The following is a 72089-nucleotide window of genomic DNA, read 5'->3' on the forward strand; positions in this document are numbered from 1 at the left end:
AGTCAACCTAAAACCCAACATTTATGAAAAATAATGCGGAAATAATTTAAATAGATTGAAAAGTATACAAAAGTCGAAGTCTTAGTCAACTATAATACCCCCAAAGGACAGATTGTCACATGTATAAGAGGATAATACAATAGAAATGAAAATAAGTACAAGTCTCAATATCTTTGTCACTCGAATAGAACAAAGCATAATAAAAGGAAAACAAGGAGATGAGAATGCTGGCATCAAATAGCTACCTCTCAAGTCTTCTCATACTAGCCTCAGATGAAGTAATTAAAACAGAGTCATTGTTCGGGCTTGGGACATACACAAGTGTAGATAGCAAGGAGTGAGTACCAAATAATACAATACTCAGCAAGACAACTAACAAAACTAAATAAATCTAATAGACACAAGAACCCCTTTCATCCAAACCGAACTTCCTCAACTACAACCTACACAGAAATCAGCCCAATCTATTCTACATAGTTCATATAGCATATAGATCATCAATGGTTCATAATCATCACCAAATAAGTCATATCTGTTTCAAATATATAAAACACAAAGACACAATAAGCATATACATAACTTTATGATGACAGATAAGATGCAATGTAATGCAATTTGATTTCACATAGAGTGATGCGTATCTGTCCTAATGATACACATCCATTGTATAACAGACCAAAACCCATAGGGGACACACAAGGACCATGTATCCTCCAAAATCATTTTCATCGGCATCATCATTAATTGTCAGAATAATTTCTCATCGATATAAGTATCAATCCATCAGAACTATTTCTCATTGGCATAATCATCAATCAGATCTAATCATAAAATGCTAAAACCAATGCAAATAAGCATGTTCACACAAATAATGAGAGAATGATAGTGTCCACAACCATAACATATATCATATCAATGAAATTCACTATCAATAATATATCAACATCAACAACTAAATCATTTACATCATTATAAGTCATCAAATCTCCATGTCATTACCCCTTTATCACATTTAGGATCAATCAGTGAGTAAGTATGTCCAAGTCAATTTCCATAATCAACAATGAGAAAAAGACAATTTCATCAATTTCATAATAATATTTAGGCTATCATAGCAGTTCATCAAGTTGATGCCAAGTACAAGTCAAAGAGTTCACATTTCCGACCAATATCATAGCACATACATAATCCTTTTATTACCCCGATCTTTCATAAGCATAATTAATGTGATTATTATCCCAAACCTTATTCTCATTACTCCTCATCACATATACAAAATCATGTTAAAATAATCTATAAGATTTATAGAGTTTTAGAAGTTTACTTGCCTTAATTGATACTCGTTCAATCACAAGCTTGAGCCTTCCATTTTTAATAGCGTCGAAACATCATAATTTATCGAAATAGTGATACACAATCAAATAACGAAACCAACAATACCAAAATCATGAAATTTGGGTAAAAGGGTCAAAATGGCTCAAAATTCTAATTCCAAAAATGGGGCTTAAATCTGAAAATTTTTGGTTGAAAATTATCCTCAAAGTATAAGCAACCTATTAGAGAAAACCATTTCAAACATGAAGTTTAAATCAGCCCATAATCACCATTTAAAAACTTTAAAGTTCTTGAAAAAGTTCTCAAAAATTTGGGGTCCAAAATGCTTAATTCGAAGTTAAAATCATGATATAAAGGGTGGCTAATGTAGATTTTAGGTCAAAAACACATACCCAATCAAATAGCTTCGAAATATCACTTCAAAAATTGCCTAATCAAGCTCCCAAGGTCTGAAAATGGAGAAATGGACCGAAAATAAGGCCAAAAACCCCTCAAATGTTGCTATCGAAACCCTAAGCTCCCTATCGTGGTCCTTTGACCCCCACAAAAATAGTGGCCTTCCCAAAAGCTACCCCCCTATCGTGATCGCGAGTCCTGCACTAGAACACAACATTTATAAAATTTCCACTTTTCAAACTACTAAATAAACTCTCAGGATTCCAAAAAATAAATCATATATGCTACCAAACTAATTTCGACGTTCCAAACTCATTGAAACCATCAGAATTTGAATTCAAGGTATCCTTGACCTAGAATCCAATAAGTCATAACCAAACTAACTCTAATCCTAAAAAAGAAGAAAACACCCTCGGAGCTTTCATAAAATACATAGGAACTCTTTCCAGGCCTAAAATCATACCCCGAATCCAACGGAGTTGTCGAAATTCAATTTCGAATATTTGAACTTTGATGTTGACCAAAGTCAACTCTATGATCAAAATTTCAAGAAATTTCAACTTAGGACCTCAAATCCTTGATATAAGTCAGAATATGATTTAGTCAAATCTCCTAGTCCAAATTCCATATTTCAAAGATGATGAAATAGAAGGAATTCCATTTTGAGACTTAAAAACTTAATGACACAGAATACCCCTATTTCACAACTTAAGCATTTAAAACTCAATTCTTTTCCAAAACCTTAACTTTTTAAAGAATTTCACAAAACCAACTTCAAATATTGATCAAACTTGACTAAGGGAAACTGTTAGGATGGGTATAACTTTCATCTTGTGAAAATTATAAAAAATGACCTTTAGGATCAGTACATCATCCACCATTGAAAACCATATTCATCATCGAACATAAAGTAAAAGAAAGTACCTTGAAACTCAAAAAACAGGGATATCAGGCATGCATGCCATCCTCCGACTCCTAAGTTGCCTCTCCAACTGAATGGTGCCTCTACTGTAACTTCACTGAAGAAATCTCCTTAGTCCTAAGCTTGCGGATCTACCTATCCAGAATGGCTATGAGCTTTTTCACAAATGTCAAATTTGGACCCAACTCTACCGAATCAAGGGAGATCACATGAGACTCATCTAGAACATACTTTTGGAGGATGAAAACATGAAAAATAGGTTGTACCACTAATAAGCTAAGTGGCAAGGCCAATCTATGTGCCACCTCTCCCAATGGCCCCAAAATCTCAAATAGGTCAATGAATCGAGGGCTAAGCTTTCCCTTCTTCCCGAACCGCATCACGCCTTTCATGGGCAACACTTAAAGCCAAACATGATTACTCTCCATTAACTCAAATGATCGAACTCTCCTGTATCCATAGCTCTTTTTCCTACTTTAGTATACAAAGAGTCTACCCTGAATCATACGAACTTGCTCCATGACATTTCTAAGCAAGTCCATGTTTAAAGAGTCCATCTCAGCTAAATAACACCACCCAATAGGAGATCAAAACCGCCTATCACACAATGCCTCAAATAGGGCCATCTGAATGCTGGAGTGATAATTATTGCTGTAGGCAAACCTCGCTAAGGGAAATTGTTGATTCCACCTAGCACCGTAATCAATAACACAGGCTCAAAGCATATCCTCCAATACCTGAATGATCCGTTTGGAATGTCCATCCGTCTGTGGGTGAAAAAAGTTGTACTCATATCAAGCCTAGTACCCAAACCATGTTGTAATGCCTTACATAAGTGCGAAGTAAATAATGAATCCCGGTAAGAAATAATAGATACAGTCACCCCATAAAGCAGAACAATTTTAATGATATACAATTGGGCTAGCTTCTCTTTCGTATACTTCACCTGAACTTGAGTGAAATGGGAAGACTTTGTCAGTCTGTCAACAACTACCCAAATGGAATAATAACCACCCACAGTAGTAGAAAAGTAGGAGTGGACATCCTCTGAGTCACACCTCCAGGCCGCTGGTGCTCACACTTGACCTGTTGACAGGTCAAACATTTGGACACAAAATCTTCGATGTCCCTCTTCATCCCACATCACCAGTAGTGTTGGCTAAAGTCATGATACATCTTTGCTGCACCCGAATGAATAGAATATCAAGAAAAATGAGCCTCCTCTAGAATGAATCTAATAAATTCACTCAACTTGGGCATACAAATCTAGTCGTCAATCCTCAAAACCATCTAAATCAAATCCAGCCTCCTTGGCTTCACCCCTCAACACCTTGTCTTAGATGAGACATAACTTCTCATCATCAAACTATCACTACTAAATTTTCTCAACAAAGAAGAGTGAGCCTCACTGAAGCCAATAAAGCCTCCACCCTACTTAGATATCTGCAACCAGATGAAGCTGTTGTCTATCCTTTGAACATCCCTAGCCAAGGGCCTCCTGTCAACACTAATCATTGTGAGACTCCCCATACTAGGAAACTTACTTCTCAAAGCATCGGCCACCACATTGGCCTTTCTGAATGATACAAGATAGTCATGTCATAGTCCTTCAATAACTCAAGCTATCTACACTGTCTCAAGTTCATATCCCTCTGAATAAAGATGTACTAAAGACTCTGGTGATCGGTGAATACCTCACAATGCATACCATACAAGTAATCACATCATAGCTTCAACACAAACACCACCGCCACTAACTCCAAAATGTGAGTAGGATAGTTCTTCTCATGAGCCTTCAATTGTCTAGAAACATAGGCAACCACCTTCCCTTTCTACATAAAAAATCTACCTAAACCAACTCCAGAAGCATCATAATATACGGTGAATTCCACACCCTCCTTAGGTAAGGTTAAAACATGAGCTATAGTCAATAAAGTCTAAAGCTTTTGACAACTCGCCTTACACTCAATGGACTAGTGGAAGTCTACTACATTCTGAGTCAGCCTAGTCATAAGATCCATAATAGTAGAGAATCCCTACATAGAGCGTCTGTAATAAGGAGCCAAACCCAAAAATCTCCAAATCTCATTAGGGGAAGTGGTCCTATTCCATCTTCTAACTACCTCAATCTAGGCCGAATCAACCCTAATATTCTCTTTGGACACCATGTATCCTAGAAACACCACAAAATCAAGCCAAAACTCACATTTGGAGAACTTTGCAAATAACTCTACTCTGTTAATTTATGAAGCATCGACCTCAAATGACAAATACGATCCTCCTCTGTATTGGATTACACCAAGATATGATTAATGAAAACAACCTTAAAGGAGTCTAGATACATCTATAATACCTTGTTCATCAAATCCATAAACACCACCGGGGCGCTAGTCATCCCAAAAGACATAACCAAAAACTCATAATGGTCATCACGCATCTGAAAGGCTATCTTAGAAATATCCTATGGCCTAATACTCCACTGCTAGTAATCAAATCTCAAGTCAATCTTAGAGAAAAAAACCTCTCCTTGAAAATGATCAAACAAATCATCAATACGAGGAAGAGGATACTTATTCTTGACAGTCACATTGTTCAACTGTCTATAATCAATATACTTTCTCATCAACCCATCCTTTTTCTTCACAAATAGAATTGGTGCACCCCAAGGTGACATACTAGGGAGAATAAATCCCTTACTCAACAAGTCCTGCAATTAATCCTTCAACTCCTTTAACTTAGCTGGAGCCATGCGATATGGAGGAATAAAAATGGCTTAGTGCCTAGATCCAAGTCAATAGAAAAGTCAATATCACTATCTAGAGGAACTCCAAGAAGATCAGTAGGAAACACATCGGCAAACTCTATAACTGCAGGATTAGACTCTATAGGAGGTGACTCGATGCTAGTATCCCAAATAAAAGCCAAATAAGACATACACCCTTTATCAACCACATATATAAGAGATGACCTTAGTAAGATAAGAACCACTAGTACCCTTCCACTCGATCCTCAGGACACCACGTATCGCTAAGGTAACAATCTTAGCATAGTAGTCCAGAATAGAATGATAAGGATAAAGCTAATCCATAATAGATATCACATCAAAGTCTACCATCCCCAAAATAGTCATGTCTACCCAAGTATCATACCGAGCTAACGAAACAACACAGGATTGATACACTTGATCCACTACTAAGGGAACACCCAGGGGTGTAGAAACATGAATAGGTACATGCATGTGATCACAAGTCAAATCAAATAGAGGTGTGTCACGACCCGACCTAGAGCCTAGTCATAACACGATGATCGAAACCCCAAAGAGCTCCAATCAAGCCTTTTTCTCATATCATAAGCATATATAAGGTAAGGTAAAAGCAATAACATCATAAGAGAGTCTAAACTGTGGATAGTAAATGAAGAATGTCACGTGACAACATAGACTCAAACCATTTGTCCAACTAGATGCCTCTACTCATGAACATGGGCGGGGCTAAGACATGTCCCTAGCTCACCCCTCAAAATAGATCATAACAAAAGTCTTTGGAAATAATAACCAACTCGATATCTAGTCCCCGATAAATGAAAACTCACCAAAACTTTATCGAATAGAAAAGCTCAACTAGCCACGTAGATGGATATGATCTGGAACCTCAACTCTTACATTATGAGACAATATAGGCAAAAAGTATGCATTAGTACATGTGAATGTACTAAGTATGAGGGTATGAGATGCAACTTAAATAATGGAATGCAATGGTCAAGTAAAGTACATGATAACATGAGATAAGTAAAACATGAGAAAATCATAATGACCAAAATATTTGAAAAGCATAATTTAGAACAAGAAATACATAAGCAAGCATACATATGTGGGATAGGAATCATAACCGACATTAAGACCATAGGATCTATAACATGGAATCCCAATGTTACCCCTACACCAGAAATAGGAGAATCTACTTGCCAAGTTAGACTCTACTTCGCTAGGCGGGTAATAACATATGCCATATGTGTATCCACTATCTAGGCAATGACCTACGGTGGCACATAATTTAAAAGAATCTAGTTGGACAAAAAAATATTTTTTAAAGCGGTTGTGTGATAACGTTTTCTTCTATATGAGGTTGCTATTGGGGCTTTTGGTAGGGCCCCCACCTCAAGTCCACTCGGTGCTAAGTCAAATTCTAAGAATACATACATAACATAGAAATCGTAATGAACATATATCATAGTCATGATCATAGGTTCAAAATCATAGAGTAGCTCATTATGATAACGTAGTGGAAATATGAGTATTTGCCTTCCTCATTACATAACATACCTATATAGTCATAGTTCATACATAGTTCATATCATTCCTTAAGGCACCACATTGGGCCCTAAGTAACCTTTTCCATAATTTGCATGAAAATCATGATTTGAAACATACTTATAATTCATGATCATAGTTGAAATACATAATCATAATTCATACTTGGAAATTAGGGTAAAATATGAATGAATGATCAATTAACTTGAAAATCATGAAATTGACTTGAAAAACATGCATGATCATATACTTTCTATCAGCCCATACACAATTTATGAAGACAATATCATTGGAAGTATAATTGAAAATATCCATAATTCATGTCATGAACCCTAAACATTAATATAGGAAAATTCATGGAAAACCTCTTAAATTCAATGCAATTCCACCAATACACCTTAGGGAACTCTACCTCTATAGGAAATTCTATCCCAAAAGTACTACCCCTTACTACCATATTCAACAAACCTCGAGATTTAATAAAGAAATACCCAATGCATCATACATTTACCCATATGCCATCAATACTACATTCAAGCCTAGTTCTATAACCACTCTAATACACTCACTTGAAACCCTTAACAAGAAGTCATCAATAGCCTACTACAATCACTCACATATCTACAACCACACATTCAAGCCTACCATTCTAACCACTTTATGGCCCCCTTGAATTCAACATCACTTAAGAATTTTCGTGTCTACCTTAGCATCTCTATATAGTCATTGGTATTCACTCCTTCCAAAGGTCACACCAATATACTCTTACTTATCTATTGAATACAATAAGGTCTCATCTAGCTCTTCCTCTATGTTTATAACCTTAAATTGACCAAGCATACTACAATTATCATAATACAGAACCCCCACTCTTCCCCCAATCTTCCCTAACTCATCCATCGAGAGTTATGGGCTTTATTGAATATTGTTTCTCTTAGGCCATCAACATTGGAACACACGATCGACCTTAGTAAGAAAATACTCCATCTCCCCTTTGTGACAGAACCTCAATGGATTTTTTGGGAACTCACTTTTTTAATTCAACCATCACCAGATCACTGTCTTGTTTGGCCTTAACATCCGCCATAAGAGACAATTCTGAGACACTATGTATAAGAACACCCTCATCATTGGAGTCTACCAAATGCACAACTAAACGTGCTAATCTATGGACCTATTTAACTAACTCAGTCTTACCTTCCTCAACATATGCAACACTATTCATAGACAACCGACTGTGAGCATCGTCTATAATATATGCCTTACCCAGATGGGATAATACACTCATGTCGTAGTCTTTGAGGAGTACAAGACACATTCTTTTCCTAAGGTTAAAGTCCCTTTGGCTAAACACATATTGCAAGCTTTTGTGGTCGGTAATCACATCAACATGCACCCCATAAAGATAATAGCGCTAAATTTTTAAAGCAAACACAACCGTCGCAAGTTCAAGATCATGGGTTGGATAGTTCCTCTCATGCACTTTAAGTTTCCTAGAATCATAGGCTATAACCTTACCATATTGCATCAAGACAAAACTCAAACCAACACGTGAGGCATCACAATAAACAATAAACCCATCCAAACCTTTCGGCAATGTAAAAATAGGAGCTGATGTGAGACGATCCTTCAATATTTGGAAACACTTCTCACGTTTATTCGACCATTGAAATTTCACCTTATTTTGGGTCAACTTAGTTAAAGGCGAGGCAATAGATGAAAATCCTTCAACAAACCTCCTATAGTATCTGCTAAGCCCAAAAAGATTCTAATATTCAAAGGAGATAATGATCTAGGCCAATTCTTAACCAACTACATTTTCTTCAGATCCAGTTTAATCCCATCATCGGACACCACATGTCCAAGAAATGCAACTTCTCTTAGCCAAAACTCACACTTACTAAATTTGGTAAATAATTGTTTCTCTCTCAATGTTTGCAATAAATTCTCCAATGACCCACATGATTTTCCTCATTCTGAGAATAAATCAATATGTCATCAATAAACACCACTACAAACATGTCCAAGTATGGCTTAAAAATATGATTCATCAAATCCATGAAGATAGAGGAAGCATTTTTCAAACCAAATGACATTACTAGAAATTCAAACTAAACATACCTTGTTCGAGAAGCCGTCTTGGGGATGTCACACTATCTCACCCTCAATTGGTGATAACAGAACTGGAGGTCAATCTTAGAGAAGTGACTTGCACCATAGACTTAATAAAATACATCATCTATTCTTGGAATGGGATACTTACTCTTTATATGACCTTATTCAATTATCGGTAGTCTATATACATACGAAGTGGCCCATCCTTCTTTCTAACAATAACAAGGGAGCACCGCATGGTGAAATACTTGGCCTTATAAAACCCTTATTAGTATCAATCCTTCTTTGGATTTGAGCTCTTCTTGGAGGCATCTTCTAAAAATCACAAAGAATAATTGTTAAGTGGAAAAGACCTAGAGTACGCTCTACCGCATGACATGGATCATGAAAGAAGTGAAAATTTCCTAAAATGCGTGATTGCCTCCTACTCATAGATGTGGCGTATTTTAGACCCATGAATAAGACTCTACTTGATGCGGCATGATGGATACCTTAGGACACTTGAACCTTGTGTTCTGATGCCAAGTTTGTCATGACCTGACCTAGGACCCAATCGTAACACGGCAGGTGAAACCCCAAAGGGCTCCAACCAAGCCTCTTGTTCATATAATAAGCATATATAAGGTAAGGTAAAAGAGAACACATCATAAGAGAGTCTAAACAATGGATAGTAAATGAAGAATGTCACACGACAATATAGACTCAAAATATTTATCCAACTAGATGCCTCTACCCATGAACATGGGCAGAGCTAAGACATGTCCCTAGCTCACCCTCAAAATGAATCATAATAAAATTCTTTGGAAGAAATAACCAACTCGATAACTAGTCCTCGATAAATGAAGACTCACCAAAATTTTGCTGGATAGAAAAGCTCAACTAGCCACGTAGATGGATATGATCCAGAACCTCAACCCCTACATTATGAGACAATGTAGGAAAAAAGTATGCCTTAGTACGTTTAAATGTACCAAGTATGAGGGCATGACATGCAACATAAATAATAGAATGCAATGGTCAAGTAAAGTACATGATAAGATGAGATAAGTAAAACATGAGAAAATCATAATGACCAAAGCATTTGAAAATCATAATTTAGATCATGAAATACATAAGTGACCATACATATGTGGGATAGGAACTATAATCGACATTAAGACCATGCGAGCTATAACATGGAATCTTGATGTTACCCCTATACCAGAAAAAGAGGAATTTACTTGCCAAGGTAAACTCTACCCTGCTAGGCGGGTAATAACATACGCTATATGTGGATCCTTTAGCTAGACCATGAAGGCAACCTACAGTGGCACGCAATTTAAAAAATATGAGGTTGCTACTAGGGCTTTTGGTAGGGCCCCCACCTCAAGTCCACTTGGTGTTAAGTCAAATCCAGCATAATACATACATAGCATAGAAATCGTAATGAACATATATCATAGTTTGAAATAATAGTGTAGCTCATTTTTATAACATAGCTGCAATGTGAGTATTTTCCTTCCACATTACATAGCATACCTACATAGTCATAGCTCTTATATAATTCATATAAATCCTTAAGGCACCACTTTCGTCCCTAAGTAACCTTTTCTATAATTTGCATGAAAATCATGGTTTGAAACATACTTATAATTCATGATCATAGTTGAAAAACATAATCATATTTCAGACTTGGAAATTAGGGTAAACCATGAATGCATGATCAATTGACTTGAAAATTATGACATTGACTTGAAAACATGCATGATCATATACTTTCTATCGGCCCATACATAATTCATTATAATTAAAAATACCCATAATTCATATCATAACTAATGCAATGTAATAGAGATCATAAAATCCAAAAGAGTACATACTTTGATTGTTTGAAAAAGTAGAGAATTTATTGGGTTCCATAGGTTAAAGTACCCTAGGATCAATTACCCACATACCTTGAGTAAGAAGACCCAAGAATTTTGAAAGAATTTGAGAGCTTTGATGGAGAGAGAATTTCTTGGAGCTCTTCAATGGAGTCCTTGAGAGCCTTGTATAGAGAGAAATATTTGAATAGGTGAATTATAGAAGAATGAATGAAATTAAAGGATTAGGATAGTTTATAGAGTAGAATTAGAACCTAATAACGTTCAGGTTCATTACCTAATAATTAGGGAAACATCTAAAGTGACCTTACTTAAAAACTGAATACGAACGAAAAACATTATCCAAGCCTGCTATGCGGAGCTGGTTCCAAATAGGCCAATTTTTAGCGAATGAGATTTTGGCTAGATTTTGACGTGGGAAAAAATTACATTGAATGGGAACAAGTGGGCAATGCAAAGTTGATGCGCACCTCACTATTTTGCGCAATTTCTTAAAACATTTAACTTTCAATACACGAGTCATAAAAATCCACCAAGATAATTTTCTCGCAGGTTTTGACCCCCTAATCGATATTTGGGTCCCGGATATGCCAAAAAGAATAAGGATAATGCGTTACGCGAGTAAACTATCCCAAGGCATGCTTAAGGAACTTATGAGCATTTTGATGAATGTTATAAGATGAAAAATCTGTAGACACATAGGAGAATGTAGATCCAGGATTAAATAACACATATGCAGGTCGATGGAAAATTGGGAGGATATCTGTGAGAATTGCATCAAAAGCCTTAGCCTTGGGTCTCCCCAAAGGAGCATAGAATTGAGCTGCCCTATAACCACTAGACTATACTGCACCTCTACCTCATGGAACCACAACACTACTACCAGAGGCTCTACCACCTCTACCTGCTGACCTTGCCCTAACCTCTAGCTGGAGGCGCTGAATCTCTCTCTAAAGCCGCTAATAAGTATGCTAGGGCCTTGAATGAGTTTGTAGAGGGCACTATCAGATCAGATAACAAAAATATCTACAACTATAACAAGATATCAGATTGGAGGACTATTGCAAAGAACCTGATAGAATACCATAGCCACCTCGGCCAGAATCATTGGACCCTCGAGTTACCTGTCCACCTTCGACTGCTGACATAGAAGAATGAATAGGTCTCTGACTCTAAAATGAACTACAACTCATGAGCGAACCTCTACCTCTAGATAAGGTACCAAAAAACTAACCACTAGAATGGGCCCTTTAGGGGTTCCCAAACTCCTCTCTGACCATCAACTCCGCCTCCATGGCGCTGCTCACTATGGACTAAAAGGAAGCCCCCTCATGGGCTGATATGAACATATACAATTGAATGGATAAATTATGTCCCCTCACAAACCTATGGACTCTCACTGACTCATTTGGGATCAATGTCATGGTATGCCCAGACAACTCGAAGAATAATGCCTCATACTCGAAAACAGACATACCACTTTGGGTCAAACCTCAAATCTCAAACCTCTCTCCTCACGTATGCTTGATAAAATGAAGCAATCCTCAAAAGCACTAGTAAAATCACCCCACTCTACCGGAGGAGATCCCATTGGTCTAAACCTCATAAAATGTCCTCCACCACTCCCTGGCTGATCCACTGAGATGGAGTGCGACAAAATAAACACCCCGAAAATCAACCATGCCACTTTCTCAAGCATCTAGTGGCACAACATCAAGAATTGATGAGCATCCTCACTCTTACCACCAAAACTAAGGTGGTTACATCTTTGAAAACCTCTCATAACACTTATGATTATCTACTATTAGGACTACATCTGGAGCAACCTATGCACCGAGAGCTAGTCTATGAGCCCTTTGGTGTACCTACAGAGCCCTGAGTAAAACTCTCCAACATACCCAGCATCTTCAATAAGGTCTCTTGAAACAATGGTGTCGCGAATCCTGTAGGAACCTGGTCCTCACCAAACTCAACATATGGATCTGGAGAAGCCTCTCTAGCATGACCTACTACTTCTCGGGCACGACCTTTACCTTTACTCTACCCCTACCCCTAGTTGGGGTCTAAATAACTACCTCGGGGACTGTCTCCATTCTACCCATAGCTAAAGCTCTAGTCCTCAACATCTTCCAAAACATTACGCGACACTCAGCACTAGCGATAACAACTGTGCAAACTAAAAAGGAATGAATAAAGAAAGTTTCCTAACACTCTTTATAGCCTCTTGAAGATAAATACAAGCATCTATGTACCAATCCTCGAGACTTTACTTAGACTTGGCTTGTACACGTGAGACCTATGAACTGGGGCTCTGATATTATTTTATCAAAACCCGAATCCCTATGTAATGTCACTTATTCATTTCCATTAAACAAGTCAGCTTAAAACCCAAAATTTATGAAAAATAATGCGGAAACGGTTTAAATAGATAGACAAATATACAAAAGTGGAATTCTTAGTCAACTACAATACCCCCAAAGGATTGGTTGTCACATGTACAGGTCGCTAATACAATAGAAATGAAAAGAAGTACAAATCTCAATGTCTTTGTCACTCAAATAGAATAAAATATACTAAAAGGAAACAAGAAGATTATTGTCATCGAACGACTACCTCTCAAGTCTCCTCACACTGGCCTTAGATGAAGGAATGAACATTTATGCTCCGTACAAGTTTTGCATACAAAATTTGGTCACTGTTTGGGCTCAAAACCTACATAAGTATAGAAAGTAAGAAGTGAGTACCAAACAATATGGTACTTAGTAAACCAACTAAAAAAACCAAATAAATATAATAGACACTAGAACTCCTTTCATCCCAACCAAACCTCCTCAATACAACCTGCACAGAAATCAGCCCATTCTAGTTTACACAGTTCATATAGCATGTAGATCATCAATAGCTCATCATAATCACCGAACAAGTCATATCAGTATCAAATATAGAGTCAAAAATGGCAGATATATAAATTCGCAATGATAGATAAGATGTAATGCAATATAATGTGACATCACATAAAGTGATGCATGCCTTTCCTAATGATACAAATCTATTGTATAACAGAGCGGAACCCATGGGGGCCACACATGGAACATGTATTCGCACGAACCATTTCCCATCGGTATCATCATTATTCACTAGAACCATTTATTATCAGCATCACTGGAACCATTTTCCATCAACATTAGTATCATTCAACTAGAATCATTTTCCATCGGCATAATCATCAATCGAGTCTCATTATAGTGATCCAGAACTAATACAAATAAGCATGTTCGTACAAATAATAAGAGAATGATAGTGTCTACACTCACAATGCAATTTATATCAATGCAATTCACATCACACTATCAATAATATATCAACATCAACAAGTATACCATTTATATTATTATAAGTCATAAATTCTCTATTTCATTACCCCTTTATCACATTTAGGATCAACCGGTGAACATGTATTTTCAAGTAAATTTTCATAATAAAAAATGAACAAAAGATAATTTCATCAATTTTTCATAATCACATTTTAGCCTATCATAGCATTTCATCAAGCTCATGCTAAGTACAAGTCAAGGAATTCACATTTTCGATCGACATCATAGCGTACAAATAGTCCTTTTGTTACCTTGATCATTTATTAAACATAATTCACATGATTATCATCCCAAACCTTATTCCTATTACTCCCCATCACATATAAGAAAGCAAGTTCAAGTAATCTACAAGATTTACGGGGTTTTCAAAGTTCACTTGCCCTAATCGATACTTGTTCAATCACTACCTTGAGCCTTCCCTTTTTGAATATTGTTTAAAAAACTACAATCTATCAAAATAGTGATTCACAATCAAATTATGGAACTAACAACAACAGAATTATGAAATTTAGGTAAAAGGATCAAAAAGGCTAAAAAATATGATTCCAAAAATGGATTCAAATTTGGGAATTTTTGGATGAAAATGATCTTCAAAGTATTAGGAGTATATTAGAGAAAATCATTTCAAAAACATAGTTCAAAATAGCCCATAATCACTATTTTAAGAAATTTAAAATTCTTGAAGAAATTCTTCAACATTTGGGGTCCAAAGTCCATAATTCGAAGTTAAAAGCATGATATAAAGGGTGGGTAATGTAGATTTTAGGTCAAAAACAAAAACCCAATCAAATTGCCTAGAAAAATAACTTTATAAATTGCCTAATCGAGCTTCAAATTTTTGAAAATGGAGAAATAGATTAAAACCACAACCAAAAACCCCTCTAGTGTCACTATCGGGACCTCAGCTCGCCATTGCAGCCCTCCCGAATGCGACGCCTGGTCGGAAAAATGACCCCCGCAAAATAGCAGCCTTCGCAAAAGTAAAGGGTTTGTCGCAAATGCGATGGCTGCTAAAGTGAATCCCCTATCGCAATCGCGAGGCCTGCACCAGAACACAACATTTCAAAAATTCCCACTTTTCAAACTTTCAAATAGATCCTCAGAAATCATTCGAAATCCCGTGCACACAAACCATATATGCTACCATACTAAAACTCAATGGAACTGTTAAAATTTAAATTCAAGGTCTCTTTGACCCATAATCCAATAAGTCATAATCAAACTAACTCTAAGCCTCAAAAAGACCAAATCACTCTCGAAGCTTCAAAAAAATAAACATGAACTTTCCCTAGGTCAAAAATCATCCTCCAAATCCAATAGAGTCATCAAAATTCAATTTTGATCATCCGAACTCTAAACGTTGACGAATGTCAATTCTATAAACTAAATTTCAAGAAATTTCAACGTAGGACCTCAAATCGTTGATATAATTCCGAATCTTATTCTGTCAATTCTCCTAGACAAAATTTCACAAATTGAAGCTACTGGAATTAATGAAATTTCATTACGAGATTCAAAACTCCAAATGACATCGAATACCTCTATTTGACAACTTAAGCCTTCAAAACTCAAATATTTTCAAAATCCTTAACTTTTCAAAAAATTTCACAAAACTAATTTTGAATACTAATCAAACATGACTTGGGGAAACTACTAGGAGGGGGTAAAATGGTAATTTTGCAAAAAATTCAAAAATGACCTTCAAGGTCATTATAACAAATGTTTAAATCGATTGTTGAAATCTCCATTGTCCTTCCCACCTATAATCTTCGTGAAGCATTGGTTTGTTTGAATAGTCAAGTGTCACCATCCAATTTCTTAGGTCATGATGACGACTATTATAACCCACTAGTAGGCAAGCCGACCCATATTCCGGAGCTGTATTAATAGGATATCAGGGTAGAAGATCAACAATTCTATCTAAAAATAATAATGAAATAACAAGAGAATATAAGAACAGATGGAAGTAACTAAATATATACAAATGAAAAGAAATCCCTCCAAGAACCTAGAAATCATATGTACAGAGATGCTAGTAAAATAGTAAAAGTCCTAAAAGTGGAATACAGGAACAAAGCTATCTCAAAAATTAAAAGAAAGATAAAATGTATATATATAGAAGGAGACGGTTAAATCCAGGATGTTATATGCTCACCCTCGCCTCTGATCACGACCGACAGATGGCTCAAATCAACATTGGTAGTTAGTACTCAGACATGCATCACAAAAATAGATTCAGAGTATAATATGAGTACCAAAACAATAGGTACCTAGTAGGCATCATAGGCCGACTGAGTAAGATAAGCAAAGGTAAACTGAAATACGAGTAAAAGTTCACAACCAAAGATAGGACTAGAAGTAAATATAGGTATGTATACGAGCGTATTAACAAACAAAGAGAGAGAATCTAACTAACTCCACCAGGCTCCCATAATCCCGATGGGCCCCGTGGACAAGTAAAGAGTAACCACCTGCCCGGACTCCTATAAGCCCGACAGATGCAAGAATAGCTAGAAGAAAATGAATGGAAACCAAAGGATTTCAATAATATCACCATTTCTCGGACTTGAACCAAACCATTTCTAAACTCTAACCCCCTCAACCTACAACTGAGGGTAGACAAAGAATTAACCAAAGATTCATTAGGGAATCAAGAATTTAACCACATGCAATTTCCTCCATGGATTGCAACTGGGTAATTATAGAAAATAAGTCAAGATGAGTAGAATAGACCACAGACTTTAACTGGGTATATGTAGCCAAATTTCAAGCACGAGTAAGCTAGATCACAGAATTTAACCGGATAACTGTAGCTAAGAAGCATGAACACAAGTATGCTGGACCACAGACTTTGACCGAGTACCTATAGCTAAGCAACGGAACACAAGTAAGATGGACAACAAACTTCAACTTGGTATCTGTAGCTAAGAAATCAAACCAAATTACAATCAGCGACCAATCGTGCATCATAGGGAGTACCCCCAAATTGAGTGTCATCAAAGCATCGCTTCAACCCAAAACAAATATAACCTAAATCACCGAGAAACTGCCTAAAAATTAAGAACTGAAAGATACAAAACTGATAGGAGAATAGGGCATTATAAAGCTAAGGCCACAAGTTGAGTTACTTCCTAGCTAAGCCTAAGACTATCAGACTTAAGTTCTCTATATAAGTCTACAAGGTTCTAACCATTTATAAAGACGTCGAAAAAAGCTCTAAGGCCCAATGACACCAAAACTATGCAAATTTAAGGAAACACTAGTCTAAGACTAGACTAAGGCCAAATATGTTTCCAAATCCATAACCACAGGTATAACAATCATTGTAGGATAGAAACAACCAACAACCATATGGATTCTAGGAATTTAGCATCCTCGACACCCAAACCCCGCTAAAATTATACTAATCAATTTATAATTACCTAAAACATGATCAGTCTTATGAAGTGAAAGCCGTAGACTACCTGAAAGTCGACCACACGTGCTCTAACTCAGAAACCAAGAATTTTTCCCTTCCAAACAGTTCAAATGGTGCCATGCTATCAACAATAGAATCACAATATTAATACGGTTGTTATGACACTAAAATCATCAAATTTAGAGACAGACTAATTTTAGAATCAAAAATCAAGAATTTAGGGACCCGCTCCATAATTCATGGAATTGACTCTAAGATTAGGTTCCAACTACTACCCCCAGCTCATGTTCCAAGGAGGAACACAATTCACACACCAAATCATCCAAGCACTATCATGTACTCATGATCAACCACAAGCCTTAAGAATATAGAAACACAGAAAAATGGAGAAAATTACCTAAAAGGAATCCTTAATTCCTAATTCTGAATACACTACTGGATTTATCTAGAAAATCTACACAAATTAGCCTTTTGAATGGCCCAAATCGCCAAAGAATTGAAAAAGAAATCTAGGTTTGAAATTTGACTTAAAATGTCTAAATTGCATCTTAAAAACCCCCTCAGGTGTCGCTTTAGGGAACACCAGAGGATCTCTTAAGTGATACCCACCTAAAAGGCAGGCCTCTCTTTAGCGATGCATGGTCGCTTAAGCGACTAGTCACTTTAGCGATTGGCTTGTTGCTTAAGCGACATCCACCTAAATGGGATGGTCTCTTAAGCGAGCTCTGGCCATATTCGCTTTAGCGACGAAACCAGATACAACTCGTGCAAAAACAATCTTACCATGCCAAATCCTTCGATGGGGTGCTCAGGATTCTTTTGGAACCCCGTGTATGCAAATGAGATATTTTACCCCACCAAATATAATATTTCGCACTCAATGGCATTTTCAAAATTACCATACAGGGTCATTTTATCAAAAAATTGGACCACACTAAGTGCCATTTTGAGCCCGTTTGCATAATGGGACTCGAGATTAGACCGAAATCCTTGAAAAGCAAACAAAGGGACGTTCTAGACCAATTTAGACATTTTGAAACTAACCCTGCTGTTAGAATTTTCATCAGAGTGCGTTTTTCAATAATGTTGACCAAAGTCAACTATATGCCAAATTTCAAAGGCAAAAGTGCCAAATGATCCTAAACTCGCACTGATTGCCTTGGTACTCTTATCTACCATGCTACTAGCCTAATTTATCCATTTCAGAGTTGATGTAACCGTTAGAATTTTGTTCTGCGGTCATTTTTTCTGAAGTTATGACCGAAGTCAACTTTTTAGGTTATAAAAACTCTAAAATAGAGAAACGCGTCTAAAACCCAAATAAATGACTAAGAGATAGAATAATTTGTGCTAGCAAGTCATAAATGACTTGTGGTCACTATAGGAATACTCATACCAATGAAATGAAAGGTTAAATTCAAAAATGACCTAGATGGTCATTACAACATCCACTACTAAAAGAACTTTTGTCCATGAAAGTAAGAGTCAAAAAGTACCCGAAGGCTCAAATAAGCTAGAGAACTGTGACTACATCTCATGCTCGGTCTCCCAAGTAGCCTCCTCGACTGGACGATGCCTCTAACGGACCTTAACTACATGAATGGCTCTAGAATGCAAATGTTGACATCTTTGTCAAAACTAGCAACTGGCTCCTCAATATAGGTCAAGCGATCATCCAAGTCAACCGTATTCTACTGACGCACATGGGACTTATCTGGAGCATATAGGCGCATCATCGAAACCTAAAAAACTAGAGGAATAGTTAAAAAGGCCGAGAGAAAAGCTAACTTATATACAACCTCACCAACTGTCCTCAATATCTCAAAAGGACCAATATACTAAGGGCTAAGCTTACCCCACCTCCTAAATCTTATCACGCCCTTCATGGGTGATGCATAGATGAATACTCTGTCACTAATGGGAAATCTCAATGGCCGACGCTTGTGATCTGCATAACTCTGGTGTCTACTCTGAGTTGTCCTCAGCCTATCCTGCATTACACTTACATAATCTAAGGCCCCCTGCATCAATTCTATACCATGCGGCCTAGGATCCTTAGACTCAAACCAACCAACTGGAGAGAATAACTCCTACCATATAAGGCCTTAAACGAGGCCATCTAAATACTAGAGTGGTAGCTACTGTTGTACACAAACTCTGCCAAAGGTAAATACTTATCACATTGACTCCCAAATTCCATAACACAAGCCCACAACATATCCTCAAGAACATGCATCGTTCACTCCGATTGACCATCAGTCTATGAGTGGAAAGCTATGCTAAGGTAGACACAGGTGCACAACTCCTCCTAAAAAGTCCTTTAAAAGCTAGATGTGAATTATGAGCCCCAGTCTGAGAGGATAGAAACATGCACACCATGAAGGAGAACCACTTCCTGAATATAGATACGGGCTAACCTCTCAGCACTGTAGGAAATATGAATGGGAAGAAAGTGTGCTAACTTGGTCAATCGATCCAGGATGACCCAAATACTATCAAGACCACGAGGAGTGTGAGGAAACTCCATAATAAAATCCATGGTGATCCGCTCTCATTTCCACTTGAGAATTAGTAATCTCTAAAGCTCTCCACCAAGCCTCAAATGGTCAGCCTTAAACAACGTGACACATAATCTGCAATATATCTCATCATGCCACTCCACCAGTACTGCTGCCTTAAGTCATGATACATCCTAGCGGTGCCCAGATAGATGGAATATCTAGAATCATGGACCTCGGTAAGGATCATCTAAATCAAACCCATAACTCTTAAAACACAAAGTCGACCACCAAACCTCAAAACCCCATATAAATCTAAGGTAGCCAGACCAACGTGACCTCCCAAAACAATATCTTGAAGTGCAACTAGATCCTCATACTCAAACTGAATGCTCCAAATTTAGTCCAATAGAGATGAACGAGCTCCCACATAAGCTAACACAAACTGGGAATCATAAATATCAAGTTGAATCATCTAATTAGCTAAGGACTGGATGCCCAAAGCTAATGGTCGCTCTATAGTATAAATAAAGGCTAACTACCCATACTGACTTCCTTCTGACTTAAAGCATCTGCTACTGCATTCGTCTTGCCCAGATAGTAGAGAATAGAGAGGTCATTGTCCTTCAAGAGCTCAATCCAGTGGCGCTGCCTCAAATTAAGATCCCTTTGGCTAATAATTTACTAAAGGCACTTGTGATCAGTGTAAATCTCACATCATACTCTATACAGGTAGTGCCTTAAAATCTTAAGCGAAAAAACTACAATTGCTAACTCTAAGTCATGAGTGGGGTAGCTGTGCCTGTGAAGGTTAAGCTGCCTCAATGCATAAACAACAATTTAGCCCTGCTACATCAGTACACAACCCAAACCAATGCCAGATGTGTTATACCTCACACTCATAACCTTGGAATGTCTCTTAAACTTCTTAGAAGTTATCATGTGAGCCAGATAACTTACAACACTATCAAATAACTCTAAGGAGGGGAAAATGTGATACCCCATAGTATGGAAGGCTGAAAATAGGGTCACGAGAATTCGGAAGAAGTTAGAGGCCAAGTAATGAGTCGTAAGACCCGACTTACCTACATAAGCTACTAACATACAAGTATTGCATACCTAAGCTACTTGAGTACACATCGAGCTTAAATAATAAGGAATACATAAGCTCTTAAAGTGAGATGAGATTACGAACCTACGAAAGAGGCGAAGGGAGGCGTAGCACCTACTCAGAAAGAAGTAGGTGATGTACCTACTTGGACTAAGTAGGTGATGTACCTACTTGGACCAAGTATGTGACACACATAATTGAGGTGGACCCCACTGCCACATGGCAGTCTAGGGGTGGTTGCATGATTGAGGTGGCCCAATAAGGGCTTGACACATGGCACCCTTAAGGTCCACCATGTGTCACCTCCTAAGGGAAAGTATATCTACTTCATTTGATGACTAATTCATCATATTAAGCTTTTAAAACACTTAGAAAGTGAGAAAGAAAGAGAGAAAACGCTAGAGGCAAGAAAATGAGACTTACGGGTTTGAGGAAAACAAAGTTAAGGCCCGATTTCATTCTGTGAATTAATTATTTAAGATATCCTACGGTGATATGGTGGTGTTTAATAACAAAACATTTCTGTTTGGGGCAGAGAAGAAGTGACACAAATAGCCCACTACTTTTTAGCACTTCCGAGGAAAGTTTTAGGCGGAGTTTGGCAAGTTTTGGGGCAATTTCGGATAAGGTAAGGTTTTTCCTTTGAATTTGGAGGTTATGGGGTGGATATGGAGTGTATTATATGCCTTTTATGTGGATGAAAGTATAAAAATTTCATAGGGATGCTGGACGTTCAAAACAAACTAAATTGGAGTTGCTATAGTTAAATTGTAGTCGAAGCAAGGTGTTGTGCTTGTGGTGTGAGGCTAAAGTGTGTGATGGTGTGTTGCAGGGATGGAAAATGGTCTAAATAGGGCGTGGTTTCTGCTGGTTTTAGCAAATGACCCTCCATTTCATATAGTTAATGGTCTTACAAAATAAAGATTAAAGACCCTATTTTGGTATCGTAGTTTTAAACGAGTTGTTTGGAGTTTGTATTGTGTAATGTTTCACTGTTTTATGAGTATATGAGCTGAAGGTTGTTTTTTTCATTGGATGTAGTGATTAGGGGTGTAATTGAAAATTTGGATAGGGCACGTTATAGGGGAGGTGCTGCCCGATTTCCGTTAACTCCTTAACTAATTAAGGAACTAGTCGAGAAAGGCGAGCGAGAAAGTGAGTTCTATGCATACTCGAATGTAACATAAGACGCTGGAAAATCGAGGGTTGTTGATATTCGTATTACTTTCATTTTGAATAGGTTCAGAAGGCGACGAAGCAAGGGTGGTTATGAGTATTCTATAAGAGGTATGTGAAGCTGTCTCTTCTTCTCTCTTGGCATGTCTTATACATAAGTGGTTGGTATATGTAATGCAGGGACAATTCCATTATTAGAACCCCTAACATGATTATTACATCTTATTCACTTCTTGATATTAGAACTCCTGCGATAGTGGAGTTATTATCTTGTAAGCCTTTTTCGTGATGAAAAGTATTATACGTGAAGCCTATTCCTTCCTTTTCTTGAAATGGCTTAGTGTAAGTGAAATGATGTGTGATGTGAGTTAGAGATGGTTCCATTTATAATTTCCGTGTGTGACTCATGACTTGTACCTACTTTTGAGTGATAAGGGCTTAGAGTAGTTTAACTACGACCTTTTAACCTTCTATAGGCTGAATGGTGATGGGATATATAAGTTCCTCTACCTAGGGGCTCTTGGATATGCTTTATTGTAATATTGGAATGATGTATGATATGCTACTGAGTTCTACATGTACGTATATGCATTATACTATATATGGATCGGTCCAAACATATCTCGGCATATTTTTCTATATAAGGATCGGGCCGAATGTTACTCGGCATATTTTGCTATATAGGGATCAGGACGCACGTTCCTCGACATTATTATGTTATATATGGATCAGGCCATACGTTCCTCGACATCATTATATTGTATATGGATCGGGCCGTACACTCTTCGGCACTAACTTACTATACGCATGGATCGGGTTGTACATGCCACAACGCTAGTAGTATATATAGGCCTATCATGATAGGGTGGTGTTTTTGTAACACCAAGTCCCATAGCGGGCCGGGTGTGGGCTTGATGAGGGTATACATGACTTTATTTAATGAGATACAGGTGTAATTGTTTGTTGAATGTTATACTTGCCCCTGCACCCTATGTTAGTTGTGCCCTCATTATGATGTTTTATACTTGACATACTCAGTACATATGTCGTACTGGCCCCCTCCTTCCGGGGAGGCTGCGTTTCATGACCACAGGTACAGATGCGCGCTTTAGGGATCCGCCAACTTAGGATTCCACTCAGCATATTTGGAAGGAGCTCCATTAAATCGGAGCCACGTTTTTTATACTAAACCTTCTATGTATATATTTGTTTATTCAGGGGTACGATTGGGGCCCTGTCCCGCCATATGTTATCATTAATATTGTTAGAGGTCTGTAGACATGTGTGTGGGTTATGTATATATGTGAGTGCAGTTGTGTCTGTATGAATTATGTTTTGGGTACGTTCCCTTTGTCGTGGTAGCCTCGTCGGCCCATGTGTGTGTTTATAATGGGATGACCCCACCTGCTACGATAGCCTCATCGGCTTATACGTTATGTTTCCTATTGATAAGTTGTGACCTACACAGGAGATAGGTTGGGCTAGTATGTGAACGTACGATAGGTTTACTTACAATTACTAGGAGTATACTCGAGTATCCAGCTTGAGCACCAATTCATGGCCCATGGGGTTGGGTCGTGATAGGATATATCATACTAAATGGCGAATCCCTCGCCCTCAACTGGAAGAGTCAATATAGGAGCGTTGGTCAGCAACTCCTTGAGCTGGGAATGTAACTTAAGAAGCTGGAAAGTTGAGGGTTGTTGATATTCATATTACTTTCATGTTGAATAGGTTTAGAAGGCGATGAAGCAAGGGTGGTTACGAGTTCTCTATAATAGGTATGTGAAGCTATCTCTTCTTCTCTCTTGGCATGTCTTAGCCATAAGTGGTTGGTATATGTAATGCAGGGACAATTCCATTATTAGAACCCCAAACATGATTCATACGTCATATTCGTTTGTTGTTATTATAACTCCTGCGATAGTGGAGTTATTGTCTTGTATGCCTTTTTCGTGATAAAAAGTATTATACGTAAAGCCTATTCCTTCCTTCTCTTGAAATGGCTTAATGTAAGTGAAATAATGTGTGATATGAGTTACAGATGGTTCCATTTATAGTTTCCATGTGTGACTCATGACTTGTACCTACGTTTGAGTGATAAGGGCCTAGAAGTAGTTGAACTACGACCCTTGAACCTTCTATAGGCTGAATAGTGATGGGATGTGTAAGCTCCTATACCTAGGGGCTCTTGGACATACTTTATGGTAATATTGGAAGGATGTATGATGTGCTACTGAGTTCTACATGTACGTATATGCATTATACTATATATGGATTGGGCCAAACGTACCTCGGCATATTTTTCTATTTAAGGATCGGGCCGAACATTCCTCATCATATTTTGCTATATAGAGATCATGCCGTATGTTCCTCAACATCATTATGTTATATATGGATTGGGCCGTACGTTCGTCGGCATCATTATACTGTATATGGATCGGGCCATACGCTCATCTACACTAACTTACTATATGCATGGATTGGGTTGTACGTGCCGCAGCGCTAGTAGTATGTATACACCTATCGTGATAGGGTGATGTTTTTGTAACACTGAGTCCCCTAGCGGGCCGGGTGCGGGGCTTGATGAGGGTATACACGACTTTATTTTATGAGATGCAGGTACAGTAGTTTATTGAATGTTATACTTGCCCCTACATCCCTATGTTAGTTGTGACCTTCTTATGATGTTTTATACTTTATATACTCCGTACATATGTCGTACTTACCCCCTCTTTCCGGGAGGGCTGCGTTTTATGCCCGCAGGTACAGACGCGCGCTTTGGGGATCCGCCAGCTTAAGATTCCACTTAGCAGATTTGGAAGGAGCTCCATTGAATCGAAGCCGAGTTTTTGGTACTAAACCTTCTATGTATATATTTATTTATTCAGGGGTACGGCGAGGGCCCTATCCCGCCATTTGTTATCACTAATATTCTTAGAGGTCTGTAGATATGTGTGTGGGTTATGTATATATGTAAGTACAGTTATGTCTGTATGACTTATGTTTTGGGGACGTTCCCTTTGTCTTGGTAGCTTTTTCGGCCCGCATATATGTATATAATAGGATGACCCCACCTACTACGATAGCCTCATAAGCTTATACGTTGGGTTGCCTATATATACCTTGTGACCTACACAAGAGACATGTTGGGCTAGTATGTGAACATACGACAGGTTTACTTATAGTTACTAGGAGTATACGCGAGTTTCTATCTTGGGCACCCAGTCATGGCCTACGGGGTTGGGTCGTGACAAAAGTAGTATCAGAGCATTTCATCCTCAGAGTGTCTATAGACTGTGTCTAGTAGAGCCTTGTTTATCGATGTGTTGTGCACCAAATCTATAAATAGGAGGCTACATGATATTTAGGATATTGTCTTTCTTTCTTATCTTATATCGTGCGATAAAGCTGTAATGTTACGATAATTCCTCCCTAATGGTTTATCATGCTTACACCAATGTCTCCAAGGAAAGCGACCACTTCCCAGAAAGGCAAGTCCACAGTGGGAGAAACCAGTCAGACCCCGAGAATTACTAAGGCTCGTGCCCAGCCTATGTCGGGGATTGCTCTCCAGACATCGAGCTCTACTACATCGCCACTTCTAGAGGAGCATAGAGCAGTAACAAGCTCTACTACGCTGCCACTTCTAGAGGAACATAGAGCAGCAACAACTGCAGAACTCAAAACTCCAGTACCTAAGCCTCCAGCCCCACAGTTAGGGGTAAAAGATAGGGCAGTAAAAGATGCAGTGCTATTGCTAACCGGATTAATGGTAGGGCAGGCCCATAGGCACAGAATAGATGATATAAATAAGCAAGACAGTTTGAGGGTTCGTGACTTTCTAGCCTGTAACCCCCCATAGTTTTATGTATCAAGGTCTGCGGACCCACAAGAGTTCACTTGGCAAATGCAATATATATTGCAAATCATTAGGGCCTCAGAGACTTCACTCGGAAAATGCAATGTACATTTCAAATCATTAGGGCCTTAGAGACTGAGTCAGTTGAACTGGCTTCATATCAGCTGCATGACGTAGACGCTAATTGGTATGAGTTGTGGGAACTATCAAGTGGCGAGAGTGCCCCTCCAGTAATTTGGGATGAGTTTGTGAAAGCCTTCTTTTGCCATTTTCTACATCAAGAAATGAAACGAGCCAGAGTTGATAAATTTTTACAGCTGAGCTAGAATGGTAGGAGCATTAAAGACTATAGCCTTAACTTTGATTCGTTGGCAAGACATGCGCCCACTATTAGGGCTGATATGGCTGATAGGGTGCATTGTTATGTGATGGGGCTAGATCGTCACTTGGTTGATAGATGTATGGCCATGGCTTCTCATCCAGGCATGGATATTTCTCGGGTACAAGCCTATGCAAAAAGAGTGAAAGATCGGCACGGAGGATGATAACTCAAGAGAGATTTTGACAAAGGCCAGCGTAAGAGGACTAAATCAGCTGGCTATTATGGTGGCTTTTGAGGCCAGCAACCTCAACAGTATGGTAGATACCCTTCCCAGCCAGCCCAAAGTGCACCTTCATAATTCACAGGTAGGCGATTCAATAGCATAAGGTATTCAGGAGCCGGTCAAAGCTCCAGGGTTTCAGGCTCACAAATGATTAGGGATTTGCATCAGTCGAGGCCACCTTTGCCTCGGTGTTCTCATTGTGGTAAGTCTCACTTTGGGGAATGCCGATTTGTTCCAGGTGCTTGTTTTTCCTGTGGCCTTCAAGGCCATATGATGAGAGAATGACCATTTAGAGGTAATCTAGGTGGTGTAGCTCAACTAACTAGTTCAGTTGTCGGTTCTTCTTCTTCGGTGGCTATGTGCCGTATGGGGCAGGGTAATCATGTGTCAGCGGGCTGTGGTGGAACTTCTGGTGCTAATGGTCCTTCTAATCGTATATATGCCTTGGCCAGTAGACAGGACCAGGAGGCATCGCCAAACATAGTCACAAGTACATTATCAATTTTTTCTCGGGACGTATATATGTTGATGGATTCAGGCTCAACTTTATCATATATATCTCCTTTTGTTGCTAGTAGAATTTGAGTTAAGCCTGAGTTAATATAATCATTTGAGCTGGCTACACCATTAGGGGACTCTATTGTGGTAAAACAGGTATATAGAAATTGCCTAGTAAAAGTATATAATCATCATACCTTAACTGATTTGATAGAGTTAGATATGGTAGAGTTTGATGTTATTATGGGTATAGACTGGTTAGCTTCTTTTCATGCCAGTGTAGACTGTAGAAATAAGGTGGTTCGGTTCCAGTTCCTAGATGGACCAATTGTTAAGTGGTTAGGAAACACAATATCGCCGAAGGGTAGATTCATTTTATACCTTAAGGCAAGGAAAATGATCAGAAAGGGGTATATTTATCATTAAGTCCGCGTACACGATTTAGAGGTAGAGGTGCCAACTCTTCAGTCGGTACCCGTGGTTAATGAATATCCAGATGTGTTCCCAGATGAACTACTATGTCTTCCTCCTAAATGAGAGATAGAGTTCACAATAGATGTGCTACCAGATACTCAGCCTATCTTTATCCCTCCATATAGAATGTCACCTGCGGAGTTAAAGGAGCTAAAGGATCAATTGAAGGATTTGTTGGAAAAGGGCTTCATTAGGCCCAAACATCACCATGGGGAGCACCGGTACTATTTGTGAAAAAGAAAGATGGGTCGCTGCGAATATGCATCGACTATAGGCAGTTGAACAAGGTAACAATGAAGAACAGATATCCCCTCCCCAAGATTGATAATTTGTTCGACGAGTTACATGGTGCCCAATGTTTTTCGAAGATAGACTTGCGATCCGGCTACCATTAGGTGCGGGTAAGAGAAGCGGATATTCCAAAGAACGCATTTAGAACCTGATATGGGCATTACAAGTTTAAAGTGATGTCTTTGGGCTTACAAACGCTCCAACGGTATTTATGGATTTGATGAACCGAGTGTTCAAACCATTTCTAGATTTAGTCGTGATTGTATTTATTGATGATATTTTGTTTTTTTCATGATCGGAGAAGGAACACGCGGATCATTTGCAGGTGGTACTGGGAGTACTCCAACACCGAAATTGTACGCTAAGTTTTCTAAATATGAATTCTAGTTGACTTTAGTGGCATTTCTGGGCATGTTATTAGGACTGATGGTATTTACGTAGATACGCAGAAAATTGAGGTCGTGAAGGCTTGGCCAAGACCTACAACCCTTATGGAGGTATATAGCTTTTTGGGATTAGCAGGATACTACCGGAGGTTCATGGAGAGGTATGCTTCCATTTCGGTGCCTTTAACAAAGCTGACTCAAAAAGCAGCTAAGTTCCAATAGACTGATACTTCTGAACGAATCTTCCAATTGTTAAAAGAAAAATTAACTACGGCTCCTGTTCTAACTCTTTCTGATGGACAAAATGTCTACGTTATCTATTGTGATGCTTATGGTATTGGGCTAGGATGTATGTTGATGCAATATGGTAAAGTTGTAGCTTATGCCTCCCAACAGCTTAGGATGTACAAAAGAAATTATCCAATGCATGATCTGGAATTAGCAGCGGTGATTCATGCCTTAAAAATATGGAGGCATTACTTATATGCTATGCATGCTGATATTCATATGGACCATAAAAGCCTCCAGTATATCTTTAAGCAGAAAGAGCTAAATTTAGGGCAGAGAAGGTGGTTGGAATTGCTGGAAGACTATGATGTGGGCATCTTATACCACCCAGGGAAGGAAAATATGGTGGCTGATGCACTAAGTGGTAAATCAATGGGTAGCCTGGCATATACACAACCAGAACGGAAGGAGATAATCCACGACATTTGCCAGCTCGCTAGCCTTGGGGTCCACTTCGCTGATTTAGATGATGGAGGGGTTTTTATTTGAGGAGTAGCTGAATCCTCGATCATGGAAGAAGTAAGGCAACACCAATACAAGGACCCCATTCTGACCCAGTATAGGGATGTAGCTCTCCATAAGATAAAGACTCCATTCGAGATTACGTCTGGTGGAGTACTATGGTATAAGGCAGAGTCTGTGTACTAGAAGTTGTAGGCCTATGGCAGCAAGTACGGGGAGAGGAACACCACGCTTGTTATTTTGTCCATCTGAGATCAACTAAGATGTATCATGACCTCAGGAATTTATATTCGTGGGATGGTATAAAGAAAGATATAGTCGAGTTCGTAGCCGAATGCCTGAACTGCCAATAAGTTAAAATCAAACATCAGAGACGTGGTGGGCTACTACAGGAGATGGAGATCCCAACTTGGAAATGGGAAGCGGTTAACATGGACTTCATTTCTGGCTTACCTCGCACTCTCCGGAAGTAGGATTTCATATGGGTTATTGTCGATAGACTGACTAAATCAGACCACTTCCTTCCAGTCAGGACCACATACTCTGCCGAGGAATATGCTAAATTATACATCAAGGAAATAGTACGACTTAATGGAGTTCCCACATCTATTATTTCAGACAGGGGAGGTCAGTTCACAGCCCACTTTTGGAGGTCATTCCAAGAAGGCTTGGGAACACAGGTAAGACTTAGCACGACATTTCATCCTCTTACTGATGGGCAGGCTGAGCGTACTATTCAAATGCTACAGGATATATTGCGGGCCTGTATAATTCACTTCAAAAATAGCTGGGATGATCATGTATCACTTATTGAGTTTACTTATAATAACAACTATCACTCCAGCATCCATATGGCGCCGCATAAGGCTTTATATGCAAGGAAGTGCAGGTCACCTATTGGTTGGTATGATGTTGGCGAAACGTAACTAATAGGACCAGACATGGTCCAACAAGATGTAGAAAAGGTGAAGCTTATTCGAGAAAGGTTATTAGCTGGCCAGAGTCGACAAAAGTCATCTGCAGATAATCAACATCAACCATTGGAATTTCAGGTGGGTGATTGGGTGTTCTTAAAAGTGTCGCCCATGAAAGGAGTAATGAGGTTTGTCAAGAAAGGGAAGCTGAGTCCAAGATATACTGGCCCTTACTAGATCTTTGCCGAATAGGCAAAGTTGCCTACGAGTTGGACTTACCAGTGAATCTGGAAGCAATACATCCATTGTTCCACGTATTAATGCTTCATAAGTATATTGGTGATCCATCTAGAGTACATCCCGTAGATGATATCTATGTCACGAAAGAGTTAGCCTATGAAGAGCAACCTATCGCCATCCTAGATCAGTAGATTAGAAGATTGAGGACTAAAGACGTAGCTTCTGTCAAGGTGTTATGGCAAAATAGGAATCGTAAAGAGATGACTAGGGAAGCTGAAAAGGACATGAAACACAAGTATCCGTACCTATTCCCAATGTCTACAGGTAACCTCCGAAACTCGTATATTAATTACTTGGATGAAAGTATGTGTTATTGCAGTAAAAAGGAATCTCCCTATAATTTGTTTAGAGTCTTGAAGGAAGTCCTAGCTAACATTCAGGGACGAATGTTCAAAAGGAGGGAAGAATGTTATACCTCGCACTCATAAGCTCGGAATGTCTCTTGAACTTCTTAGAAGTTATCATGTAAGACTAATAATTTACAACACTGTCAAACAACTCTAAGGAGGGGAGAATGTGATACCCCATAGTAGGGAAGGCTAGAAATAGGGTCATGACAAGTCGAAAGGAGTTGGAGGCCAAGTAATGAGTCGTAGGACTCGACTTACCTACATAAGCTACTAACTTTGAAGTCTTTCATACCTAATCTACTTGAGTACACATCGATCTTAAATAGTAAGAAATACATAAGCTCTTAAAGTGAGACGAGATTACGAACCCACGGAAGAGAAGAAGAGAGGCGTAGCACCTACTCTAAAAGAAGTAGGTGATGCACCTACTTGGACTAAGTAGGTGATGAACCTACTTGGACCGAGTAGGTGACACACCTACTTGAGGTGGACCCCATTGCCATGTGGCATCCTAGGGGTGGTTTCATGATTGAGGTGGCCCAATGAGAGCTTGACACGTGGCACCCTTAGGGGATTCCATATGTCACCCTCTAAGGGAAAGTATATCTACTCCATTTTATGACTAAGTCATCATATTAATCTTTTCCAACACTTAGAAAGTGAGAAAGAAAGAGAGAAAACACTAGAGGCAAGAAAAGGAGACCTATGGGTTTGAGCAAAAATAAGGTAAGGCCCGATTTTATTCCATGAATTAATTATTTAAGGTATAATATGGTGATATGGTGGTGTTTAATAACAAAAAAATTCTGTTTGGGTCAGCGAAGAAATGATACAAATAGCCCACTACTTTTCATCATTTCCGAGGCAAGTTTTAGGCGGATTTTGGCAAGTTTTGGGCCAATTTCGGGTAAGGTATGATCTCTCCTTTAAATTTGGAGGTTATGGAGTGGTTATGGAGTGTATTATTTTCTTTTATGTGGCTGTAAGTATAAAAATTTCATAGGGACACTTGACGTTCGAAACAAACTAAATTAGAGTCGTTATAGTTAAATTGTAGTCGATGCAAGGTGTTGTGCTTGTTGTGTGAGGATGCAGGTGTGTGGTGGTGTATTGAAGGGATGGAACATGGTCTAAATGGGGCGTGACTTCTGATGGTTGCATCCACACGACCCTCCATTTTGTATAGTTAAAGGTCTTACGAAATAAAGATTAAAGACCCCATTTTGGTATCATAGTTTTAAGTGAGTTGTTTGGAGTTTGTATTGTGTAATGTTTCCATGTTTTATGTGTATATGAGCTGAATTTTGTTGTTGTTGTTGTTTTGATGTAGTGACTAGGAGTATAATTGCAAATTAGGATGGGGCACGTTATAGGGAAGGTGCTGCCCGATTTCTGGTAACTCCTTAACTAAATAAGGAACTAGTCGAGAAAGGCGAGCGAGAAAGTGAGTTCTATGCATACTCGAATGTAACATAAGACGCTGGAAAATCGAGGGTTGTTGATATTCGTATTACTTTCATTTTGAATAGGTTCAGAAGGCGACGAAGCAAGGGTGGTTATGAGTATTCTATAAGAGGTATGTGAAGCTGTCTCTTCTTCTCTCTTGGCATGTCTTATACATAAGTGGTTGGTATATGTAATGCGGGGACAATTCCATTATTAGAACCCCTAGCATGATTATTACATCTTATTCACTTCTTGATATTAGAACTCCTGCGATAGTGGAGTTATTATCTTGTAAGCCTTTTTTGTGATGAAAAGTATTATACGTGAAGCCTATTCCTTCCTTCTCTTGAAATGGCTTAGTGTAAGTGAAATGATGTGTGATGTGAGTTAGAGATGGTTCCATTTATAATTTCCGTGTGTGACTCATGACTTGTACCTACTTTTGAGTGATAAGGGCTTAGAGTAGTTTAACTACGACCTTTTAAACTTTTATAGGCTGAATGGTGATGGGATATATAAGTTCCTCTACCTAGGGGCTCTTGGACATGCTTTATTGTAATATTGGAATGATGTATGATATGTTACTGAGTTCTACATGTACGTATATGCATTATACTATATATGGATCGGTCCAAACATACCTCGGCAAATTTTTCTATATAAGGATCGGGCCGAATGTTACTCGGCATATTTTGCTATATAGGGATCAGGACGCACGTTCCTCGACATTATTATGTTATATATGGATCAGGCCATACGTTCCTCGACATCATTATATTGTATATGGATCGGGCCGTACACTCTTCGGCACTAACTTACTATATGCATGGATCGGGTTGTACATGCCACAACGCTAGTAGTATATATAGGCCTATCATGATAGGGTGGTGTTTTTGTAACACCAAGTCCCATAGCGGGCCGGGTGTGGGCTTCATGAGGGTATACATGACTTTATTTAATGAGATACAGGTGCAATTGTTTGTTGAATGTTATACTTGCCCCTGCACCCTATGTTAGTTGTGCCCTCATTATGATGTTTTATACTTGACATACTCAGTACATATGTCGTACTGGCCCCCTCCTTCCGGGGGGGCTGCGTTTCATGACCACAGGTACAGATGCACGCTTTAGGGATCCGCCAACTTAGGATTCCACTCAGCATATTTGGAAGGAGCTCCATTAAATCGGAGCCACGTTTTTTATACTAAACCTTCTATGTATATATTTGTTTATTCAGGGGTACAATTGGGGCCCTGTCCCGCCATATGTTATCATTAATATTGTTAGAGGTCTGTAGACATGTGTGTGGGTTATGTATATATGTGAGTGCAGTTGTGTCTGTATGAATTATGTTTTGGGAACGTTCCCTTTGTCGTGGTAGGCTCGTCGGCCCATATGTATGTTTATAATGGGACGACCCCACCTGCTACGATAGCCTCATCGGCTTATACGTTATGTTTCCTATTGATAAGTTGTGACCTACACAGGAGATAGGTTGGGCTAGTATGTGAACATACGATAGGTTTACTTACAATTACTAGGAGTATACTTGAGTATCCAGCTTGAGCGCCAATTCATGGCCCACGGGGTTGGGTCGTGATAGGATATATCATACTAAATGGCGAATCCCTCGCCCTCAACTGGAAGAGTCAATATAGGAGCGTTGGTCAGCAACTCCTTGAGCCTCAAAAATCTCCTCTCACACTACTCCAACCACACAAACAAACATCCTACTGAGTCAATTGAGTTAGAGGCGGCTCTTTAGTAGAAAACCCCTCAACAAAATGCAAGTAGTACATTGCCAATCCGATGAAGCTATGAAACTCAGTAATAGAAGTGGGTTTAACCCCATCACGAATAGCCTCAATCTTCGTCGGATCCACCATAATGCAATTTTTGGACACCACGTGCCCCAAAAATTCTACGTACTCAAGACAAAACTCATACTTTGAGAACTTGGTGTAAAGCCGCTAATCACTCAAAGTCTGAGCTTTACTCTCAAGTGCTACTCATTCTTCTCCTAGATTCACGAATATACCAGAATGTCATCTATAATGACTATGAAAAATGAGTCCAAGTAAAGCCTAAACACCCGGGTCATCTAGTCCATGAACACGGCAAAGGCGTTGGTCAACCCAAAAGACATCACCGAGAACTCATAGTAGTCGTAACGAGTCCTAAATGTAGTTTAATAGATGTTCACTGCCCTAATCCTCAACTGGTGGTAGACAGATCTCAAATCGATCTTAAAGAACACCACGGCACCCTGAAGCTGGTTGAATTGGTCATCAATCTTAGGCGTGGGAAAATGGTTCTTCATCGTCACCTTATTCAACTGCATGTAGTCGATGCAAATCTGCATAGTACCATCCTTTTTCTTGATGAAGAGGACTGGGGAACCCCAAGGCGAAATAAATCCTTTAACCAAAAGATCCTAAAGATGAACACTAAGTTGATTCACCTCTATAGGGGCCATGTGGTACCGTAGGATGGAAATAGGATGTGCACCCAGCTCTACATTAATAGCAAAGTCAATATCGCGGTTAGGAGGGAGGCTAGGTAGATCGGCGTGAAACACATCTGCAAATTCTCAAATAGTAGGTAATAAATCAATAATAGAGCCCTCCCAACTCATATCTCTAACACAAGCAAAGTATATCAAACACCCATTTTCTACTAACCTCCTAGCTCAAACAAAAGAGATACGCCAACCGGCATGTGACTATAAGAGCCCTGCCACACAACCGATGGAATACTATACATGGCTAAGGTAACAGTCTTGGCGTAGTAATACAAGACCTCATAGTGAGGGGATAACCATTCCATGGCCAAAATCAAATTGAAGTCCACCATATAAAGTAAAATAAGATCAACTATAGTGTCACTCCCCTAAATAGTATCCACACAGGATCTAAAGACCTGATCCACTACTAAAGAATCACCTACTGAGGTAGAGACATGTAACGGCTCAACTAAAGTCTCTAGACTCATACTCAGTCGAGGGGAACAATATGTAGATATGTAAGCATATGTAAATCCTGGATCATATAAAGTAGATGCGGGCTAATGGCATAATAAAAATATACCTGTGATCATATCATTCGAGGCCTTAGCCTCTGCTATAGCTGGAGATGAACTAAAATGGGCCTTGGCTCTTCTACCATATGCGTCGAATATGCCTCCTGACCTGCCTCCTCGGGGACCTCCTATATACCCTAATGACCACCCCTGCGGTCCTAGCCTTGGCCTCCACCTCTAACTGTAGGTGCTGGTGCTAGCGCAGGTCTATCTGCCCATGGAGCTGATAAGGCAGCCTGTGGCAAAGGAACTCACGGTACCAATGATCTAGCTCCCCACACTCATAGCATCCCTGTGCATGTCTGTTGAAAGCTGAAGGTCTCCACCCCAGCCTGAAGAACCCATCTGCAAACCACCTCGGCCCTGCCTCGGACCAGCATTAGAGCCAATCTGATGGTGCTTATCACCCTCCAATATATAAAGATAGTCCTGGAAGGATCATTTAGACTAACTCAACTAAAATCTTTGGTAAAATCTTTCATAGGACTCGTGGGGTCTAAAATAGTGCCCATAATGGCTATCCTCCTATATAGCTCTTTTGCCGCTGCCCTCTTAAGCCTTGCAATGGATTTGCTTGAGCATACATGCATGATCTACCACCTCTAGAAATGAGTTTCCCACTAACACTAACGACTGAGTCTTAATCCGCAACTAGAACCTCAATCCCCTGACGAAGCATCGAACTCTCATCTCCTCGGTGGGTAGTATTATACCAGTGTGCCTGGAGAGCTCATAGAATTAGACCTCGATCTTTGATACTATCATGGATACTTGCTCCAACCATGAGAACAAATATAAGAGCTGAGCTCTGACAATCATAGGGATAAATTGGACCAACAAGTACTCTGAAAACTCAGCCTAGGAGACCGGCGGAGACCTAGTTGGCCTCATCTCTAGGTACGTACACCACCACTGCCTGGCAGGACCATCTTATTTATAAGCACTGAAGTCATCTCCCCCAGAATCTACCAAATCCAAGGTATGTATCCTTTTATGGAAAGTAAGTAGAAACTCGTGGGGATCCTTACCCACAGCCCCAGAAAATCTCGATGGTAATAGTAGAAGGAACACCCTGAGCATCTTCTTCTCCTAGAGTGCCTCCGACTTATTAGGCTGAGCGAATGGTGCTAGTGGCTACGGAATAATCGATGCTGACAGTATAGGTTGGTCCTGCGATACTGGAGCGGCTAGAGCCTGGGTCTGCTGCATATCTACAATGGCAGCTAAAATCTAAGCATGCCTTACTTGTAAGTCTGGAGCTGCTGCTGGCTAGAGCGGTGGCTGGGCTAGTCCCAGGCCCAACAACTGCTGATATGTTGGAGATACTAGTGGATCTACACCCGACCAGGAGTCTGATCTGACTCGGGCTTATGATGTAGCCCTGGCACGACCCCATCATCGATATTTACCTCCAGCACATGCGAGCAATACCTATAAAAGAGTGGACCAAATGAAATTTCCAGAAACCAACAAAACACACAGTGTACAATAGTGATAAAAAGAGACACGTTCCTAAAATACATATTGTACCCTTCCAAGGATAAATCAAGAATGTCTCCATGCTGATCCACAGGACTCTACTAGATGTTAGCTCTATACAGGTGAGACCGGTGAAATTAGAGCTCTCATACCAACTTATCAGGATCTGATTTCTCAGGTCATGATTGCGTCTACTATAACCCACTAGTAGCCAAGACGACCCATATCTCGAAACTATAAGTAATAGGATGTGAGGGTAGAAGATCAACAATTCTATCTAAAAATAATAATGAAATAATAGGAGCATACAAGAACGGGCGGAAGAAACTAACTATATATAAATCAAAAGAAATACCTCCCAAAACCTGAAAGTCACATGTATAGAGCTGCTAGTAAAAGAGTACAAGTCCCAAAAGTGGACCACAGGAAAAAATTATCTCAAAAAGCAAAAGACGGACAAAATTTATAAACAAAAAGAGATGGGTAAATCCAGCACGCTATTTGCTAACCATCGCCTCCAATCACCATCATAGATGGCTCAAATAGTATAAGTACCAAAACAATAGGTACCCAGAAGGCATCATAGGCCGACTTACAAGATAAGCAAAAGCAAAATGAAATGCGAGTAAAAATGCATAACCAAATATAGGAAAAGAAGTAAATATAGGTATGTACACGAGCATACTAAAAAATAAAGAGAGAGAATCTAACTAACTCCATCAGGCTCCCATATACCCGATGGGTAGGCTCATGCATAAGTAAAGATTAAACACCTACTTGGACTCCCATAAGCCCAATAGATATAAGAATAGATGGAAGAAAATGAACGGAACCCAAAGGATTTCAATAATATCAACATTTCCTAAACTTGAACCAAACCATTTCCAAACTATAACGCCTAAACCCACAAATGAGGGTAGACGAAGAATTAACTGAAAATTCATCAGGGAATCAAGAATTTAACCACGTAGAAGCTGGACCTCGAACTTTAATTGGGTAACTATACCGAATGAGTTGACATGAGTAGGCTAGAACACAAACTTTAATCACATATCTGTAGCCAAAGGTCGAGCATGGGTAAGCTAGACCTTGGACTTTTACCTGGGTAACTATAGCTAAGAAGTCTGAACACAAGTAAGCTGGACAATGGACTTTGACCGAGTACCTAGAGCTAAGGAGCCGAACACAAGTAAGCTGGTCCATGGACTACAATCGGGTATCTGTAGCTAAGGAATCAGACCAAATTAGAATCAGCGACCAACCATGCATCACAAGGAGTACCCCCAAACTGAGTGTCATCAAACCACCGCTCCAGCCCAAAATAAATATAACCCAAATCATAGAGAAACTTCCAAAAAATCTAGAACTGAATGATACAAAACCGATATGAGAATAGGGCATTATAGAGGTAAGGTCACAAGTTGAGTTACTATTTATCTAAGCTTCAGACTATCAAACTCAAGTTTTCTATATCAGTCTACAAGGAGCTAACTATTCGAAACGACGTCAAAAATAGCTCTAAGGCCCAACGACACCAAAACCGTGCAAGTCTAAGGCAACACTAGTCTAAGGATAGATTAAGGCCAAAAATGCTTCCAAACCCATAACCAAATGGATAACAATCATCGCATGATAGAAATAACCAACAACCACATGAGTCATGCCTACATAGGTCAATAATTACCCAAAATAAGGCCTAGACCATGGATTCTAGGAACTTAGCATGCTCGACACCTAAACCCCCCCAAATTCATACAAATCAATGTACAATTGCCTAAGCATGCTCGGCTTTATGAGGGGAAAGCCATAGCCTACCTCAAAGCCGACCATACATACTCAAACTCATAAAATCAGAGCTTTTCCCTTCTGAGCTGCCTCTGAATATTGTTGCACTATCAACAATATAATCACAATGTTAATACGGTTGTTATGATACTAAAATTATCTAATTTAGAGACAGGCCAATTTCAGAGTCAAAAATCAGGAATTGTGGGACATGCTCCGTGATTTATAGAATTGATTGCATGAATAGGTTCCAACAACTACCCCCAGCTTATGTTCAAAAGAGGAATACAATTCACACACCAAATCAGCCTCAATAGTATCATATACTCATGATCAACCATAAGCTTAAGAATATAGAAACGAAGGAAGACATAGAAAATTACCTCAAAGATAGACTCAACTCCTAATTCTGAACACACCGCTGGATTCTACTCAAAAATATACGCAAACTAGCCTTTTGAATCGCCCAAATCACCCAAAAAAAGAAGAAGAAATCCATGTTTGAAATTTGACTTAAAATATGATAATTGAGCCTTAAGAATGGCCCTAAAGTATTGCTTTAGCAACCACCCGGGGATTGCTTAAGCGACACCCACCTAAAAGGTGGGCCACGCTTTAGCGACACTTGGTCTCTTAAGCAAGTAGTGACTTTAGCGACCCCTGCCCAAATGGGTTGGTCGCTTTAGCAGGCTCCTGGCCGCTTAAGGGACACTCTCTTTACTGACCAGGGGTCTCTTAAGCGATGGCACCAGATACAACTGGTACAAAAATAAGCTAAGCATGCCAATTCCTCCGATGGGGTATTCGAGATTCGTTCAGAACCTTGTGCATGCAAATGAGTTATGCTACCCCACCAAATTTGAAGTTCTAGTCTCAATAACACATTTAAAATTCCCATAAGAGGTCATTTTATTTAAAAGTGGGTCCCACACCCAAGTGCTATTTGATCCTATTTCTACAACGGGACTCGAGGTTAGACCAAAAGCCTCAGGAAGCAAACAAAAGGTTGTTTTAGACCAAACTCGACATTCCAAAACTAACCACACTATCAGAATTTTTATCTAAGAGTGTTTTCCAAGAATGTTGACCAAAGTCAACTATAGGACAAAGTTTAAAGGCAAAAGCGCCAAATGGTCCTAAACTCACACTAATTGCCTCAGTACTCGTGCCGACCATGCTACTAATCTAATTTGGCTATTACGGAGCTGATGGAATCACTATAATTTTGTTCTGAGGTTATTTTCCTAAATTTATGACCAAAGTCAACCTTTTAGTTTATAAAAGCTCCAAAATAGGGAAACGGGCCTAAAACCCAAATGAACGACCAGGCAACTAAACAGTCAGTGCCAGTAAATCATAAATAACTTGGGGTCACTACAGGAATACTATTAGCGAAGAAACGAATGCTTAAATTTAAAAATAACCTATAGAGTCATTACATTAAATTATGCCAAAAGCCTAATTTGGGAGTGTGGTAAGGAATGAGGAAAGAAATCGAGTAAGAAGTTCATGAAATTTATTCTTGAAAACATGTGGTGAAAAAGATAGAACCCCTCCATATTAAAAATAGAGATAACAAAGGAATGAATTGTATCTATTGTGTTTTTTTGTGGAAATAAAAGGGGTGTCCAATGAGCTATATCAAAAATTTTGTGTGCTATAAATAGACCAAGGATAATTTGTTAATATGAGAAGAATGATAGTTATGGAAAATGAGTGAATTTGAGTCATTCTTCAAGAAGGTAGAGTCGCTAAACTTAAATGATCATACCCTTAACCTTTAATCCAATTTCAAGCTTTGACAGAACATAATGATCTTGTATAAGCCAATTGATGTGTTGGTTGGAAAATACGGGCAAGCCTATGGGTAAATCGTGCATGTTTTTATCTTTGGGAGTGTGAGAGTTGATTTTGATTCCTTAATTTTAGTCTTTGATTGACTTTGAGAGAATATGGAATATTTCTTGATGTGAGGGCATTCTAATACCTTCATTGTGCATAATGTTTCATCATTTAGGGCTTGTTATTTCACGGAATAGAGTCCTCAATGCCTGTTTTATGTCCATATCTGACGTTGAGTTGTTGATTTGCAATTATTAATGTTTAAGGACAAGTCAAGGACATTATATCATAAAAATATGCCTAAAAGTTAGAAAAATATTGAAAAAGGAAGGCTGACACTCGTCAAAGGGTACTCAGTGAATTGCTGAGTGTATCCGTATATTGCCAAGGATTTCTGAGAAAATGGGCCAACAGGCAAGCAAACTTGGCAAGGTAAAAAAATGAATGGTGAATCACCTACTAGAAAGGCAAGCATGATTTTTCTTGCCAAATAAATCTAAAATTTCTTCTCAGAGAATGCAATAAAAAGGCGAGAAAATTATGAAGACGGTGACTCATCGACATGGAATGCGAGCTCGATGTAGGTCGCCAAAAGATCTGGAGATTTTTTATTAGACAACGTGGAAACAAGGTGAGTCAGAACTCCAAAGGGGTTACTCGTCATCCTAGAATGTGGGATCCTTCGTATTCGCCAAAAAGGAATACGAGTACTTAAGAACTAGAGCAAAGAAAAAGCAAAAAGACTTCCTTCTTGGAAACTTGCCAAACCCTTCGGTGAGCATGACTAATGTCACCAAAATGGTTCCAGAGTGATTTTTTTCCACATTTTCGGAAGGTATAAATAGCTCCGAAGAAAGAGAAATTAGCTACTTTTCGTTATTCTAAATACTGAAAGAACAACCTTCTAATATTTTGGGGTTTTGAATAAGTACTTGGTGGAGTTTGTAGATTTTTGCATTGGGTAATTCAATTTTGAGTTGTAATTCAGTTGGAATTGATAGGAGACAACTATTTACCTCCAGCACATGCGAGCAATCCCTATAAAAGAGTGGAACAAATGAAATTTCCAGAAACCAACAAAACACACACTGTACAATATTGATAAAAAAGAGACACGTTCCTAAAATACATAGTGTACTCTCCCGAGGATAAATCAAGAATGTCTCCATGCTGATCCACAGGACTCTACTAGATATTAGCTCTATACTGGTGAGACCGGTGAAATTAGAGCTCTCATACCAACTTATCAGGATCTGATTTCTCAGGTCATGATTGCGTCTACTATAACCCACTAATACACAAGCCGACCCATATCTCAAAACTATAAGTAATGGGATGTGACGGTAGAAGCAACAATTCTATCCAAAAATAATAATGAAATAATAGGAGCATACAAGAACGGGCGAAAGAAACTAACTATATATAAATCTAAAGAAATACCTCCCAAAACCTGAAAGTCACATGTATAGAGCTGCTAGCAAAAGAGTACAAGTCCCAAAAGTGGACAACAGGAAATAATTATCTCAAAAAGCAAAAGACAGACAAAATTTATATACAAAAAGAGACGGGTAAATCCAGCACGCTATTTGCTAACCATCGCTTCCAATCACCATCACAGATGGCTTGAATTAATGCTGGTAGATAGTATTCGTACCTGCATCACAAAAAAAGATACAGAATGTAGTATAAGTACCAAAATAATAGGTACCCAGAAGGCATCATAGGCCGATTGACAAGATAAGCAAAAGCAAACTGAAATGCGAGTAAAAATGCACAACCAAATATAGGAAAAGAAGTAAATATAGGTATGTACACGAGCGTACTAAAAAATAAAAAGAGAGAATCTAACTAACTCCATCAGTCTCCCATATACCCGATGGGTAGGCTCATGCATAAGTAAAGATTAAACACCTACTTGGACTCCCATAAGCCCGACAGATACAAGAATAGATGGAACAAAATGAACGGAACCCAAAGGATTTCAATAATATCAACATTTCCTAGACTTGAACCAAACCATTTCCAAACTCTAACGCCTCAACCCATAAATAAGGGTAGATGAAGACTTAACTGAAGATTCATCAGGGAATCAAGAATTTAACCACGTACAAGCTGGACCTCGAACTTTAATTGGGTAACTATACCGAATGAGTTGACATGAGTAGGCTAGAACACAAACTTTAATCACATTTCAGTAGCCAAAGGTCGAGCATGGGTAAGCTAGACCTTGGACTTTTACCTGGGTAACTATAGGTAAGAAGTCGGAACACAAGTAAGCTGGACAATGGACTTTGACCGAGTACCTAGAGCTAAGGAGCCGAACACAAGTAAGCTGGTCCAGGGACTACAATCGGGTATCTGTAGCTAAGGAATCAGACCAAGTTAGAATTAGCGACCAACCATGCATCACAAGGAGTACCCCCAAACTGAATGTCATCAATCCACCGCTCCAGCCCAAAATAAATATAACCCAAATCATAGAGAAACTTCCAAAAAATCAAGAATTGAATGATACAGAACCGATATGAGAATAGAGCATTATAGAGGTAAGGTCACAAGTTGAGTTATTATTTATCTAAGCTTCAGACTATCAAACTCAAGTTTTCTATATCAGTCTACAAGGAGCTAACTATTTGAAACGATGTCCAAAATAGCTCTAAGGCCCAACGACACCAAAACCGTGCAAGTCTAAGGCAACACTAGTCTAAGGATAGATTAAGGCCAAAAATGCTTCCAAACCCATAACCAAATGGATAACAATCATCGCATGATAGAAACAACCAACAACCACATGAGTCATGCCTACACAGGTCAATAATTACCCAAAATAAGGCCTAGACCATGGATTCTAGGAACTTAGCATGCTCGACACCTAAACCCCCCCAAATTCATACAAATCAATGTACAATTGCCTAAGCATGCTCGGTTTTATGAGGGGAAAGCCATAGCCTACCTCAAAGCCGACCATACATACTCAAACTCATAAAATCAGAGCTTTTCCCTTCTGAGCTGCCTCTGAATATTGTTGCACTATCAACAATATAATCACAATGTTAATACGGTTGTTATGATACTAAAATTATCTAATTTAGAGACAGGCCAATTCCAGAGTCAAAAATCAGGAATTGTGGGACATGCTCCGTAATTTATAGAATTGATTGCATGAATAGGTTCCAACAACTACCCCCAGCTCATGCTCAAAAGAGGAATACAATTCACACACCAAATCAGCCTCAATAGTATCATATACTCATGATCAACCATAAGCTTAAGAATATAGAAACGAAGGAAGACATAGAAAATTACCTCAAAGATAGACTCAACTCCTAATTCTGAACACACCGCTGGATTCTACTCAAAAATATACGCAAACTAGCCTTTTGAATCGCCCAAATCACCCAAAAAAAGAAGAAGAAATCCATGTTTGAAATTTGACTTTAAATATGATAATTGAGCCTTAAGAATGGCCCTAAAGTATTGATTTAGCAACCACCCGGGGATTGCTTAAGCGACACCCACCTAAAAGGTGGGCCACGCTTTAGCGACACTTGGTCTCTTAAGCAAGTAGTGACTTTAGCGACCCCTGCCCAAATGGGTTGGTCGCTTTAGCAGGATCCTGGCCGCTTAAGGGACACTCTCTTTAGTGACCAGGGGTCTCTTAAGCGATTGCACCAGATACAACTGGTACAAAAATAAGCTAAGCATGCCAATTCCTCCGATGGGGTATTCGGGATTCGTTCGGAACCTTGTGCATGCAAATGAGTTATGCTACCCCACCAAATTTGAAGTTCTAGTCTCAATAACACATTCAAAATTCCCATAAGAGGTCATTTTATTTAAAAGTGGGTCCCACACCCAAGTGCTATTTGATCCTATTTCTACAACGGGACTCGAGGTTAGACCAAAAGCCTCAGGAAGCAAACAAAAGGTTGTTTTAGACCAAACTCGACATTCCAAAACTAACCACACAATCAGAATTTTTATCTAAGCGTGTTTTCCAAGAATGTTGACCAAAGTCAACTATAGGACAAAGTTTAAAGGCAAAAGCGCCAAATGGTCTTAAACTCACACTAATTGCCTCAGTACTCGTGCCGACCATGCTACTAATCTAATTTGGCTATTACGGAGCTGATGGAATCACTATAATTTTGTTCTGAGGTTATTTTCCTAAATTTATGACCAAAGTCAACCTTTTAGTTTATAAAAGCTCCAAAATAGGGAAACGGGCCTAAAACCCAAATGAACGACCAGGCAACTAAACAGTCAGTGCCAGTAAATCATAAATTACTTGGGGTCACTACAGGAATACTATTAGCGAAGAAACGAATGCTTAAATTTAAAAATAACCTATAGAGTCATTACATTAAATTATGCCAAAAGCCTAATTTGGGAGTCTGGTAAGGAATGAGGAAAGAAATCTAGTAAGAAGTTCATGAAATTTATTCTTGAAAACATGTGGTGAAAAAGATAGAACCCCTCCATATTAAAAATAGAGATAACAAAGGAATGAATTGTATCTATTGTGTTTTTTTGTGGAAATAAAAGGGGTGTCCAATGAGCTATATCAAAAATTTTGTGTGCTATAAACAGACCAAGGATAATTTGTTAATATGAGAAGAATGATAGAAATGGAAAATGAGTGAATTTGAGTCATTCTTCAAGAAGGTAGAGTCGCTAAACTTAAATGATCATACCCTTAACCTTTAAGCCAATTTCAAGCTTTGACAGAACTTAATGATCTTGCATAAGCCAATTGATGTGTTGGTCGGAAAATACGGGCAAGCCTATGGGTAAATCGTGCATGTTTTTATCTTTGGGAGTGTGAGAGTTGATTTTGATTCCTTAATTTTAGTCTTTGATTGACTTTGAGAGAATATGGAATATTTCTTGATGTGAGGGCATTCTAATACCTTCATTGTGCATAATGTTTCATCATTTAGGGCTTGTTATTTCACGGAATAGAGTCCTCAATGCCTGTTTTATGTCCATATCTGACGTTGAGTTGTTGATTTGCAATTATTAATGTTTAAGGACAAGTCAAGGACATTATATCATAAAAATATGCCTAAAAGTTAGAAAAATATTGAAAAAGGAAGGCTGACACTCGTCAAAGGGTACTCAGTGAATTGCTGAGTGTATCCGTATATTGCCAAAGATTTCTGAGAAAATGGGCCAACAGGCAAGCAAACTTGGCAAGGTAAAAGAATGAATGGTGAATCACCAACTAGAAAGGCGAGCATGATTTTTCTTGACAAATAAATCTAAAATTTCTTCTCAGAGAATGCAATAAAAAGGCGAGAAAATTATGAAGACGGTGACTCATCGACATGGAATGCGAGCTCGATGTAGCTCTCCAAAAGATCTGGAGATTTTTTATTAGACAACGTGGAAACAAGGTGAGTCAGAACTCCAAAGGGGTTACTCGTCATCCTAGAATGTGGGATCCTTCGTATTCGCCAAAAAGGAATACGAGTACTTAAGAACTAGAGCAAAGAAAAAGCAAAAAGACTTCCTTCTTGGAAACTTGCCAAACCCTTCGGTGAGCATGACTAATGTCGCCAAAATGGTTCCAGAGTGATTTTTTTCCACATTTTCGGAAGGTATAAATAGCTCTGAAGAAAGAGAAATTAGCTACTTTTCGCTGTTCTAAATACTGAAAGAACAACCGTCTAATATTTTGGGGTTTTGAATAAGTACTTGGTGGAGTTTGTAGATTTTTGCATTGGGTAATTCAATTTTGAGTTGTAATTCAGTTGGAATTGATAGGAGACAACTATTTACCTCCAGCACATGCGAGCAATCCCTATAAAAGAGTGGAACAAATGAAATTTCCAGAAACCAACAAAACACACACTGTATAATATTGATAAAAAAGAGACACGTTCCTAAAATACATAGTGTACCCTCCCGAGGATAAATCAAGAATGTCTCCATGCTGATCCACAGGACTCTACTAGATATTAGCTCTATACAGGTGAGATCGGTGAAATTAGAGCTCTCATACCAACTTATCAGGATATGATTTCTTAGGTCATGATTGCGTCTACTATAACCCACTAATACGCAAGCCGACCCATATCTCAAAACTATAAGTAATGGGATGTGACGGTAGAAGCAACAATTCTATCTAAAAATAATAATGAAATAATAGGAGCATACAAGAACGGGCGAAAGAAACTAGCTATATATAAATCTAAAGAAATACCTCCCAAAACCTGAAAGTCACATGTATAGAGCTGCTAGTAAAAGAGTACAAGTCCCAAAAGTGGACAACAGGAAATAATTATCTCAAAAAGCAAAAGACAGACAAAATTTATATACAAAAAGAGACGGGTAAATCCAGCACGCTATTTGCTAACCATCGCTTCCAATCACCATCACAGATGGCTTGAATTAATGCTGGTAGATAGTATTCGTACCTGCATCACAAAAAAAGATACAGAATGTAGTATAAGTACCAAAATAATAGGTACCCAGAAGGCATCATAGGCCGATTGACAAGATAAGCAAAAGCAAACTGAAATGCGAGTAAAAATGCACAACCAAATATAGGAAAAGAAGTAAATATAGGTATGTACACGAGCGTACTAAAAAATAAAGAGAGAGAATCTAACTAACTCCATCAGTCTCCCATATACCCGATGGGTAGGCTCATGCATAAGTAAAGATTAACCACCTACTTGGACTCCCATAAGCCCGACAGATACAAGAATAGATGGAACAAAATGAACGGAACCCAAAGGATTTCAATAATATCAACATTTCCTAGACTTGAACCAAACCATTTCCAAACTCTAACGCCTCAACCCATAAATAAGGGTAGACGAAGACTTAACTGAAGATTCATCAGGGAATCAAGAATTTAACCACGTACAAGCTGGACCTCGAACTTTAATTGGGTAACTATACCAAATGAGTTGACATAAGTAGGCTAGAACACAAACTTTAATCACATTTCTGTAGCCAAAGGTCGAGCATGGGTAAGCTAGAACATGGACTTTTAACTGGGTAACTATAGGTAAGAAGTCGGAACACAAGTAAGATGGACAATGGACTTTGACCGGGTACCTATAGCTAAGGAGCCGAACACAAGTAAGCTGGTCCAGGGACTACAATCGGGTATCTGTAGCTAAGGAATCAGACCAAGTTAGAATTAGCGACCAACCATGCATCACAAGGAGTACCCCCAAACTGAATGTCATCAAACCACCGCTCCAGCCCAAAATAAATATAACCCAAATCATAGAGAAACTTCCAAAAAATCAAGAATTGAATGATACAGAACCGATATGAGAATAGAGCATTATAGCAAGTTGAGTTACTATTTATCTAAGCTTCAGACTATCAAACTCAAGTTTTCTATATCAGTCTACAAGGAGCTAACTATTTGAAACGACGTCAAAAATAGCTCTAAGGCCCAACGACACCAAAACCGTGCAAGTCTAAGGCAACACTAGTCTAAGGATAGATTAAGGCCAAAAATGCTTCCAAACCCATAACCAAATGGATAACAATCATCGCATGATAGAAACAACCAACAACCACATGAGTCATGCCTACACAGGTCAATAATTACCCAAAATAAGGCCTAGACCATGGATTCTAGGAACTTAGCATGCTCGACACCTAAACCCCACCAAATTCATACAAATCAATGTACAATTGCCTAAACATGCTCGGCTTTATGAGGGGAAAGCCATAGCCTACCTCAAAGCCGACCATACATACTCAAACTCATAAAATCAGAGCTTTTCCCTTCTGAGCTGCCTCTGAATACTGTTGCACTATAAACGATAGAATCATAATGTTAATATGGTCGTTATGATACTAAAATTATCTAATTTAGAAACAGGCCAATTTCAAAGTCAAAAATCAGGAATTGTGGGACATTCTCCGTAATTCATAGAATTGATTTCATGAATAGGTTCCAACACTACCCCCAGCTCATGTTCAAAGGAGGAACACAATTCACACACCAAATCAGCCTCAATAGTATCATATACTCATGATCAACCACAAGCTTAAGAATATAGAAGTGAAGGAAGACATAGAAAATTACCTCAAAGATAGACTCAACTCCTAATTCTTAACACACCGCTGAATTCTACTCGAAAATATACACAAACTAGCCTTTTGAATCGCCCAAATTACCCAAATATTGAAGAAGAAATCCATGTTTGAAATTTGACTTAAAATATGAAAAATGAGCCTTAAGAATGACCCTCAAGTATGGCTTTAGCAACCACCCGAGATTGCTTAAGCGACACCCACCTAAAAGGTGGGCCACGCTTTAGCGACACTTGGTCTCTTAAGCAAGTAGTTGCTTTAGTTACACCTGCCCAAATGGGTTGGTCGCTTTAGCGGGCTCCTGGTCGCTTAATGGACACTCTCTTTAGTGACCAGGGGTCTCTTAAGCGATGGCACCAGATACAGCTGGTACAAAAATAAGCTAAGCATGCCAATTACTCCGATGGGGTATTCGGGATTCGTTCAGAACCTTGTACATGCAAATGAGTTATGCTACCCCACCAAATTCGATGTTCTAGTCTCAATAACACATTCCAAATTCCCATAAGAGGTCATTTGATTTAAAAGTGGGTCCCACACCCAAGTGCTATTTGATCCTATTTCTACAACGGGACTCGAGGTTAGACCAAAAGCCTAAGGAAGCAAACAAAAGGTTGTTTTAGACCAAACTCAACATTCCAAAACTAACCACACTATCAGAATTTTTATCTAAGCGTGTTTTCCAAGAATGTTGACCAAAGTCAACTATAGGCCAAAGTTTAAAGGCAAAAGCGCCAAATGGTCCTAAACTCACACTAATTGCCTCAGTACTCGTGCCGACCATGCTACTAATCTAATTTGGCCATTACGAAGCTGATGGAATCACTATAATTTGGTTGTGAGGTTATTTTCCTAAATTTATGACCAAAGTCAACCTTTTAGTTTATAAAAGCTCCAAAATAGTGAAACGGGCCTAAAACCCAAATGAACGACCAGGCAACTAAACAGTCAGTGCCAGTAAATCATAAATTACTTGGGGTCACTCCTGGAATACTCTTAGCGAAGAAATGAATGCTTAAATTTAAAAATGACCTATAGAGTCATTACATTAAGTTATGACAAAAGCCTAATTTGGGAGTGTGGTAAGGAATGAGGAAAGAAATCGAGTAAGAAGTTCATGAAATTTATTCTTGAAAACATGTGGTGAAAAAGATAGAACCCCTCCATATTAAAAATAGACATAATAAAGGAATGAATTGTATCTATTGTGTTTTTGTGGAAATAAAAGGGGTATCCAATGAGCTATATCAAAAAATTTGTGTGCTATAAACAGACCAAGGATAATTTGTTAATATGAGAAGAATGATAGAAATGGAAAATTAGTGAATTTGAGTCATTCTTCAAGAAGGTAGAGTCGCTAAACATAAATGATCATACCCTTAACCCTTAAGACAATTTCAAGCTTTGACAGAACTTAATGATCTTGCATAAGCCAATTGATGTGTTGGTCGGAAAATACGGGCAAGCCTATGGGTAAATCATGCATGTTTTTATCTTTGGGAGTGTGAGAGTTGATTTTGATTCCTTAATTTTAGTCTTTTATTGGCTTTGAGAGAACATGGAATAATTCTTGATGTAAGGGCATTCTAATACCTTCATTGTGCATAATATTTCATCATTTAGGGCTTGTTATTTCACGGAATAGAGTCCTCAATGCCTATTTTATGTCCATATCAGACGTCAGTTGTTGATTTGCAATTATGAATGTTTAAGGACAAGTCAAGGACATTATATTATAAAAACATGCCTAAAAGTTAGAAAAATATTGAAAAAGGAATGCTGACACTGGTCAAAGGGTACTCAGTGAATTGCTGAGTGTATCCTTATATTGCCAAGGATTTCTGAGAAAATGGGCCAACAGGCAAGCAAACTTGGCAAGGAAAAAGAATGAATGGTGAATCACCAACTAGAAAGGCGAGCATGATTTTTCTTGCCAAATAAATCTAAAATTTCTTCTCAGAGAATGCAATAAAAAGGCGAGAAAATTATGAAGACGGTGACTCATCGACATGGAATGCGAGCTCGATGTAGCTCTCCAAAAGATCTGGAGATTTTTTATTAGACAACGTGGAAACAAGGTGAGTCAGAACTCCAAAGGGGTTACTCGTCATCCTAGAATGTGGGATCCTTCGTATTCGCCAAAAAGGAATAGGAGTACTTAAGAACTAGAGCAAAGAAAAAGCAAAAAGACTTCCTTCTTGGAAACTTGCCAAACCCTTCGGTGAGCATGACTAATGTCGCCAAAATGGTTCCAGAGTGATTTTTTTCCACATTTTCGGAAGGTATAAATAGCTCTGAAGAAAGAGAAATTAGCTACTTTTCGCTGTTCTAAATACTGAAAGAACAACCTTCTAATATTTTGGGGTTTTGAATAAGTACTTGGTGGAGTTTGTAGATTTTTGCATTGGGTAATTCAATTTTGAGTTGTAATTCAGTTGGAATTGATAGGAGACAAATATTTACCTCCAACACATGCGAGCAATCCCTATAAAAGAGTGGACCAAATGAAATTTCCAGAAACCAACAAAACACACACTGTACAATAGTGATAAAAAAGAGACACGTTCCTAAAATATATACTGTACCCTCCCGAGGATAAATCAAGAATGTCTCCATGCTGATCCATAGGACTCAACTAGATATTAGCTCTATACAGGTGAGTCTAGTGAAATTAGAGCTCTGATACGAACTTATCAGGATATGATTTCCCAAGTCATGATTGCGTCTACTATAACCCACTAGTAGGTAAGCCGACCCATATCTTGAAACTATAAGTAATGGTTGGTGAGGGTAGAAGATAAACAATTCTATCTAAAAATAATAATGAAATAATAGGAGCATAGAAGAACGGGCGAAAGAAACTAGCTATATATAAATTAAAAGAAATACCTCCCAAAACCTGAAAGTCACATGTATAGAGCTGCTAATAAAAGAGTACAAGTCTCAAAAATGGACAACAGGAAAAAATTATCTCAAAAAGCAAAAGACAGACAAAATTTATATACAAAAAGAGACGGGTAAATCCAGCACGCTATTTGCTAACCATCGCCTTCAATCACTATCATAGATGGCTTGAATTAATGTTGGTAGATAGTACTCGTACCTGCATCACAAAAAAGATACAGAATATAGTATAAGTACCAAAACAATAGGTACCCAGAAGGCATCATAGGCCGACTAACAAGTTAAACAAAAGCAAACTGAAATGCGAGTAAAAATGCATAACCAAATATAGGAAAAGAAGTAAATATAGGTATGTACACGAGCGTACTAAAAAATAAAGAGAGAGAATCTAACTAACTCCATCAGGCTCCCATATACTAGATGGGTAGGCTCATGCATAAGTAAAGATTAACCACATACTTGGACTCCCACAAGCCCGACAGATACAAGAATAGATGGAAGAAAATGAATGGAACCCAAAGGATTTCAATAATATCAACATTTCCTAGACTTGAACCAAACCATTTCCAAACTCTAACGCCTCAACCCAAAAAGTAGGGTAGACGAAGACTTAACTGAAGATTTATCAGGGAATCAAAAATTTAACCACGTACAAGCTGGACCTCGAACTTTAATTGGGTAACTATACCAAATGAGTTGACATGAGTAGGCTAAAACACAAACTTTAATCACATATCTGTAGCCAAAGGTCGAGCATGGGTAAGCTAGACCATGGACTTTTAACTAGGTAACTATAGCTAAGAAGTCTGAACACAAGTAAGCTAGACAATGGACTTTGACCGGGTACCTATAGCAAAGGATTCGAACACAAGTAGGCTAGTCTAGGGACCACAATCGGGTATCTGTAGCTAAGGAATCAGACCAAATTAGAATCAGCGACCAACCATGCATCACAAGGAGTACCCCCAAACTGAGTGTCATCAAACCACCGCTCCAGCCCAAAATAAATATAACCCAAATCATAGAGAAACTTCCAAAAAATCTAGAACTGAATGATACAGAACCGATATGAGAATAGGGCATTATAGAGGTAAGGTCACAAGTTGAGTTACTATTTATCTAAGCTTCATACTATTAAACTCAAGTTTTCTATATCAGTCTACAAGGAGCTAACTATTCAAAACGACGTCAAAAATAGCTCTAAGGCCCAACGACAAAAAAACTATGCAAGTCTAAGGTAACACTAGTGTAAGGCTAGATTAAGGCCAAACATGCTTCCAAACCCATAACCAAATGGATAACAATCATCGCATGATAGAAACAACCAACAACCACATGAGTCATGCCTACACAGTTCAACAATTACCCAAAATAAGGCCTAGACCATGGATTCTAGGAACTTAGCATGCTCGACACCTAAACCCTACTAAATTCATACAAATCAATGTACAATTGCCTAAACATGCTCGGCTTTATGAGGGGAAAGCCATAGCCTACCTCAAAGCCAACCATACCTACTCAAACTCATAAAATCAGAGCTTTTCCCTTCTGAGCTGCCTCTGAATACTGTTGCACTATCAACAATAGAATCACAATGTTAATACGGTTGTTATGATACTAAAATTATCTAATTTAGAGACAGGCCAATTTCAAAGTCAAAAATCAGGAATTGTGGGACATGCTCCGTAATTCATAGAATTGATTCCATGAATAGGTTCCAACAACTACCCCCAGCTCATGTTCAAAGGAGGAACACAATTCACACACCAAATCAGCCTAAATAGTATCATATACTCATGATCAACCACAAGCTTAAGAATATAGAAACAAAGGAAGACATAGAAAATTATCTCAAAGATAGACTCAACTCCTAATTCTGAACACACCGTTGGATTCTACTCAAAAATATACGCAAACTATCCTTTTGAATCGTCCAAATCACCCAAAAATTGAAGAAGAAATCCATGTTTGAAATTTGACTTAAAATATGAAAATTGAGCCTTAAGAATGACCCTCAAGTATGGCTTTAGCAACCACCCGGGGATTGCTTAAGCGACACCCACCTAAAAGGTGGGCCACGCTTTAGCGACACTTGGTCTCTTAAGCAAGTAGTCGCTTTAGCGACACCTGCCCAAATGGGTTGGTCGCTTTAGCAGGCTCCTAGCCGCTTAAGGGACACTCTCTTTAGTGACCAGGGGTCTCTTAAGAAATGGCACCAGATACAGCTGGTACAAAAATAAGCTAAGCATGCCAATTCCTCCGATGGGGTATTCGGGATTCGTTCGGAACCTTGTGCATGCAAATGAGTTATGCTATCCCACCAAATTCGATGTTCTAGTCTCAATAACACATTCAAAATTCCCATAAGAGGTCATTTGATTTAAAAGTGGGTCCCACACCCAAGTGCTATTTGATCCTATTTCTACAACGGGACTCGAGGTTAGACCAAAAGCCTCAGGAAGCAAATAAATGGTTGTTTCAGACCAAACTCGACATTCCAGAACTAACCATGCAATCAAAATTTTTATCTAAGCGTGTTTTCCAAGAATGTTGACCAAAGTCAACTATAGGCCAAAGTGTAAAGGCAAAAGCGCCAAATGGTCCTATACTCACACTGATTGCCTCAGTACTCGTGCCGACCATGCTACTAATCTAATTTGGCCATTACGGAGCTGATGGAATAATTATAATTTTGTTCTGAGGTTATTTTCCTAAATTTATGACCGAAGTCAACCTTTTAATTTATAAAAGCTCCAAAGCAGGGAAACGGGCCTAAAACCCAAAAGAACGACCAGGCAACTAAACAGTCAGTGCCAGTAAATCATAAATTACTTGGGGTCACTCCTGGAATACTCTTAGCGAAGAAATGAATGCTTAAATTTAAAAATGACCTATAGAGTCATTACATTAAGTTATGACAAAAGCCTAATTTGGGAGTGTGGTAAGGAATGAGGAAAGAAATCGAGTAAGAAGTTCATGAAATTTATTCTTGAAAACATGTGGTGAAAAAGATAGAACCCCTCCATATTAAAAATAGACATAATAAAGGAATGAATTGTATCTATTGTGTTTTTGTGGAAATAAAAGGGGTGTCCAATGAGCTATATCAAAAAATTTGTGTGCTATAAACAGACCAAGGATAATTTGTTAATATGAGAAGAATGATAGAAATGGAAAATTAGTGAATTTGAGTCATTCTTCAAGAAGGTAGAGTCGCTAAACTTAAATGATCATACCCTTAACCCTTAAGACAATTTCAAGCTTTGACAGAACTTAATGATCTTGCATAAGCCAATTGATGTGTTGGTCGGAAAATACGGGCAAGCCTATGGGTAAATCATGCATGTTTTTATCTTTGGGAGTGTGAGAGTTGATTTTGATTCCTTAATTTTAGTCTTTTATTGGCTTTGAGAGAACATGGAATAATTCTTGATGTAAGGGCATTCTAATACCTTCATTGTGCATAATTTTTCATCATTTAGGGCTTGTTATTTCACGGAATAGAGTCCTCAATGCCTATTTTATGTCCATATCAGACGTTGAGTTGTTGATTTGCAATTATGAATGTTTAAGGACAAGTCAAGGACATTATATCATAAAAACATGCCTAAAAGTTAGAAAAATATTGAAAAAGGAATGCTGACACTGGTCAAAGGGTACTCAGTGAATTGCTGAGTGTATCCGTATATTGCCAAGGATTTCTGAGAAAATGGGCCAACAGGCAAGCAAACTTGGCAAGGTAAAAGAATGAATGGTGAATCACCAACTAGAAAGGCGAGCATGATTTTTCTTGCCAAATAAATCTAAAATTTCTTCTCAGAGAATGCAATAAAAAGGCGAGAAAATTATGAAGACGGTGACTCATCGACATGGAATGCGAGCTCGATGTAGCTCTCCAAAAGATCTGGAGATTTTTTATTAGACAACGTGGAAACAAGGTGAGTCAGAACTCCAAAGGGGTTACTCGTCATCCTAGAATGTGGGATCCTTCATATTCGCCAAAAAGGAATACGAGTACTTAAGAACTAGAGCAAAGAAAAAGCAAAAAGACTTCCTTCTTGGAAACTTGCCAAACCCTTCGGTGAGCATGTCTAATGTCGCCAAAATGGTTCCAGAGTGATTTTTTTCCACATTTTCGGAAGGTATAAATAGCTCTGAAGAAAGAGAAATTAGCTACTTTTCGTTGTTCTAAATACTGAAAGAACAACCTTCTAATATTTTGGGGTTTTGAATAAGTACTTGGTGGAGTTTGTAGATTTTTGCATTGGGTAATTCAATTTTGAGTTGTAATTCAGTTGGAATTTATAGGAGACAAATATTTACCTCCAACACATGCGAGCAATCCCTATAAAAGAGTGGACCAAATGAAATTTCCAGAAACCAACAAAACACACACTGTACAATAGTGATAAAAAAGAGACACGTTCCTAAAATATATACTGTACCCTCCCGAGGATAAATCAAGAATGTCTCCATGCTGATCCATAGGACTCAACTAGATATTAGCTCTATACAGGTGAGTCTAGTGAAATTAGAGCTCTGATACGAACTTATCAGGATATGATTTCCCAAGTCATGATTGCGTCTACTATAACCCACTAGTAGGTAAGCCGACCCATATCTTGAAACTATAAGTAATGGGTGGTGAGGGTAGAAGATCAACAATTCTATCTAAAAATAATAATGAAATAATAGGAGCATAGAAGAACGGGCGAAAGAAACTAGCTATATATAAATCAAAAGAAATACCTCCCAAAACCTGAAAGTCACATGTATAGAGCTACTAGTAAAAGAGTACAAGTCTCAAAAATGGACAACAGGAAAAAATTATCTCAAAAAGCAAAAGACAGACAAAATTTATATACAAAAAGAGACGGGTAAATCCAGCACGCTATTTGCTAACCATCGCCTTCAATCACTATCATAGATGGCTTGAATTAATGCTGGTAGATAGTACTCGTACCTGCATCACAAAACAGATACAGAATGTAGTATAAGTACCAAAACAATAGGTACCCAGAAGGCATCATAGCCCGACTAACAAGATAAACAAAAGCAAACTGAAATGCGAGTAAAAATGCATAACCAAATATAGGAAAAGAAGTAAATATAGGTATGTACACGAGCGTACTAAAAAATAAGAGAGAGAATCTAACTAACTCCATCAGGCTCCCATATACTCGATGGGTAGGCTCATGCATAAGTAAAGATTAACCACATACTTGGACTCCCATAAGCCCGACAGATACAAGAATAGATGGAAGAAAATGAATGGAACCCAAAGGATTTCAATAATATCAACATTTCCTAGACTTGAACCAAACCATTTCCAAACTCTAACGGCTCAACCCAAAAAGTAGGGTAGACGAAGACTTAACTGAAGATTTATCAGGGAATCAAAAATTTAACCACGTACAAGCTGGACCTCGAACTTTAATTGGGTAACTATACCAAATGAGTTGACATGAGTAGGCTAAAACACAAACTTTAATGACATATCTGTAGCCAAAGGTCGAGCATGGGTAAGCTAGACCATGGACTTTTAACTAGGTAACTATAGCTAAGAAGTCTGAACACAAGTAAGCTAGACAATGGACTTTGACCGGGTACCTATAGCAAAGGATTCGAACACAAGTAGGCTAGTCTAGGGACCACAATCGGGTATCTGTATCTAAGGAATCAAACCAAATTAGAATCAACGACCAACCATGCATCACAAGGAGTACCCCCAAACTGAGTGTCATCAAACCACCGCTCCAGCCCAAAATAAATATAACCCAAATCATAGAGAAACTTCCAAAAAATCTAGAACTGAATGATACAGAACCGATATGAGAATAGGGCATTATAGAGGTAAGGTCACAAGTTGAGTTACTATTTATCTAAGCTTCATACTATTAAACTCAAGTTTTCTATATCAGTCTACAAGGAGCTAACTATTCAAAACGACGTCAAAATAGCTCTAAGGCCCAACGACAAAAAAACTATGCAAGTCTAAGGTAACACTAGTGTAAGGCTAGATCAAGGCCAAACATGCTTCCAAACCCATAACCAAATGGATAACAATCATCGCATGATAGAAACAACCAACAACCACATGAGTCATGCCTACTCAGTTCAACAATTACCCAAAATAAGGCCTAGACCATGGATTCTAGGAACTTAGCATGCTCGACACCTAAACCCTACTAAATTCATACAAATCAATGTACAATTGCCTAAACATGCTCGGCTTTATGAGGGGAAAGCCATAGCCTACCTCAAAGCCAACCATACATACTCAAACTCATAAAATCAGAGCTTTTCCCTTCTGAGCTGCCTCTGAATACTGTTGCACTATCAACAATAGAATCACAATGTTAATACGGTTGTTATGATACTAAAATTATCTAATTTAGAGACAGGCCAATTTCAAAGTCAAAAATCAGGAATTGTGGGACATGCTCCGTAATTCATAGAATTGATTCCATGAATAGGTTCCAACAACTACCCCCAGCTCATGTTCAAAGGAGGAACACAATTCACACACCAAATCAGCCTAAATAGTATCATATACTCATGATCAACCACAAGCTTAAGAATATAGAAACAAAGGAAGACATAGAAAATTACCTCAAAGATAGACTCAACTCCTAATTCTGAACACACCGTTGGATTCTACTCAAAAATATACGCAAACTAGCCTTTTGAATCGTCCAAATCACCCAAAAATTGAAGAAGAAATCCATGTTTGAAATTTGACTTAAAATATGAAAATTGAGCCTTAAGAATGACCCTCAAGTATGGCTTTAGCAACCACCCGGGGATTGCTTAAGCGACACCCACCTAAAAGGTGGGCCACGCTTTAGCGACACTTGGTCTCTTAAGCAAGTAGTCGCTTTAGCGACACCTGCCCAAATGGGTTGGTCGCTTTAGCAGGCTCCTAGCCGCTTAAGGGGCACTCTCTTTAGTGACCAGGGGTCTCTTAAGAAATGGCACCAGATACAGCTGGTACAAAAATAAGCTAAGCATGCCAATTCCTCCGATGGGGTATTCGGGATTCGTTCGGAACCTTGTGCATGCAAATTAGTTTTGCTATCCCACCAAATTCGATGTTCTAGTCTCAATAACACATTCAAAATTCCCATAAGAGGTCATTTGATTTAAAAGTGGGTCCCACACCCAAGTGCTATTTGATCCTATTTCTACAACGGGACTCGAGGTTAGACCAAAAGCCTCAGGAAGCAAATAAATGGTTGTTTCAGACCAAACTCGACATTCCAGAACTAACCATGCAATCAAAATTTTTATCTAAGCGTGTTTTCCAAGAATATTGACCAAAGTCAACTATAGGCCAAAGTTTAAAGGCAAAAGCGCCAAATGGTCCTATACTCACACTGATTGCCTTAGTACTCGTGCCGACCATGCTACTAATCTAATTTGGCCATTACGGAGCTGATGGAATAATTATAATTTTGTTCTGAGGTTATTTTCCTAAATTTATGACCGAAGTTAACCTTTTAATTTATAAAAGCTCCAAAGCAGGGAAACGGGCCTAAAACCCAAAAGAATGACCAGGTAACTAAACATTCAGTGCCAGTAAATCATAACTGACTTGGGGTCTCTATAGGAATACTCTTAGCGAAGGAATGAATGCTTAAATTTAAAAATGACCTATAGGGTCATTACATTAAGTTATGCCAAAAGCCTAATTTGGGAGTGTGGTAAGGAATGAGGAAAGAAATCGAGTAAGAAGTTCATGAAATTTATTCTTGAAAACATGTGGTGAAAAAGATAGAACCCCTCCATATTAAAAATAGACATAATAAAGGAATGAATTGTATCTATTGTGTTTTTGTGGAAATAAAAGGGGTGTCCAATGAGCTATATCAAAAAATTTGTGTGCTATAAACAGACCAAGGATAATTTGTTAATATGAGAAGAATGATAGAAATGGAAAATTAGTGAATTTGAGTCATTCTTCAAGAAGGTAGAGTCGCTAAACTTAAATGATCATACCCTTAACCCTTAAGACAATTTCAAGCTTTGACAGAACTTAATGATCTTGCATAAGCCAATTGATGTGTTGGTCGGAAAATACGGGCAAGCCTATGGGTAAATCATGCATGTTTTTATCTTTGGGAGTGTGAGAGTTGATTTTGATTCCTTAATTTTAGTCTTTTATTGGCTTTGAGAGAACATGGAATAATTCTTGATGTAAGGGCATTCTAATACCTTCATTGTGCATAATTTTTCATCATTTAGGGCTTGTTATTTCACGGAATAGAGTCCTCAATGCCTATTTTATGTCCATATCAGACGTTGAGTTGTTGATTTGCAATTATGAATGTTTAAGGACAAGTCAAGGACATTATATCATAAAAACATGCCTAAAAGTTAGAAAAATATTGAAAAAGGAATGCTGACACTGGTCAAAGGGTACTCAGTGAATAGCTGAGTGTATCCGTATATTGCCAAGGATTTTGGAGAAAATGGGCCAACAGGCAAGCAAACTTGGCAAGGTAAAAGAATGAATGGTGAATCACCAACTAGAAAGGCGAGCATGATTTTTCTTGCCAAATAAATCTAAAATTTCTTCTCAGAGAATGGAATAAAAAGGCGAGAAAATTATGAAGACGGTGGCTCATCGACATGGAATGCGAGCTCGATGTAGCTCGCCAAAAGATCTGGAGATTTTTTATTAGACAACGTGGAAACAAGGTGAGTCAGAACTCCAAATGGTTACTCGTCATCCTAGAATGTGGGATCCTTCATATTCGCCAAAAAGGAATACGAGTACTTAAGAACTAGAGCAAAGAAAAAGCGAAAAGACTTACTTCTTTGAAACTTGCCAAACCCTTCGGTGAGCATGACTAATGTCACCAAAATGGTTCCAGAGTGATTTTTTTCCACATTTTCGAAAGGTATAAATAGCTCCGAAGAAAGAGAAATTAGCTACTTTTCACTATTCTAAATACTGAAAGAACAACCTTCTAATATTTTGGGGTTTTGAATAAGTACTTGGTGGAGTTTGTAGATTTTTGCATTGGGTAATTCAATTTTGAGTTGTAATTCAGTTGGAATTGATAGGAGACAACTATTTTGTAGAAATCTCTTTAGTTTTATAATGTGTATCTAAAACCCCTGTTTCTAGGGGGTGCTAATGTAGTTTATTCTTAGTTTTGAACTTGGATTTTATGTATTAGCTCAATATTGTGTTAATTTGAGATGGGTTTTATTAGTTCAGTATGTTTTAACTTATGAATTGAGGTTTTAAATGTAATTCTACTTTATATCTCCATATTTTCTTAAGAAGGGTGTATGGAGTGGGTGAGCAAATAAACAACGGTTGATGCACTTTAATTGTTAATTTTGCTCGATAGAGGAAAATTTGCTAAGGTTTCGATTGATTTGTAGTAGTACCCATGTGTAGATTCGATAGTACTTACATGGAAAGTCGATTAGCAATCGAAAGATGCATGTCGAATATTTGTTTAATCTTGCTCACTCATTGATAATTAACTACATTGAGTTGTACTTTTATCGATGTTCGAACTATGATTCTAACTATGCATGTCCCTTAGAAGTCCCTCTCCTACTTGTTCAAATCCCATGGCCTTTATCCTTGTTAATGATAGACTACCAATGCTCTTAATATTGAAACCTAAAAATTTATCGATTTATTATGTTCCATTTTGTTTCTTCCGGATCTTCAAGAAATTAGAACATGTTCATACTTCGTATTCGAATACTCTTCAATACTGCTCCTCGTGGATCGACACCAACTCGTCATTGGGTTTATACTTGTTAGCGACCACCTATACTTGAATAATAATATATATATTTGAGCATTATCAATTATGCATATTTCTCACATACTTAATACATTCCATGTACTAATGCATACTTTTGCTTAGATTATTTCATAATATTGGTCACGATGCTCCTGCCCATTCTCCTGGATAGCATAGGTTCCATTTGGAGTTTCTTATTTTGGTGATTCCTCATGATTCGAGGTTCAAACCACTATGTCATCTTTTTATTATCAAACTCATGTTATTTCATATATTGGGTGAGCTAGGGCTTGTCCTATGCCCCCGTCTATATTAGTAGAGATATTGTCAGACTACACTAGTATGATCTTATTCCATTTCAGATGTTGTATTTGGGATTCTCTTTCATCGCGATTTCTATGTTTTGAAACTTATCTTCCGCTTTTACGTCTACTCTTAATTTCATATTATTTTATATTATGCTATGTATGCCAAGATGCTTGTTTAAGGTCTCTCGAGAACCTAAACATCGTGTGATATCTAGGATCTAGTTTGGGTCGTGACACTATGAGCCCCCATAAGTTGTGTTAAATGACTTAGCTATTGGATCCACAAAAGAATTAATGAAATAATATGGAGTATACCTTGGAAAGGAGTTACACTGTATTTCACGTTATAAGTTTCATGGTCTTAAATGTCGATTATGGTTACTATCTCAAAAAATAAACTAAGTTTTTCTTAAGGATTTCACTATGTATTTTAATTATGCATTGACCTTATCTCATGATTTATGATTTACTTTTAATCTCTAAAAGGATTCTTGGTCATGCACTTCATGTTTATGCCTACTATGATATAATATTGTACATTTTGCATATTTCTCACATAATTAGTACATTCCATGTACTAATTCATGGTTTTTCCTATATTGTTTCAGAATATAGGTCATGATGCTCCTGCCCATTCTCGTGGCTAGTACAGGTTCTAGTTGGTGTTGCTTGCTTTGGTGAGTTCTCATGATTCGAGGGTGCAACCACCTATATCATTTTTTTCCAGACTTATTTCACTTTCATATTTTTGTGTGAGCTAGGGCTTTTCAAACTAGACTAGTATTATTTCCCCTAGTTTACAAATATTATATTTTGATTCTCTTTTATCGAGATTGCTACTTTTGAGACTTACTTTCCACATTTACATTTACTCTTAATTATCATATTATTCCTAACTCGTTTATGTTATGCTAAGAGAGTTGACTAGGGCCTTTTGAGATTCTAATCATACTATCATGTCTAGGGTCTAGCTTGGGTCATGATAAACTTGGTATCAGAGAATAAGGTTCAAGTGTCCTAGGGTGTCTACTAAATAAGCATCGAGTAGAGTCTTGTTTATGGGTGTGAAGTGCACCACATCTATGAATAAGAGTGTCACGACCCAAGCTAGGTCCTAGATGTGATATAGCGATTCGGATTCTGAGAGACCCCAACCAAGCCTCTTAGCATATCATACATGAGCACACATAAGGTAAATAAGAAGCAAGAAGCTATAACATGAATATATAATAAAGGTCTTAAAAAGAAAATCTCATCATAAGGAAAAAGCAAGCTAAAATCTCCAAACAATGGGACCACGTAGACTCCAAGAGAAATCTAACATTCCTCTACTATTCTGGACAGGGCATAGGACAAGTTTCTAGCTCACCAACATAAATAATGAAAATAATGACACATAAAGAAAAATTATAAATATTGCATCCTCAAAACATGAGGACTCACCAACAAGGAAGTAGTAACTCAATATCTAGCCACGAGCGAGATGCGGCTGATGCAGGTCCCTTGAATTGGGAAGAGTTCAAGGATGCATTTCTTGACCGTTTCTTTCTCCTTGAGTTGAGGGAGGCTAAGATCCAAGAGTTCATTAATTTGAAGAAAGGCAACATGAGTGTGAGAAAATATGCCTTGATGTTTACAAAATTGTCCAAGTATACTCCGTTTATGCTTGCCGATTCTAGAGCTCGTATGAGTAAGTTTGTTTTGGATATTTCACATTTGGTGGTCAAATAATGCAAAATCACCATGTTAATCATAAATATGGACATACTGAGGTTGATGAATCATTCCCAAAAAATGAGGAATAAAATCTTAGGGATAAGCTAGGGAGTCAGAAAGGACAATGATGATAGTGGTGAATTTTTACATTCCAGGTCTGGAAATGGTGGTCATTCACAAGTTCACCAAAATTTCTCATGTCAAAATTCTCCTAGTACTCCAGCTTAGAAATTCAATAAGGATAGAGTGTCATTCACATTTCCACTCCAAGACTAGTTCATTCGAAAACTAAAACTTAACCACTCGTGTCCTACACTCAATAGAGGCATAACATGCATAAAGTCCAAGTCATTAGTTAGGTAGTTCTTTTCATGCATCTTAAGTTTCCTAGTAACATAGGCTATCACCTTACCATTTTGCATAAATACAAAACCAAAATTAATTCTCGAGGTATCACAACACACAACAAACCCATCGGATCCTTCCAGTAAATTTAACACTATGGAAGAAGTAGGCCGATCTTTCAACTCTTCGAAACTCTTGTCACATGTTTTAGATCATTGGAATTTCACCATCTTACCAAGTCAAAGGTGAAGAAATAGAGGAAAATTTCTCCACAAACCATCTATAGTAATCGGCTAAACCTAAGAAATTTTGTATATATGAGGGAGAAAGAGGACTAGGCCAATTCTTTACTACCTCAGTCTTCTTATGATCAACTCTGATATAAGGATACAATATGGACAAGGAATGCCATAAAACTTAACCACTCGTGTCCTACAATGTGAATGACACCCTATCCTTATTGAATTTCTAAGCTGGAGTACTAGGAGAATTTTGACATGAGAAATTTTGGCGAACTTGTGAATGACCACCATTTCCAGACCTGGAATGTAAAAATTCACCACTATCATCATTGTCCTTTCTGACTCCCTAGCTTATCCCTAAGATTTTATTCCTCATTTTTTGGGAATGATTCATCAACCTCAGTATGTCCATATTTATGATTAACATGGTGATTTTGCATTATTTGACCACCAAATGTGAAATATCCAAAACAAACTTACTCATACGAGCTCTAGAATCGGCAAGCATAAACGGAGTATACTTGGACAATTTTGTAAACATCAAGGCATATTTTCTCACGCTCATGTTGCCTATCTTCAAATTGATGAACTCTTGGATCTTAGCCTCCCTCAACTCAAGGAGAAAGAAACGGTCAAGAAATGCATCCTTGAACTCTTCCCAATTCAAGGGACCTGCATCAGCCGCATCTCGCTCGTGGCTAGATATTGAGTTACTACTTCCTTGTTGGTGAGTCCTCATGTTTTGAGGATGCAATATTTATAATTTTTCTTTATGTGTCATTATTTTCATTATTTATGTTGGTGAGCTAGAAACTTGTCCTATGCCCTGTCTAGAATAGTAGAGGAATGTTAGATTTGTCTTGGAGTCTACGTGGTCCCATTGTTTGGAGATTTTAGCTTGCTTTTTCCTTATGATGAGATTTTCTTTTTAAGACCTTTATTATATATTCATGTTATAGCTTCTTGCTTCTTATTTACCTTATGTGTGCTCATGTCAAAATTCTCCTAGTACTCCAGCTTAGAAATTCAATAAGGATAGGGTGTCATTCACATTGTAGGACACGAGTGGTTAAGTTTTATGGCATTCCTTGTCCATATTGTATCCTTATATCAGAGTTGATCATTAGAAGACTGAGCTAGTAAAGAATTGGCCTAGTCCTATTTCTCCCTCATATATACAAAATTTCTTAGGTTTAGCCGATTACTATAGATGGTTTGTGGAGAAATTTTCCTCTATTTCTTCACCTTTGACTTGGTAAGATGGTGAAATTCCAATGATCTAAAACATGTGACAAGAGTTTCGAAGAGTTGAAAGATCGGCCTACTTCTTCCATAGTGTTAAATTTATTGGAAGGATCCGATGGGTTTGTTGTGTGTTGTGATACCTCGAGAATTAATTTTGGTTTTGTGTTTATGCAAAATGGTAAGGTGATAGCCTATGTTACTAGGAAACTTAAGATGCATGAAAAGAACTACCTAACTAATGACTTGGAGTTAGCGGTGGTGGTGTTCGCTTTAAAGATTTGGAGACATTATCTCTATTGTGTTGTAAGACCTCAGAAGTCAAAAAGTTGGAACCAAGGAAAAAATTCTCAAAATTTTTAATTTACTCATGTTTATGAGTCACTCTATGACTCGTAGAGATTTCTACAACTCGTAAGAGTGAGTTGTAAAGTGACCCCTTGAGTATTGTGCAATGCTACCTCATGAGAGGTTTTATGATTCGACAGGACGAGTTGTTGTCTTGAGTCGTAAGAACCATTCATTCCAAAATTTTAGAGGCCATGTTTTAGAAGTTCCTCAAGGTCGAGTCTACAACTTAAAAAGATGAATAGTAAAAACCTTTACCATTCGTAGAAGTGAATCGTAACTAAACTTCAGAGACTTCTAAACTTGAAGGTTTTTAGGCTTGAAAGACGAGTCCAAATGACAACTCGTAGACACGAAGACTAGTCATAGAAATGACTCATTTACAAACATCAGAGACTTGAAATACATCCCTTTTCGCAGACCTAAAAGACGAGTCATCTTGAGGACTTGTCTCATTTCTACGACTCAGAGAGTCGATTCGTAGGGTCAAAATTTTAGTTATAATGAAGGGTATTTGTGTCATTTCCCAAGTTTGGTTCAATGAACCTAGACACAATTATGGCTTAGTTCAACCCTATATCTACCCAATTTTTTAAAATTTTCCTCATTCTAAATCACCCTCCCAAATTCTCTAAGGCAAGAACTAAAATCTCTCGAGGATTCCTCTCCAAGTTACAAGCTAGGGTTTCAGATTTCAATAAGGTTTCTTCTTTAATTTTCAATAATTGCAATCAAGGTATGTGGGGATTAATCCATGGACTCCTTTTACTCATGGAGTCCCAAAGTTTGCTCATGTTTTTTTTAATTATCAATTGATTATGAACCCTAGTTTGGTTGAATTGCAATGGGCTGATTTCATTTCTTTTTAATTTGTTATCAATGATTATTCTAAGCATGTATCTATATGAATTGATTGATTTCAAGTTGAATTATGAGTGCGCATGCATAAAGCTATATTAATTATGATTTTACGATTCAAAGATGACTTTTATGATTTGATTATGAGTTAAATGATTTTCAATAGAAAGTTTATGATTTAAAGTTGATATTTATGTTTTTAAATAATGAAAGTTATGATGATGATCAATTATGATCAACGAAAGCTATTATGGTCTGATAAATACAATTCTCACACAATCATGTTTAAAGATGGTGATAAGGACAATTCTCACCAAAGTTATAGATTCCTATGAATCACTAAAGTTAATGAGCTATTCCTAATATGTTTTATAAAGATGAATTCATTGGTAGTTACTATATTTCCCTATTATGTTATGATCATATTTTATCTATTTCCATTGGGATATTGACTAAGCACCGAGAGGAATTCTAGTTGTGGTTCGGTCAGGTAACATAATTAGTTACCTAAGGAAATCCTAGTAGCAACCTAAAGTCCCAATCTACATTGCCCACGTAGGGTTGCCTTCATGGTGTAGCTAGTGGATCCATATATAACATAGTTGAGTTGAGTTGAGTACCATGATGGATTATACCCAGGCAAGGTAGCCTACCTCTTCTCGATGAGGGTTACATCGGATTCAATATAGTAGCTCGCACAATCTTAAATATCGGTTAAAGGTCTTATCCCACACAAGTTAAATGTCAAGTTATGAGTTTTATGATATTTATTGACCATGCGTTTTCATATGTTTTCAAATGATTTTAAGCCTTACACATGTACATTATGATTGGTCATGAATCTTATGGCACATTGTTCACGTTCACTTGTTCATGCATATCCCACATACTTTGTACCTTTTATGTACTAATGCATATTTTTCCTACATTATCTCATAACGTAGATAAGGACGACACTCATGACCATCCTATTCATGGATAAAGTTTCTTAGATAACAAGAGTTGGTGAGTCATCATCTTATCTAGGGAAATGGCTTTTCTTTCATGTTGTTTCTATTTTCACTTCTAGGTTTGGGTGATGTCACGACCCGACCTAGGGCCTAGGTCCTAGTCGTAACACCGCGATTAAGATGCGAGGGACACCAACCATAAGCCATCTTAGAATTTATCACATACATAAGGTAAAGAACAATATAAAGACAAGCGAAAGACAAGCATTAAACAGGAAGGGACTAAGAGGAAAACAACACAATAGATGTCCAAAGGGACTACACCATTCAACATCTAAACATGCCTCTATTTTAACCTTTGACGAGGGCTTAGGACAAGCTTCTATATCACCCTAAAAATAGAAAAAAAGTATAATAATAGTAACATGAATAAAATTCTTATCCTCAGTAGAATGAGGAATCACCAACTCCTTGGAAATCTAAAAAAAACTATAGCCACAAGTGGGGTAGTCGTGAGTATCGTCCGTCCCTACATTATGAGATAATGTAGGGAAAATATGCATTAGTAAGTTTGAATATACTAAGTATGCTAGGTATGTATGAAAAGTAAAAGAACGTATCAATATGCCATAAGATGCATGACCAATCGTAATGAACATGAGTATAACTTAAAACATAAGAAATTCTTGGTCAATGCATATCACAAAACTTCAACTTTTAACTCATAACTTTACATCTCATAGGTTATCTTGAACTTGCTATTGTATGGGATAGGACCTTTAACCAACAACTAAGACCATGTGAGCTGCTACATGGAATCCAATGACTCCTGCATTGAGTTAGGACAATGAATCCTACATTAAAACAGGGGAGGCTACCTTGCCAGGGAATTCTCCAAATATAACTCAACTAAACTCAACTGGGCTATGTGGATCCATTAGCTAGGCCATGAAGGCAACCTACGTGGGTAACTTAGCTTGGGAATTTAGGTTTCTTCTAGGTTTCCCTTAGATAACAAACTGCGTTATTCAATCAAACTCCACCTAGAAGTCCTCTCGATGCTTAGTCAATATCCCAATGGAAACCCTTAAAAAACATACTCATAGCATAGTAGGAAAAGATAGTAATTGCATATGAATCCATCCTTAAAACATTTAGGAATATCTCATCTAACTTAGTAGTTCATACGAATCTATAACTTCAGTGAGAATTATCCTTATCACCATCTCAAAATATATAATGATAACTTTTATCATCATCTCAATATTTAATTTTAAAATTATAATCTGAGTTGTAACTCATTGAAAACTATCTTTAAAAATCATTTAAATCATAATTAACTCAAAAATTATCTTTAACTCATAATCATAGCCTGGAAATATAGCTTCATGCATGGGCATTTATAATTCAACTTGAAATCATGTAGTTCATTTGAAAATATGAAAATAAAGATCGTTGATAACATTTAAAAGCAAATTCAAATTAGCCCAATGCAATTTATCAAAAGGGTTAATAATCAATTGTAAATTGAATGTAATCTTGAGAAATCTTTGGAACTTCATGGGTAAAAATAGCCAAGGAATCAATCCTCACATACCTTGCATGGAATCACTTAGAATTGAGAAGAAATCATGCAGAAATCTGAAAACCCTAGCTTGAATTTGGAGAGTAACCTTGAGAGACCTTGTGATTTCTAGCCTTAGAAATTTTGAGAGAATGAATTGAATAGGAGGGGTTTTTGAAGAATAGAGTATTTATAGACTTTGAACTTGGTCATAGAAGTGTCTAGGTTCATTGAACTAATCTTAGGAAATGATACAATTACCCTTTATTAAAATCTGAAAGTTGACCCTACAGACGCCTTTATACGGGTCGTCTTTGAGAAATGATTCATGTTTACGACCCATCATCGAAGAAATGAACAATCTATTGGGTTCGTCCTGCAGGTCTTAATACCAACAATTATATTAGTCTCTAATGTTTTTTGATAGATGGTCTATACGACCCGTCCTTGCTTCTACTACCCTTCTTGAAAATTTTTAGACTTGGCCCTGAGGGATCCTTGAAACTTGGCCTCTGAACTTAGCTTACGAGGACTTTGTACGACCCGTTAACTTGAAGACGACTTGTCCTGGCAAGTCATAGAACCTCTCCTGAGGGCAACATCAAAATTTGCTCTAAGGTTCACTCTACGACTCTACTCTACGAGCCATAGAGATCTATACGAGTCATAATGGGACTCATTCACCTAGGTAGGTTCCCAATTTTGAGTCATTTCTCCTTGGTTCAATCTTTTCAACTTACGGGGTCTTACAGGTGCGCTAGGAGTTTGTCTTAAGCCATAATCATAGGCTAAACTAGAGGCATTTTTAGACTCTATGTTATGTAGTCTGGCTGGACATCTATTGAGTTTGTTATCCCTTAGAGCCATTCCCTTGAGTTGTTACTTCTTCTTATTTTATTATGTCTTGTTACCTTATGAATGTGATGTATGCTAATATGGATTTGTTGGGGTCCCTCGGATCTCTATCATGTGTTACGTCTTGGCCCTACTTCAGGTCGTGACATACTTGGTATCAGAGCATAAGGTTTCATAGAGTCCTAGGAAGTCTAACATGTCGCATCAAGTAGAGTCTTATTCATTGGTGTAAAGTACATCACATTCATGAATAAGAGGCTGTGAAACATCTTAGGAAAATTTCAATTTCTTCATGATCTTTGTTGTGCGATAGTGTAACAACTCAAAATGCTTACAAGTGCCTTAAAAATGCCTTGGGAATAGATCGCTTGTGTAACGCATTGTCCTTACATTTTTTGATAAATTTGAGTCTGGAATATCGATCAGGGGATCAAAAACTATAGGAGAATGGTCTCGGTGGATCTTTAGGTCCCGTATATCAAAAGAAAATTTTTTTAAGAAATTGCATAAAATAGTGAGATTCGCGGCATCTTCACGTTGTCCACTTGTTCTCGCTCAATGTAATTTTTTTTCGAGTCAAAACCTGGCCAAAATCTCATTCGCTCAAAATTAACCTATCTGGAAGTAGCTTCGCGTCATAGACTTTGGAGAAGGTTTTTGTCGGAATTTAGTTTTTAAGAGTGGGTACTTTAGACATTTTTCTAATTGTTAGTTAATGAATATGGATATTTTTAGGGTCCAATTCTACTCTATAAACTATCCTAAACCTCTACTTTCATTCATTCAATCACAATTCACCTATTCAAATATTTCTCTCTCTACAAAAAGCTCTCAAGGACTCCATTGAAGACCTCCAATAAATTCACTCAATATCTCCAATCATTTCTCTCAAATTCTTTCAAATTCTTTGATGTTTTCACTCAAGGTATGTGGGTAATTGATCCTTGGGTACTTTCACCTATGGAGCCCAACAAATTCCCGACTCTTTCAATCAATTAAAGTATGTATTTTTATAGGTCTTATGATATTCATTTCAATTGTATGAAGTATGATTCTAATTATGATTATGAGTCTATTTGAATATAATTTGATGGTTATTGCATTGAATTAAAAAAAATTCCATGAATTCTCCTATATTGATAGTTAGGATTCATGATATGAATTATGAGTATTTTCAATTATACTTTCAAATGACATTATCTTTATAAATTATGTATGGTCTGATAGAAAGTATATGATCATGCATGTTTTCAAGTAAATTTTATGACTTTCAAGTCAACTGATCATGTATTCAAGTTTATCCTAATTTCAATTATAAGCTATGATCATGAATTTCAAGTACGTAAGCAAGCTTTATGAATGAGGGTGACTTAAGACCTTATTGATATTTTATTAAAAGATTCATAATGATGTAAGGCCTACACCCATATTACATGAATCACATGATAATAACCTATTCCTATGATATGTTTATGATTATGATATGACATGTATGACATTCCGATATGCCATCAATTCTTTTGAATATTTTTCCTAAAAGTTAATCTTGATTCATATCCAGAATACCATCAATGATCGTGGATAAATTTTCTTATAAACCCAAGTTCATTAGTAGTATGGGAATTGGCTATGACATCCATGATATTATAAGATACTATAAGATTTCTATTTCTTGTAAAACTATGTTATGATTATGATATGTATTCCATGGGATATTAACTTAGCACCGAGAGGACTTTCAGGTAGGGGCTCGATTTAAGCCTAAGTAGCAACGTCTAGTCCCTTAAACTATATTACCGCTATAGGTTTGCCAATATGGACAACTAGTGGATTCACATATAGCTCATATTTATGTTCATGTTAGATGGAGTCTACCTTGAGAAGTAGCCTCCCCCTCTCGGTGTGGGTATCATCGGATTCCATGTTATGGGTCGTATGGTGTTAATGTCGGTTACGGTTATCTCCCACATATGTATGTTTCATATGATGCTTTACAAGATTACTCCTATCCTTTAATTTTATATGATACTCCTATGATTTAAGTGCTTTGACCTTTCTCATGCTCACTTATGATTTTGCTAACTCTTTCCTCATGCTATTTAAAATATTCATTGCAAACATGGTTTTAATTATGCATTTCATCGCCTACATATAAGTACATTCAAATGTATTAACGCATACTTTATTGCCTATATTATATCACAATGTAGGGAAGGATACTCCATCTTATTTGTCTGGGATAGTTGGTGATCCGTCTTGATGATTTGTGTAATGAATCCTCATGCTTTGAGGGTAAGCCGAGTCATTTACACTTTTATTGTCATTCCTAGAGTTTTATGAT

The sequence above is a fragment of the Solanum dulcamara genome, chromosome 4 (genome assembly GCF_947179165.1).
Source record: "Solanum dulcamara chromosome 4, daSolDulc1.2, whole genome shotgun sequence".
In the NCBI taxonomy this organism is placed as follows: Eukaryota; Viridiplantae; Streptophyta; class Magnoliopsida; order Solanales; family Solanaceae; genus Solanum; species Solanum dulcamara.